Source organism: Callorhinus ursinus, unplaced genomic scaffold (genome assembly GCF_003265705.2).
Source record: "Callorhinus ursinus isolate GAN/ISIS: 27379988/994484 unplaced genomic scaffold, GSC_fseal_2.0 scaffold6, whole genome shotgun sequence".
NCBI lineage: Eukaryota > Metazoa > Chordata > Mammalia > Carnivora > Otariidae > Callorhinus > Callorhinus ursinus.
The window spans coordinates 54,901,814-54,973,902 of NW_027397068.1; the positions used below are offsets into that span (position 1 = coordinate 54,901,814).

Genomic DNA, 72,089 nt, shown 5'->3' on the forward strand with positions numbered 1-72,089 from the left:
TCAACTTCAAATCACTTCAATTTACAGTCGGATGGAGGTAATCTGCTCCACCTTAACTGCCTGTTAGAGGCAAAAATAAGCTCCCTTCAGGAAGATGACACTATCCAGAGCTTTATTTTTCAAAAATTTTTAATAGAAAATACCCTGTATCCAAACATGAATCGTCCAGTATCTCTCAGGGGAAAATTATTGAACGCCGAGGGGAGGAAACCCTGGAGAGATTCAGATGTTGCAATGATCAGGCAAGGACATTAAAATAATTGTGATTAGTATGTTCAAGAATTTAAATGATGAGATAGAGACTTGCACAGGAAACTATAACAAATCGAATGGAATATCTAAACTTGAACATTCATATCTAATATCTATAATTAAGAACTCAATAGAGTGATTTAACATGGGTTAGATAGAGTTGAAGAGAGAGATCATAAACTGGAAGATGAATCAGAGGACATAGAAAGGGACTGGATGGAGTTAAATGTACTAAGGTTTTGCTTTGGCCAGGAAATGGTAATGAAATACTAGTCATTAGACCTGACTAAGTTAAAGGTAAGTGTTGAAATTCCCATGGTAACCACTAAAAGCATAATGAAAGACTGAGTAATTAAAAATAGTTAAGCAAGGGGGGAAATGGGGTAATAAAAATAATAAACATTCATAGTCCAAAAGAAGATATGAAAAGAAAGGGGGGGGAAGAAACACAAAGCAGATGGAAGAAATTTAAAACAAATAGCAAGATAGTGAGTTTAAATTTATGTATAGCAGTTATGACATTATATGTAAAGGTATAAAAAATTCTCTTTAAAAGACAAAAATTGGGGGGTGGAGGGATGGGTTAGCCTGGTGATGGGTATTAAAGAGGGCACGTAGTGAATGGAGCACTGGGTGTTATACGCAAACAATGAATCATGGAACACTACATCAAAAACTAATGCATGGTAATTAACATAACAATAAAAGAAAAAAAAACAAAAGACGCAAATTGTCAGATTGAACAAAACAAACAAAAAACCAAACCAAAACAAAACTCAAATCAATGTTGTACACAAGTGCATGGTGCAAATTATAAGAATTCAGGAAAGTTGAAAATGAAAGGATGAAAAAAGATAGAGCATGTATATATTAACCAAATGAAAGTTCAGTTACTTACGTATCAGACAAAGTAGACTTTAAGGCAACAAACATTACTAAAGTTAAAAAAATATATTTCATAATAATGAAATGGTCGTTCCAACATAAGGATATCATAATCATACACCTAGTAAGATACAAGGCAATACTTGAAGAACAAACTGGAGAAATATAAAAATATGTAAGTATATTAAATAGAAACTTAAAAGACATGTATCATATGACCTCACTGATATGAGGAATTCTTAATCTCAGGAACAAACTGAGGGTTGCTGGAGTGGTCGGGGGTGGGAGGGATGGGGTGGCTGGGTATAGACACTGGGGAGGGTATGTGCTATGGTGAGCGCTGTGAATTGTGCAAGACTGTTGAATCACAGATCTGTACTTCTGAAACAAATAACGCAACATATTTTAAGAAAAAAGAAAAAGAAGAAGATAGCAGGAGAGGAAGAATGAAGGGGAGTAAGTCAGAGGGGGAGACGAACCAGGAGAGATGATGGACTCTGAAAAACAAACTGAGGTTTCTGGAGGGGAGGAGGGTGGGGGGATGGGTTAGCCTGGTGATGGGTATTAAAGAGGGCACATTCTGCATGGAGCACTGGGTGTTATGAACAAACAATGAATCATGGAACAGTACACCAAAACAAATTATGTAATATATGGTGATTAACATAACAATAAAAAATTTAAAAAAAGAAAAAAAATAAATAGAAACTTAAAAAAATATGCAGTTATTGTAGGATATTTTAGCACAATTCTCTCAGTAACCAATAGAACTAGTCACCTAAAAATCAGTAAGTTAATCAAACAGGATGAATATTGGAACAACATGATCAATAAAATTGACCTATTTGGTCTATATAGAACATTGCACTCAACAACGACATGGAACACTTGCCAGAATTGACCATATGCTGGGTTATAAAGTTTCAACAAATTTCAAATAAATTAAATCACTTAGAATATGGTTTATGATCATAGCAGAATTAAGCTACTAATTCAAAAGTAAAGATAAATAGAAAGTTTTCTGTTTAGAAATGAATCAATATACCTTTAAACATGTCAGAGAAAAAATAGTGGAAATTAGAAAATATGTTGAATGGTAATAAATACAATTGATCAAAGCTTGTGGGATGCAGTTGAAAAGCCATTTGTAGGTAGTTTTAAATACATATGTTAGAAAAGAAGAAAGAAAGAAAATTGGTGATCTAAACATCTCTCTCCAGGAGTTAGAAAAAGAACAGCCAATTAAACATCACGAAATTGACACAAATGAATGAAACAGAAAACGAAATGTACAACAGAGAAAGTAAAATAGATAAAACCAAAAGCCAGTAGTTGGTTCTATGAACACTATACTATAATTAATAACACTCAGGTAAGACTAATAAAAGACATGGAGAGAAGGCATAAATTACCACCATCAGAAGTAACAAATACTATAGATACTGCAGAATTTAAAAAAAAACTTAAAAGGATATCCTGAATAATTTGTGCCAATAAATTTGAAAATTTAGGTGCAATGGGTTAGTTTCTTGAAAAATACAGCACCCAAAAACTGACACAAAAAATGGGCAAACCTATTAAAGAAAATTAAATCTCTAACTTAAATCCCAGATAGCTTAAAACCAAAGAATTCTTTTAAACATTTAAGGAAAGAAGACATTTACCATACTCAAATTCTCCCAAAGAATAGAAAAGTAAGGAAACTTCCCAACTTATAATGACAAGGACATTATAAGAGAATTAAGATTAATTAAAATTAACCTCTTTCATGAACATAGATGCAAAAATCCTAAACAAAATATAAGCAAACCAAATCCAATACTGTGAAAGGGTATTACTTCATGACCACATTGAGTTTATTTCAAAGTTAATGGAACATTTTAAATAAATGCCATTTTAAATATCACAAAACACCAAATTAAACCTAATGGAAAATGAGCAAACACACCAGAAAATGATAAAATATTACTGAAAAATAATCAAAGAAAATAAGTGGGCATCTTTACCACGTTCATGGATTGGAAAACTCAATATTAGAAAAATATCAATTCCTCCCGAACCGATTTATCGATTAAATCCAATCCTCATGAAAATCCCAGCATGTGTGTGTGTGTGTGTGTGTGTGTGTGTGTGCGCAGATGTAGATTGATAAACTGGTTCTAAATTACACATGGAAATAAGTTTAAGAATAGCCAACACTATCTTGAAGAACAACAAAGTAGAAGACCTGGATTATTGCCTATAAAGACTTATTATAAAGCTACAGTACTTTACCTCTGAAACTAATAATACACTATATGTTAATTAACTGAATTTAAATTAAGAGCTACAGTAATTAAAACAATGTATTGGTACAAGGTTAAACAAATAAATAGGTGGAACAGAATGGAGAGTCTAGAAAAAGACCTACCCACAAATGGACGTTCAGCTTATGACTAAGAGAGCATTAAAAAAGCAGTGGAAGAAAATTTTTTGCTTAAATAAGTGGTGCTTGATGAATGGCTTATCCATTTAGAAAAAAATTAATCTGACCCTCTATGTCACTTTCTCCTCAAAAATTAATTTTGGGTAGATTGTAGATCTAAATGTTAAAGGTAAAAGAATAGAGCTTCTAGAAGATAACGTGAAAGAACAGCTTCATAATTTTGAGGTTGACAAGGATTTCTTAAGCAGCAAACACATGTATTTGTCAAAAAGGTAAAGATTGATAAATAAGACATCATTAAATCGACAAATTCTGTTTATCAAATTGTATCATTATGAGAATAAAAGCCACAGAGCCACAGAGTAGAAGAATTTGTCATTACATTAATTAATAAAGTCTTTCTAGAAGTATAAAGAACTCTACAAATGAAGAAGAAAAAAACCAGATGACTCAATATGAAAAAAAAAAAGGGGGGGGAATCATGAATGTGTGTATCACAAAAGAGGATCTCCCCACTTGGCCAATAACTTTAAGAAAAGATGGCTCAACCTCATTAGTTATCCAGGAAAGGCAAACTAAAGCTACAGTGAGATACTGCACACACCCAGCTAGCTAAAGTTAAAATGGCTGATGATCCCAGAAGGAGGACAAGGAGCAACTGGAACTCCCACGCACTGGTAGTTGAAACAATTGGTACAATCTCTTTGGACAACTATTTGGTATGTACCATATAACCATACAATTTCTGAAAGTATACACTTAGGAAATGTCACAGCAACATTATTTGTAGTAGTCAATAACTGGAAACAATTTGAATGTCAGTCAACATTAGAATGGATAGATAAATTGTGGTGTAGTCCTACAATTGATTACTATTGACAATGAAAATGAATGAACTACTCCTACCAGCGTAACATGCATGAAGCTCGCGGATACAGTTTGAGCAAAAAAGGAGGCAGACACAAAATAATACTTTTATAAAGTAAAAAACAAAACAAAACAACACACACACATGCACACACATACACAGAGGCAGAAACAAATCCATGTTGTTATTCAACAGGGGAGTGGTTTCCTCGGAGAAGAAGGTGGGGGTAGTGATCGAGAAGGGAAGGGGAAACTTCTAAAATGCTGGCTGGTGTTCTATTTCTTGACCTGGGTGGTGGGTTACATGGAAGAATTTACATTGTACTAGTTCATCATTTTTGCGATAAAAACCTTCTAAAGAGAAGCCAAAAACTTACAATGAGAAATGAGATTTTTAAAACATTTTGATATACATTCAGTTATTACAATTTTAAGCTCTTTCCTTCTTGGTGTGCCACACTTCACCTATTTGAACTTCTCGTCTTTGTGACTCAGAGCTCTTTGATTGCGAATGACAGCAACCTGACTTATGTCCTCTTAACAAAAAGGAAAACTATTTGATCTGAAAAGACCAACTGGATCCAGGGCCCAAACAGGGTTACCAGGCTGGTGTTTCTCCTCATCTTTCAACTCCATTCATTCCCTCTGGACTTTATCCTGCACACAAGCCATCTCCATGTGGGCAGCAGAATTCCTGCAGAAAGAACCAACTGTTCGATTAGACTGGACCCTCCGTGCTGAATTTAGACGCGCTGGGTTGGAGGGGTTTCAGTGCCCACAGGCACCAAGATAACATATGAGTCAAAAGAGTGTGGCTGCCATGCAGCAACTGCAGCTTCAAGACGAGTCACATGGCCTCCTGCCCCTCTTTCAAGCAGATTGTTGTTCCAGAAGCTCCTCTGTGGAAATCCTGGAGCTGCCACAGGCTGAACTAAATACTATATCAAGTGTTCTGTTGCTTTACGCCTAGCCCTGAGGCCAGGCCTGGCTGGGGGTTAGGACTCTGTGACTGATGGCCCCATCTGGATTATATGTATCCGGGGCACAGGGCTTCCTCCAAGGAAAAAATGAGCGTAGTCAAGAGCCATATGCCTGTTCTTTGCCAAATAAGGTTTATTTTTGCACATTAGAAAAATTGAGTACATACCGCCAAATTGCCCTTCCAAAGAACCCCTACAAAAGAACAAGAAAAAGACAGATGACCCAATATTGTACTAACAATTTTTAAAAAACATTTTATTTATATTTGAGAGAGAGAGATCATGACCAGGGAGAGGGGGGAGGGAGAAACAGACTCCCCACTGAGCGAGGAAGCCCAACTTGGGGCTCAGTCCCAGGACCCTGGGTCATGACCTGTGCTGAAGGCAGACGCCTAACCAACTGAACCACCCAGGAGCCCCTGTACCAACAGTTTTTGAGTGCATCGATTTGCTCTCATCCTTGCTAAAATGGAATATTATGAATATTTAAATTTTTTGTCAGTCTAATGGGCAAAAGTGATAGAATATCTCCTTTCTTTTTATGGGCCTCATGTGGTTTGATCATTTGCATTTCTTCTTCTATGAGCTGTCCATCGTATCTCCTGCCAGTGGTATGCAAATGGGGGATGCATGGTGGGAGTGTCATCTCTGGAAGGGAGGACAGCTTTGCACTGGTATTTTTCAGGATTGCTGGGCATGGTGGTGGTAAAAAGCAGACTGGCTAGTAGTTGGTTTCATTACTGTTTTTAAATTCTCCATAGACTCTGCCCTGCTCCTCATCACCTGCCCGGTAGGCTGCTCCCCTGGACTCTCCCACCTTCTTCTGGGTTGTTTGTCTTCTCTTATTACTTTCTGTGATTTCTATTTGTATCCTGGATATCAATGCTTTGTTCTATTGGTTGTGACTATTTTTTCCCATTCTGTTCTCGCCTCAAATTTTGCTTATGCTTAGTTGTTTTGTTTCCTTTAACTTTGGAAGATCATCAGTTAACTCATATGGCAGGCAATTAATTTGTTATAAAAGGCTTTCACTCTCCTTCCTTTGGGTATTGCTTTAAATTACTCCCAGACTGATTTGGAGGATTTCTGGATCAGTTTTCTAATAATGGGCAAGGGAGAAGCCAGATGGTCCAGTTATGACAACACAGCTACCCAATACTAGATATTTTGGGAGATGAATTATATCATAGCAAAAAATCTCTCTGCACAAAGGATGAGTCATGGGCATGACTGATTGGCTGGTAGTATCTGCCATCAACTCTGGTTTGCTACCTTCATTTATGATTAAAACATAAATGGATTGGATACTTTCTCTTTGATTTTTAATTCAGAGAAACATTCTTAATATTTAGGGGCTTGGTTTCAGCTAGATGATAGTTTAGTAAAGATATATATATATAAAATACATGTCTGCCATCTACATATATGGCAGAGACTAAGACTCTGCCTCCAAGGATGCCACCTTTGTTAGAAATAGTGGTCATGTGAGGAGCTCCTCTCTTACTTAGAAAGACAAGAATCAAGTTGGCCTGTTTTCTACTACTTCCTGTGTTCCCTGCTCAAGCTGTGGCTGTTCTATGAGAATTTCTCAAGACATACTTATAGCCTTGCCTGAGGATGAGAGTTGTGCATCAATGGGGGCCATCACCCGGGGCTGGGAGTGTGTGCAATTATTTCATGACTAGCTGCCCCTGCACCTGCAACTTCACCCACCTTCCTGTTTGCTTAGAAGGCAGACTGTCAGCCAAAAAAGAACGAGCCCTATGCCACTGTAAACCAAAGAGGATTAGTTGTGCGAACAAAAGTCTGCAACAAGACATGATCTTATGAAAACCAAGCTAGCCACACGACTCTGATCACATCTGTGGCGTTGAGCTTTTCAGTTCCCAGTCTTTTCACTGGCATGCCATAAACTCACACACAAGTACACACACTTACATAGGCTTATGTCAATTTTTTATGCATAAATACTGTCACGTGTAATTATAAACATTCATATAGAACTGAATGCATATGGCACACACACAGAACTATGCACATATACCGGTACCTATCACACACATATGCTCATACGTACCCTCACGTATGAGTATGCACTCACATACATGCACACAAATAACTACACACACATTCCATAAAACCCTCCTTCTTGACCAGGAACATAACTTTTCCACTTGGAGGTCTGGGTACCATTTGTGATACAAATGCTAATGGAGGTCACCATCCTGTTTTTGGGTTGCAGAACATTTAGTTGGACGTGGGGCCTCTCAGCATCTCTTGCAGCCCCTTCCCTTGGTACTGAGTCCCCAGGAATCTTCAGGCTCAACCAGGCATTCTCGTCCTGAGCAGGTAGAGTCAAGTTATGGATGGTCCTGAGATCCTTCATTTAGCCTTGTAACCACTTCATCCCAGGGGCTAGCACAGACCCTTATACATAGATGGTCTTCAGGATTTGTTGAAGGAATCCAAGAATTTGTGATTTCCTCCTTAAGACTTCTTTTAATTTTTAAAATTAAAAACATTTCTTTTATTTGGGTAATACCTTGTCTCTTTTCCCTTCCCTGACTTCTAATAGAAGTGCCCAAGATCTAAGCAGATCGCTTAGAATAAAACTCTCCCCGGGGGGTGGAAAGCCCTATATAACTTCTTAAGTCTCTTGAGGATTTAATCAGAGATGCCCAAACCTTCAGACATCATCTAGTCCAAGGCTCTCATTGTATAGGTGAATGAACTGAAGCCCAGAGATGTTAAGCTATTTTTCCAAAGTCATCCAGTTAGTTGGTAGCAGAACAGGGATTAGGGACTCCATGGCCTGATTCCTGGACTTGTGCTATCCCACACTTTTCACCTTGCTTAGACTTAAGTGATTTTATTCCAGATTATTCCAGGAAATAATTCGTTGATGAGAATGTTAAGAAAACAAGTGATTGAACATGAATTTCTTTACACAGAGCATTGCAGTAGTCTGTGAGGGATTATACTGGTTTGGGCAGAGCTTTGCTATATTCTAATGAATTTAGCCTATGATATCATATCTGACGTATGTTTAACCTCATGACTTTGGGCACGATGAAAAGTATCCTTGTTATGCTATTCCTATAAATTTGAGCCCTAACTTTCAAATTTTCTCAGTATATGGGACCTCTGAGTACTCCACGGCTGGTTGCATCTGCCTGGCAGATGTTAGATCAATCTCAGGTTCACATCAGTTTTTAGCCTAGCCCTATTTAATAGATATGCTATAGCCAATGTTGGTGACCATCATCTCATTAGAGCAACAAAAACACTAACTGTCTCGTTAATGTTGAAGAGTGTAGATTTATTTTAGAACGTTGACCTTTATTTAGCCAATGCTGTGATTTGTGGTGTTATCATATGTTTCTTGTCACTTCATAAACCAGAGTTTGACCCTTTCTCTTATTTTCTCAGCTACCACATTTGTATGTCTCTAGAGTTCGTTGCTTATTAATTTCTTTTTTGAGCTGCGTTAAGTTCACTCTAGCTATATCCAGATTTACTTGGAAATGTGTATACATGCGGTGGAACATCCAAGTTCAAGGCATAGCACGACTTTTCCAAACAACATGCAAGAATGTTGTATATTTGTATTTGCATAGTCATGTTTATTCTATAAATAACATAATATGCTTCCATGTTTATATGGTAAAGTGTATAAGATTTGAATACATAGTGTAAAGACTCAAATTTGGTGGCAGCTCATAGCTATTACTCTTAGTTGAACTACTGTTCCTTTCTCCAAAGACTAACATCGTGTTAAATTAAAAAGATAGATATAAAATATATGACAAGAGAGCGAATGTTGACCCTGGTTAAGTTAGGGTGATGGAATTAAGGGTAATTGTCTCTTTTCTCTGTTTTCTACACGTCCCATGATGTAATTTTATTATTTTTTTTTACTGAAAAGAATGCATTTATTATTTTAGAAGAAAGGCAAACAAGAAGAAAAACACTAAAGCAACTGCGCTGAGAAACATGTCCGTAAGAAGCCGCAGGGAGGATTATGGCTCTTGCCCTCTGGTGGCATCTTGCTTTCACAAAAGGGCCCACTGACTCATGTGCCTCTTCCTTTTATTGCTCTTAAAGTTTTATCCTTTTTATTTTTCATTTTTGTATGAGCTCTCAGACTGAAAGTCTCTTTTTCTCCCTACTTTCCCTCTCTTAACATAATATCTTCTGTGGTGGTTTTGTGTTATTTGACATAAAATGTCATACTGACTGTCAGCCCTGAAATAAGGAGTTTTATACCTCGGTATGTTTTAATTATGACATGAGGTAATTGAACATTATGATATATCACTTTGTAAAACATTGACCTTGTTTCTTATCTCCTGGTAGAGTGAATCAGCTTCTGTGGATGATTTTTTGTGTCATGAATCAATGAACTTGTAGGTTTATTTTGCTAATGAAGTCTTTCTATCAAATATCCTTCTTTATACAGGAAATGATTTCTTCTCGTAGTTTGTCCTTGTCAGGAAAGGTAATAGTAATAACCTTTGAAAATACAGGCGTAAACTCACTGACAGGAACAGCATCAAATCTAGGACAAATTTTGTACACATGTGTTTATATGCGCCATGTGTATATGTGTATGTGGAAACATTCACACACATATACAGCAGCAACTGGTATTTGTAGAACTTCTCTTGGGATACCACCAAGGAGACCACTTCAAGTATGGAAAATATGGCTTCACAAGACTAAGAAAAACCTTTAGTGCTATCATTTATGAATGCTTCTATTCAAATGGAATGCCCTCATGGTTGATCTAATGATAACTTTAATTTTTAGGTTGTAAAGTACAGAAACATAAATGGTTTAAACCTTGTGAAAATGGGGCACCTGGGTGGCTCAGTTGGTTAAGCGACTGCCTTCGGCTCAGGTCATGATCCTGGAGTCCTGGGATCGAGTCCCGCATTGGGCTCCTCGCTCGGCGGGGAGTCTGCTTCTCCCTCTGACCCTCTTCCCTCTTGTATCCTGTATCTCATTCTCTCTCTCTCAAATAAATAAATAAATAAAATCTTTAAAAAAAATAAATAAATCTTGTGAAAATGTACCCACCTACCCTGTTTGTACCCTAAATCTTACCTGCCAGTTTATGATGGCAACAAATTTTAGAGACCAGACTCATTATTTTTATTTCCTATTTTCTTTTAGGCAATTCTTTACATTTTATGTGAGCTCTACATGCAACGTGGGGCTTGAACTCATGACCCTGAGGTCAGGGGTCTCATGCTATTCCAACTGAGCCATCAGGTACCCCAATTCTTTACATTTTAAATTGCTTTTAGTTTTCCTAAATACTGGATTTAGCTGCTGATTAGAGGAGAAAGAGCTGAGGACATTTTCCTGAAATGATTTCTCTCTAACTATATCTTAGTCTTACTGAAAAGCAGCTTCAGTTTTGGAGCAAATACATACTTTATTATCTCAAAAAAAAAAGAAAAGGAAAGAGAGAATGAGAGAGCTATTTTAAAAATGTGTATCTAGGGACACCTGGGTGGCTCAGTCGGTTAAGCGTCTGCCTTCGGCTTGGGTCATGGTCCCAGGGTCCTGGGATTGAGTCCCGTATCGGGCTCCCTGCTCGGTGAGGAGCCTACTTCTTCTTCTGTCTGCTGCTCTCCCTGCTTGTGCTCTCTCTCTCTCCCTCTCTCTCTCTCTCTGACAAATAAATAAATAAATAAATACACACTTAAAAAAAAATGTGCATTTATACCAGGCAAAAAGGAGCAAAAACAGCCTTCAGAGCAGGGTTTAATCTTTTTTTTTTTTCCATTTTAGGGAAATATTTCTCTTCTCCGAGTATACTAGGAAATGTTTTGTTCAAGAAACCCCTCCTGGATCGGTATAGACTGGGAAGAGAGAATAAGCAAAAGGCAGAACAGTCAGGACTCTTGGGGTCTTACTAGGGAAACTCTTGGAGCAGTTAGAAGGACAAGGTAGAGAGGTACAATGAGCTGACACCTTCCTCACCTGCTCCCTTGCTCCTCAGTGTTTCTGAGAGCTCACATGACCGAGCAACCTGTGGAAACAGTTTCACTGGAGTCGGGACACCAAGGAGAAATATCAGCCATGTGATCTCTGCGGGCAGCTGAGGGCCAGGCAGAGGAGCTGGGCTTTTGCTCTCTCACCAGTTCTGGGCAGTCGTGTTCTCTCTCCCTTCTTTCGCTCCTCTTTCTCTCACCACACAACACACACACAGACACATGCCAAGGTGTTCAAAGTGTTCATTATATGTACATTCGACTCAGAGACCAAAAATGTAGCCAACAACAATTTAAAGCCATACTCTTTGTTAGGTATTATTGACACATGGAAGTAACAAAAGTAGGCATTCAGGAAGAGAAGTAACTTTAATAGATACATAAATTAGAGTTATTTAATTTAGAAAATGCAAACAATGCTGGTGTTTCTGGAAAGTAGACTTGGCATCTCTAGAAAGAGCTACGTGAACTTGATAAAGAATAGAAATTCCTTATTCTTTCAGGTCTGATGAGTTATTGTGATAATTAGTAAGGCTGAATTTTAACACAGAGGACTACAATAAAACATTCTTTGAATATTAAAATAATCCTTCCAGAGCCTATATTAAGCTTTGCAAAGTTTAGGCAAGGTATTGCATTGAAACTCGGCCCAAGATATACCCAGTAGTGCGTAACGTGTTGCTGTGAAAGCTTTTTGGGTGAAAAAAAAAAAAAGAATTTAGGTATTAGAATATTTGATTTACCAGATTTTGGCTCCTCTCCTGCCTGTTTGTCTTGCGAAACATTCAGACTGAGACTTTACTATGATTATCTAACCTTACTCCGTTCTTGGAAGTTTAGCTTCTGTAAATAGTGGGCAATGAGACCCTCCTGGATTGTTGTGGTGAGTACTTGGCTGTGAATTAAATTAATGTTTAAATCTCTAAGATTTCCAGTAATGTTGAATTTGGCTGGATCATCTACGGCTATAGTATTTTGAACCTTTAAAAATCCATGGGAAAAAAATAAATAAAAATACGTGGGTTCTCAAATAGTGATATGCTTTTTTTTCCTGATTAGCATTTTGTTATTACCCTCACTGTCTACTTCAAACAAATTTTATGCAGTTTACAATTCTTGGAGCATATGGTTGCTGCCTACAAGCACTTTGTGTTCCTTGGCAGAAAGCCACATGCGACACTCAAGAACGGTTTTCTGGATGAATTGTAGAGAATCTTGCTTTCACCCATTTTTCTACTTGAATTCAACTTTTAAGGTAGGGCTGGGTTACACCTTTTCCCCTTTTCTCCCTCCTCTCCCGCTTCTTTTCTCCTTTGCCCTCCTGTCCTCCCTTGCTTCCTGTTTCTTTGTTCCAGCCTCCTTCTACCCTCGGTTGAGTGATTTATACTCTCAGTGGTGTTAGAAGTTCTTGTCCAGCAATGGTAACGTAATACTCAGGTAGACAACCCCAGGTGTCTCTAGCTTCTGCCTTCTTCTGAGTCCTCACCTATTTTTCAAAATATTTAGAGTAGGGCCCCATTTGTTCTTTGTAGAGAATTCCACAAAGCAGATAACGTGTTGGTTTGTACACCTCATTACTCATATTGCAAAACTGTGTGGACTTCTGCTTTGGAAAAATAATAGCTTTTAGTTAGCAGTAATTGAGATGAAGGCCAGGTATAATTTCCTGCAAAGTCCGGGGCGGGGGTTTCAAAAAAAGGTGCAGGTGTTTTGAGAATATAGATTAAAGCCGTGACAGCAGGAAGTGGTGGGAGCCCCTCTGGAGAGAGAGCAGTAGATGACAGTGAGGGAACTGGGGACTTGGCAGGGCCAGGTGAGTATTCTTTCTCAAGACTCCCGTAGCACAGGGGGCAGCCTCGTCTCAGTCTGGGGGCCCTCAATCCCTCCATGCCCTGGCTCGCTTCCCACTTCCAGAACTTTCCGTGCAGGTAGCCACCAGTGCCTGCCTCACCACGCAGGGTAGCAAGGCAGTGCTCTGAGTTGTGTCCGAGCGGCAGCTGGAGGAGGTGAGCGGTCTACAGCTGCGATTGTTCCCCTTTTCTGTTTACGACCTCTTGCGTACCTGCGTGTCTACGTGTTCTGCACACTCGCAGTCGGACCCAACTGCTGTTCGGTCATTTGATCAACTGCTTGGATTTATTGATGTACCATTCAGTTACTTGTTTCTGCCCAACATTACATGGCCTGCATACTTATGTTCTGAACCTGCTTCTGATTCATAGAGCATTAATCTACTCTCATCCCAAGCAAGTAAGAGATGTTTTTTTTGATTACCATCTAAATATTTTGCATGAGACAACTCCAAAAAGGGATGAGGTGTATGTATTTTATACACACACACACACACACACACACACATATGTATATATATATAAAATATACACATGTATATATAGGTGCATAAACTCATATATGTATATATTCACACACATATGTATATATTCAGACATATATACATGTATGTATATATATATATACACACGCATACCCACATGTATGCATATATTATGTATATAATGCTTAAATGGAACCTGGACATTCATTACTTACTTTGGAACTTATTAAAACTATATAGGGAAATAAAATGAAACATCACATTTTCTGTATTTCTAAATTGTAGTGGAAGTCTTGAAACTCCAAATCTTACTGGTTGATTAAGAAATTAATAAATACCATCTCAGTGGAAAACTAATATGAATTTTCTATTTGTATGTTCTGTTGCCATTTGGGAAAATTATACTATCAACCTGCGTTAAATAGAAAAACTCCAAATCAGTTATAAATTGAGAACAAATGGCACAGGATGAATGTGTTCTGCATAAGATTTGAAAATGTCTTGATTCTAAGTAAGTCTCTTCCCTTAGACATCCCTAGCCCTTAATGCCTTTTCAGAAGACAATCTGTTATGATGGAGATGTAACGTCAGGAAGAAGACCTTCGGAAGGCACCATGAGGCTTAATCTACTCCTTCTAGGTTGGTGTCGGCCACTTGGGGCAGCTGGGGCCCCCCTGAGGCCCCTGCTGGCAGCCCCCCTGCTGTTGTGTCCGGTGGGGGTGGGGGCGGCAGCCTGCTGGGCCCACATCCAAGCACCCCAGCTGGAATCTGCTCAGCTGCCGTGGGTGGTGGAGCAGGACCATCTGCCTCCATCGCAGGTAGGGAGGCCTCGCGGGGGGACGGCCGGGCCTGACTGGAAGCTTCTGCCTCTGGCTTGTGGGGTGGCTGATCAGCCTGGGCTGCTGCGAGGGGACCCCGGTCTTGGGCCTCTGCTCCCGACCCCAGGGGGTGGTTCCCGGGCCTGGGGGGCAGTTCTGCCTCATGGCCTCTTTCGGCTTCAGCCTGAGGAACTGGGGGAGGCAGGGAACTCTCTGAATGGCACAAAGGGCTCAGAGGGGATTGTGCCGGCTCCTGGAGAGCCGAGTCACCATCCCCTTGAGGACTGCTGAATTCTGGTTGGATTTCTTTGGCCTGGTCAAGGGTCGACTCTGGCTGATGAATGACCATGAAGGCTGTGGCCAGATTTTTCACAGCATTGTGAACACTCTCAGCTGCCTCCGCATCAACCCCCACCCCCTCAGACACAGTGGACTCGGGCTCCTCGTCGGAGGTGGGCTGACTTCGGTCTTCCTTTTGAGGCATTTTTGCCTCTCTAATTTTCTTGTAGAGTTCATTTCTCTCTTCTTGTAAAGCTCGACAGAGGTTCTCCAGCCTCCCGATTTTCATGACGAAGCACTCATATTCTTTAGCTCTCAGTGCTTTCTGTGATTTGAAAACAATAGAAAGCAAAAAAGCATAAAACAACAAAGCAAAATTGCCAGGACGCTGTCTGGAGACAAGCAAAACCATTTGTCCGGGAATCTGTCTACCCCAGCCTCTGGGGCCTGACCGCAGAGAGGTGGCTGAACAGACACCTGGCCAGGGGCATCACTGCTGTTTCTCCATTAGTGTGTGAGACTCTGGTAGAATTTTAATCACTGTATCCTTTGCTTTGGGAGAGAAAGATGGCAAAACTTCTCTCTGCTTCAGGCCAAGGCCTCCAACATCTTAAAGTAGATGCATTTTCTGCTTCCAGGACTTAGATGTCTTCCAGTAGCAGAATGAATGAGATGGAGGGGGACCTGGCTGTCAGCAGTGGCTCATTTAGTCTATAGATAAACTGCTGGATGTGAATCCAGCAAATGTTTGATTTATGTTGGTGAATAATAAGCTCATCTCTTTGGAATTGGTTGCAATTTGGGATGAATTGTTAGAACAGTAATTATAACGACAGAAACTCCCCACATACTAATTCATGATGCTGCTTGCTCAACCTGTTCCATTCTCCTCCTTTTCTGTAGAAATGTTGGTGTGTTTGTGCATGAAATCGTTCCTAATCATCTTACTCCTTGCCTCCACCTTTGTGCTACTTTGTACCCTTTAAGACTTTTTTTTTTTTTTTTTTTTTTTGCTTGTTGACATGGAGAGACCTTTGCCTGTAAAATCTGCCTCTCAGATTCAGGGCCACGTATCTTTGGCTCAACACCTACAGAGCCTGACATATTACCGTAATTAAATGCCTGTTGGAAGAATTAAACAATACATCCCCATATCTGTCTATAAAGTAGTACATACCCTGGGTGCTCGGGCTGGTGTCTTCTCTCATATGTTCAAATCAACTCACTAATATATTCTGCACCTGCTATGTGCCAGGCACTGGGGAAATTCAAAGACAAGTAAGACACTTGTCCTGTCTTTAAGGAATGCAGTCGAGCAGGCATGGAGCTGATTTAAGGACAGCTTTGGACCCGGCAAGGAGGCATGTGACTTAGGGTCACAAAACTCTTTGTGAGTCTGGACCCAATTCTATTTTTTTTGCTCTATTTTTATTATAATTTCATATGTCACGTCTCAGAAAAAAAATCAGCTCTTTTTCAAAGATAATAATTTGTACTATTAGGTTATAATTATCTTCTGAGTACAAATATTTGGACTAGACAGGGGAAAATAAGCTGGGGGGGAAGTCTTCTTACCTCTTCAATCATGTCCAGCAGGGCTTTGTTACAGTTCTCAAACCGGGCTTTCCACGTGGCTGTGTCCTTCTCTAACTTCTTCATTTTCTTAGTTGTCTACAAAAAGGTGAGTATTTTAATGTTAATTCTGAAGACTTAATATATCAAAAAAGCTATTAGTTCCATATGTGATGCCAAGAAAAGTCCTTTTGTTACTAGCTGTTGAAGCAAACAAGTCTAATGTTGAGGAATGAAGATCGAGTGGGGAGAGTCATATTTATTTCTGAATCATTTAGGTCAGTGGAGAACGAACTTATTTGTACCCGAGCCAGTTCAGGAAGAAGGAAGCTCCTTAGGTCCAACCTGTTTTTTCATTGCATTTTCTTTAGTTTAAAGTAAAAGTTGCTTTATTTAGTCACAAGAATAAGCTTGCAGTTTAGATTTTTTACGTTATTGAATAGGAGACTCTCAGTGAGGAAGCTGGACGGGCTCTTTAGCCATTAAAATGTTGATACTATCTGGGCACACCTGAGAAGTAGCTACACAAAGGCAGCTTTCTATTTTCTCAGTCTTTACATTTTTAAAAAAGTTCTTATTTAAATGCTAATAAGTTATCATACAGTGTAATGTTAGTTTCAGCTGTATGATATAGTGATTCAACACTTGCATACAACGCCCGGTGCTCCTGACAGCGAATGCCCTCCTTCATCCCCATCACCTATTTCACCCATCGCCCCACACATCTCTCCTCTGGTAACCATCAGTTTGCTTTCTCTAGGTAAGAGTCTATGTCTTGGTTTGCCTTTCCCTCTCTCTTTTTCCCTTTGCTCATTTGTTTTGTTTCTTACATTCCACATGTGAGTGAAATCACATGGTAATTGTCTGTAACTGACTTATTTCACTTAGCATAATACTCTTTAGTTCCATCCGTGTTGTTGCAAATGGCAAGATTTCATTCTTTTTTATGGCTGAGTAATATTCCATTGTATATATAAATATACCACGTTTTCATGTATCTGTTGGCCATTTGCATGTCTTCTTTGCAAAAATGTCTCTTTATGTCATCTGCCTATTTTTTAATTGGATTATTCATTTTTGGGGTATTGAGTTTTAAAAGTTCTTTATATATTTTGGATATGAACCCTTTATCAGATATGTCATTTGCAAATATCTTTTCCCTATATTCCATAGGTTACCTTTTAGTTTTGTTGATTGTTTCCTTCACTGTGTGGAAGCTTTTTATTTTGATGTAGTCCCAATAGTTTATTTTTGCTTTTGTTTTCCTTGCCTTAGGAAACATGTATGAAGCTGCTACAGCCAGTGTCAAAAAAGTTACTGCCTGTGTTCTCTCCTAGGATTGTTATGGTTTCAGGTCTCACATTTAGGTCTTTAATCCATTTTGAATTTATTTTTGTGTATGGTGTGAGAAAGTGGTCTAGTTTCATTCTTTTGCATGTTGCTGTCCGGTTTTCCCAACACCATTTATTGAAGAGACATTCTTTTTCCCATTGGATATTCTTTCCTGCTTTGTTGAAGATTAATTGACCATATAATTGTGTGTTTACTTCTGGGTTTTCTCTTCTGTTCTATTGATCTATGTGTCTGTTTTTTGTGCCAGTACCATACTGTTTTCATTACTACAGCTTTGTAATATAACTTGAAGTCTGGAATTGTGATTCCTCCGGCTTTGTTTTTCTTTTTCAAGATTGCTTTGACTATCTGAGGTCTTTTGTGGTTCCATATAAATTTTAGGATTGTTTGTTCTAGCTCTGTGAAAAATGCTGTTGGTATTTTGTTAAGGATTGCTTTAAATGTGTAGATAGATGTTTGGGTAGTATAGACATTTTAACAATATTTGTTCTTCTGATCCATGAGCATGGAATGTCTTTCCATTTCTTGTGTCATCTTCAATTTCTTTTTTTAAAAAATAATTTATTTATTTATTTGAGAGAGAGAGAGAGGGAGAGAGCACTCAAGAGAGCACAAACAGGGGGAGCAGCAGAGGGAGAGGAAGAAGCAGACTCCCCGTTGAGCAGGGAGCCTGATGTGGGGCTCGATCCCAGGACTCTGGGATCATGACCTGAGCGAAGGCAACGGCTTAACCGACTGAGTCACCCAGGTGCCCCTGTCATCTTCAGTTTCTTTCATCAGTGTGTTATAGTTTCGGAGTACAGGTCTTTTACCTCTTTGGTTAGGTTTATTCCTAGGTATCGTATAGTTTTTGGTGCTCGTAAATGGGATTTTTTTTTTTTTAATTTCTCCTTCTGCTTCTTCATTATTGGCGTATAAAAATGCAACAGATTTCTGTTCCCGTTCAGCACTTTGAATGTATCATGCCACTGCCTTCTGTCTTGCCAAGTTTCTGTTGAGAACTCTCCAGCTAGCCTTATGGATTTTCCCTTGTAAGTTAAAGACTTTGTCTTGCTGTTTTTAAGATTTTTTCTTTATCACTATATTTTGCAAACATAATTACAGTATGTTTTGGTGTTGGCCTGCTCTTGTTGATTTTGATGGGAGTTCTCTGTGTCTCTTGGATCTGGGTATCTGTTTCCTTAGGGAAATTTTCAGATTAGGGAAGTTTTCAGCTATTATTTCCTCAGATAAATTTTCTGTCCCCCTTTCTCTCTCTTCTTCTTCTGGGACTCCTACAATACAAATGTTATTTCATTTGATGGAGTCACTGAATTCCCTAAGTTGATTCTCATGTTGCATAATTCTTCTTTCTCTCTTTTGTTCTGCTTCTTTACTTTCCATGACTTTGTCTTCCAGGTCACTAATTTGTTCCTCTGCTTCTCCCAGCCTGCTGTTCATTGCAACAAGCCTGTTTCCAATCTCATTTATTGCATTCTTCATCTCTGGTTGATTCTTTTCAAACTCTTTCATCTCTGTGGTAAGGGTCTCACTGATGTTTTCTATTCTTTTCTCAAGGCCAGTGAGTATTCTTATGACTGTTGCTCTAAGTTCTCCATCAGGCATGTTACTTATATCTGTTCCGCTTGGGTCTCTGGCTATGGTCTCATCTTATTCTTTCATTTTGGATCAATTTCTCTATCTTCACCTTTTGTCTAAGTCTCTGTCTTCTTCTCTGCATTAGAAAGGCCAGTTACGTCTCCTGCTCCTGAAGGTAATGGCCTTATAAAGAACAGGTCATGTAGTGCCCAGAGTCTGGTGCTTCAGGGAAGGTCTCCAGTGTGTGCTGTGGCGGCTGGTGTCCGTGCTGTGCTGCTTCCCGCAGGCGGCTCTACATTTATGCTGAGGAGCAGAGGAGGGAAATGGTGCTGGCCAGCTCCTGTGTTCCTGGAGAGGTGTTTCCATGAATGCTGCCCCTCAGGGACACACTCTGAGAAGCAGGAATAATCTCCCCACTGTGTGCCCCAGGTGTCCTTCACATCACCATTTCCACATGGTCTACCCTAGGATTTTTGCATGCTTCTCTCCAGCCAGGACTGCTGACCTTTAAAACTCCAGGCTTTAAGACCCACAGGTTGCAAGAACTGACAAAATTCAGCCCTTCTCATTTTCCAAGCCAATGGCTCTGGGGAGATGTTCTCCTTGTGCATTTCCCTGTGTGCTCCTCTCTCTCTCACCCTTCTCCACGACCACAGCTCCTTCCCCTCCACAGCAGCTGCGATCTGTTTCTCCCCTGAACCACGGCTCTGCACTGCCTACCTCTTTGATGTGGCCTCTTCTCTCCCTTTAGTTGTAGAGTTCATTCTGTCAGTCTTCAGGTCAATTTTTGGGGTATTTAGGATGATTTAATAGCTATCTAGTTGTGTTTTTAGGACGAAGTGAGTCTAGAATCCTCATATTCCACCACCATCTTCCTGCTCCCTCTGTCTTCACATTTGTAGAGTGTCGTGGGATTCATAGAATGTGGTTACATGCATTATTCATTCTATCCTTGAAACAGTCCCAAAAGGAAGGTTCTGTTTTCACCTTCACTTTATCACTGGGGAAACTGAGGTTCAGAGAGGTAGAAGAATATTCAGGTGAGTTAGCAGAAGAGTAGGACTAGAGTTATTTCATTCCATTTAATGCAACATAAACAGAGTGTCTGCTGGTCACCAGTAAGGAGCTGGGTGTAAGGGATACAGAAGTTAATAAAATGCAGCCCATCTTTTTTAAACCTGAAACTGTTGGATCTCTGCTCTGCTTGGATGAAGTGAAGGTCAGGCATGTAATCGGGTGCAGTTTCTCTGGATGAACCACACCTGGGCACTTGCTGGCTCTGTGCCATGCTGTCTGAGGCGGTGTATGCTTGGAGGCCAGAGGCTGGGCCCAGGCTGTCAGCCCCTGGGCTCTATAGAGAAGCTAGGGGAGCTTTGAGTGGTTTTCAATTTTGATCATTTCTTAACCAAGTTAGTAGTTTAGAAACTTTTTAAAGTCATCAACCTCTTTAAGAATTTGATGAAATCTATGGAAACACATTCAAAGAAATGCAATATGCACATCAGTTTTTTGTGTGTGTGTGCTAATTCTCAAGGTGACTTTAAAAGTCTATAAATAAATTCCAGATTAAAAATTTCTGTTCTAATATTTATTCCAATATCAAAACTAATTTTGAAATAAGTAAAAATACTTTTCTGCTCTAATATTTATTCTAATCTTAACACACTATAGTGAAAAAAGATTTTTTTTTAAAGATTTTTATTTACTTATTTGACAGAGAGAGAGAGAATAGGCAGAGAGGCAGGCAGAAGGAGAGGGAGAAGCAGACTCCCCTCTGAGCAGGGAGCCCAATGCGGGACTCGATCCCAGGACCCTGGGACCATGACCTGAGCCGAAGGCAGCTGCTTAACTGACTAAGCCACCCAGGCGCCCTGTGAAAAAAGATTTTTGAAAAATAGATAGATTCATCCTGGAGTGGGAAAGTAGTAATTTTAACAAGTGTTGGCCTATTTATGTTTTTTCATTGAATTGTGAAATTTATCATATAATTTTAAGAAAAAAATTTTTAAATTTTATTTATTTATTTGAGAGAGTGAGAGAGCATGAGCAGAGGGAGAGGGAGAAGCAGACTCCCTGCTGACCAGGGAGCCTGATATGGGCCTCAATCCCAGGACTCTGGGATCATGACCTGAGCTGAAGGCAGATGCTTAATTGACTGTGCCACCCAGGCGCCCCAAGAAAATGTTTTAAAAGGATGCTTTGTGCACTTAAAAAAGGTTAATGCCAGTGCCTGTTAAGAAACACAATTCTGATGCTAATTTTATTTTGGGAAAATATTGGATTGAATAAAATTTAAACATGTCCAATAATAATATTTAGCACTTTATATTTGTAAAAGGGTAGAAGAAAGTTTTAAAACCCTTTAAAAATACATTAATTTATATTTGAACTTCACAATCTTGTGAAGTCAGCAAGGGAAATGGTATCTTAATGTACAGATAAGAAAAATAAAATTGGAGGGAAGTTAAGTGGATTGCCCAGTGCTACTTGAGGAGTGACAACATACCCAGAATTTGAATTCAGGCTTCCTTCTCATTCAAGGCTCTGCCAGTTATAACATACTACATATATTCTCTTCTAAGAAGGATTGTATGAAATGGTTTTTCTACTCTAAAATTCTCCTCTTGCATTGTATGAAAGTTGTTTTTTCAATCTTTAAAAATTAGATTTTTCAAAAAATTTAGTATAAACAACATAATGTTAAATTACCAGCTCTTGTCTTTTTTTCTTTTTTTCTTTTTCTTTCTTCTTCTTTTTTTTTTTTTAGCTCTCAATGGACTAGAAAAGGAAAATATTCTTTCTCAGAGTGAAGGTGTATCCTAGCGTTTTTGGACTCTTCCTGAGATTAATTTACCAGATACTTACCAATAAAAAAAATACAGTCTAAAATCTCATTTGTGTTTCATTACTTCATGAAATGCACTGAAGTATCTTAATGAGAGGAAAATGAACCCAAAGGAGAATTGCCTGTCAAAATAGAAAATGCAGGATTTTGTGGGGAAATAATAATACTCACTTTATCCATTTCCTGTTTGAAAGTGGCAAACACCTCATTGCTTTTTGTTAGTGTGTTCTGGAACTCTTCAAACCTTCCAGAGTACAGAGTAAGCTGTAAATAGGGGAAAGAGTGGATCTATTTTAGGGCTGCTTTCAGAATGCTTCTAGAACAAAACAACATGTCATTGTTCATTATTTGAGAAGAAAAATGACTTGAGGGAATTTTCAATATAATGTTTGTAATATGTTCAGTTATTTTATTTACTATGAGAACAAACTAAGTCAGTGAGTACGAGTGAAGTACATTTTTAAGGAAAAATGAAATAATGACATGTCATCACCATTTCATTATATCAAAACTTTTACCAACAAACTTTTATTGAGCACTGAATATATGCATTGACTCTATGTACAAAAGCATTTAACACGTGACTACTGTTTTTGAGAGACTTCTGCTCCTGATAGGAAGATAATCTCAAAGACAACTTGATTGTGGAACAGTGAATACAAAGTGACCACTTCATTAAGGATAGTGCCAGTCAGAGAAGGAAGTGAGCATGGCAGGTGATCATGTGAGCCATGTTTTTGTGGAGAAGGCGAGCCTTGCACTTGGTCTTGAAGGGAGTGAGAAAGTAGACAAATGAAAAGAAGTGGTAGGAAAGGTGGACCAGACATGGGTGGCTGCCATTATACAGCTTGTGCCACACTGAGCAGCCGCCATTCACATTTTAGTCAAGTTGGTTTTGTATGTTTCTGAATACAGTGTTCTAGCCAATAGCAGTTAAATGTCCCTTTTCATCAAAACCAGTTTATTATACCAATTTCCTACAGATGGAAAGAATGAGTCTTGAGGAAGAAATGCCTTTTCTAATATGCATAGAATATCAAACATCATATGGGTTAGCATTGGCAAGTGTGTGGCTCACCATGGGAGTAGTACCTTGTACCTCTATCTACATCCTTATTCCAAGGGTTGCATTTGGGGTAGGAATAAAGCAGGGCAGGAAAAGAGAGTGTGTTGCTAGTGACAGTAATGCAATAATAAAATTTTGCTTTTGAAAATGATTTTAGAATAGCATGCTTTGAGGAATGGAGATTTAATATGGATGATACATGTTAGTAAAGCCTGCATTTTCTTTTTTCTTTTTTTAAAGATTTTATTTATTTATTTGACAGTGAGTGAAAGACAGCGAAGGAGGGAACACAAGCAGGGGGGGTGGGAGAGGGAGAAGCAGGCCTCCCATGGAGCAGGAAGCCTGATGAGGGGCTCGATCCCAGGACCCTGGGATCATGACCTGAGCCGAAGGCAGACACTTAACGACAGAGCCACCCAGGTGCCCCAAGCCTGCATTTTCAAATGAGTATTTGGTACTGTTGAATGCCTGGAGCAGCTCCAACTCCTCAAAATGGGCACCGAAAGACTAGCTGGTGGTACCTGTGACACTGTCATTTTGAAAGCAGAAAAAAAAAAAAACCCACTGACTGGAAGCCAGTAGATTGGAGAGTTCTCAGTCTTCGGTGTGAGAGGTAGAGAGAGTATGGGACTCAACCCCTAGAACCCAGAAAATCTGCTTATCTAGAATGGCTTATTCTCAAATGTTTTAGAATAGCAGAGATTTTACCACAGTAAACAAGAACAACGAAATGATAACATAAAATCTTTCCACAGGATAGATTTTCCAAAGAAAAGTCAAACAATGGCTGGCCATCATCTTGAAATCACGCCTTAGCTTTGTGAATATGTGACAGGGCAATGCTGCTGGCCTAAAATTTGTTTCTTGTGGTTCCTTGGCACACAGATTAAAGAAGATTGAGTAAAGGAGCGTCAGGGAAGTCATGGCCAGGAGGGTACCCCAGGATTTTACACACACACACACACACACACACACACACACACAGTGCATAAGACAATCCTTACTCATTAACTCATTATGTGCAACACACTCTTGACCTATTCTATTTAATTGTTTCATTTTTTTTTTTCCCCAAAGTACTGGCTGGGATCCACTGAATTGATTTCAGGGCCCATCAGTAGGTCAAGCCCCTTAATCCGAGGATAAGCTTCTATGGGACTGGCTATCTATGCTGCACCTGATCTAGCAGTCTAGGGTAGGAACAGCTACTCCAGGCTGATGCTCTTCACCTTTTATTACAAAATCCGTTCATTTGCATTCCTGGTCAGGTCTCCTGTTAAGCTTCTTTTTCTGACTTTCTCTCCTGTCTTTTCCACACTTCTCAGTAATTCCTGCAGAGTTACAGGAGGGTGGCAGATACTCCGGGCTCCTGAGCAAGTCCTCCCAAATCCGCTCTTGCGGCCCTGGAGCCGCAGGAGGCCCACAGGAGGGGCACGACTGGGCGCATGCGCCGTCCACCTCTCAGGCGCAACCTTGTCAGTATCAGCGGGGGCAACCGCGCCCAGCTTGCTCAGCTTCTGCCCTTTCTTTGGGCAAAACGCTCTTTTGGGTGTATGCGTTGGGCAGATTTTGTTTCCCTTCCTCATGTTTTCTTGTGGCACGGAGAAGGCAGACACACCCAAAGTGCCAGGAAGCGGTGTCTCATTTCATTACCACTTCTCCTGGCCTTTTTCTAGTGACCGTTTTTTTTCTTCCCTCAACTTTTTTTTTTTCTTTTTAATTAGGGTAATTACATGTAATGTAAGATTTACCATCTCAACTATTTTAAGTGCACGGTTCAGTATTGTTAACTCTGTTCACATGGTTGTGTAACCAATCTCCAGAAGTTTCATCTTGCAAAACTGAAACTCGACGCCCAGGAAACAGTTAACTCCCCATTTCCCTTCTAGAACTGTTTTTCATACTCTGCTTTTCTTCCTATTTGACCTCTTTGTTGTAGGTGGCAAAATCTGTGTGGATTATTCTTTTCTCAGGTAACCAACTCTAACACTCTTTACTCACACTAACTAAAAATGGGCACTTCCTGTTTACTTTATGCCAATTTGCTTGGTGGTACCTCCCCTCTCACTATTATGCGGACATGATGCATGTTTGGTTTCATGTGTCTATTTCTGCTCTTATTTTGGTATTTCAGAGCACCATGGAAGGGATATCCAGAGGTCATTCACAGTCCTCCTACCCGAGGCAGCAATAGAAACAAACTATTCTGGGGTCAGAAATAACAACAATTGCCCCAACATTTTCAGTTTTAAGTGGGTGAGCGACACACACGTTCTTTTAATGGAGCACTGAATTTTAAATACAAACTTTCATAGCATTTAGGAAACAGAAGCGTGTCCAGGAATTGTCTTAGCAAACTTGTGAGATTTGGTTTGGGAACAAGTCCAGTTATTGTAGTAGTCGCAGAGTAATCTCTCATCCTCTATACAGAAGGTGAGGACTTCTGGGTTTAAAGGCTATGATTACTGTCTTTAACAATTTACTCAATGATCTTTTCCCTTGGGCCGTATTTTTGTGGCCGCGTGGCTGGGTTGTTTGTATTGCTGACTTTCCACATCTACCATCTTCATCCGTATCGATCCAATGAACACTCTATTTGTAGTGACAATTGTATCCCATTGATCATGTCTGACATTTACTCTGTTGCCTTGGTTTGTATAATTGAGAGCCAGACATCTCTTCCCTAAGTGAAAACCATGCCCCACACTGGCAAGCTGTTGTCTTACGGCTGAAAGTGACTTCGTCTAGTAAAACACACTCTGTCCTTGTTATTTCCCTTGCTCAGACCGTAGAAATGGGGACTTAAGACCTCTGTCTCCTACCACTCCACTCCTTCAAACAAACTGTAAAATCAAAGGAAGTGTTCAAGGGCTAAGCACACTGACCTGTGGTAGATTTTGTTTCTCCAGGTTTAAAGGTTTTAAAAATATAATGTTGCTACTTTTGAAGAGGAACTTTAAACATGATTACACATAGGGTTTGGGGACCTCTATATTCTTCTTGAAGATTAAGTTATTATTGGAGTTTTGAAAAGTGCCTTGAAGACAAGAGACAGACAAGGGAGGGTCCTTGCAGAGAGCCCCACATGATGGAAAACAAAGCAGGAGAGGAGAAGGCTAGGTTAACCCAGCTTCGGGCCACATGGCTTCGATTCTGGAAGTTCTCTGCATTCAAGAACAGAGCTGGACAGGGTCTGGAGATCATCCGTTCCAGCGGTTCTTCAACTGTTTTGCAACTAAAGACTCCTTTTGTCTCATACATCCCTACGTAGATCCTCACCCATGAAATAATAGTTGTATTAGCTCACACCCTAATTGTTAGCATTTTTATTAATATTATTGTTATCACTAGATTGTGAATTTAATTGGGTAGGGATTTTTGATTCTCTTATTGATTAGTGTATCTCCTACACCTAGAACCTTGCCTAGCACTGAGTGGGTGCTCAATAAATATTGGTTGAATTAATTATGCTTCCTATGGGCCAGGCATGGAGCTAAGTGCTTTGCATGTGTAACCTGAAAACAAACTGCATATATTACATATTCATTAACTCATTTTCCTTTTATAAGTTTAACCAAACACGTGAATAATTGCCACGCATAGCTGCTGAGGGAGAACTGATATATAGTCAAAAACTACTATATTTTAGATCGTAGCTGCCGCCTTGTATGCTGTTATGTTTTGGAAATACTGAAAAGTGATGAGCCTCCCAGAGGTCAGAGAACTTCAGCTCGGGATCACTGATGCATTTTACGGACAAAGAAATTTAGGTGTAGGGAGGTTCAGATGGATTGCACAGGGTCAGACAAATTCTGAGCAGAAGAGCCAGGACTCTGACCTTGGTCCCTGGACTCAGTCCAGTATTGAGGGATGAACGAGGAACATGGGCAAATCTAAAATTCCTGGTAGATGCTTTTTCGAATTTGAGGGGGTATTGGTGGGATATTGGATCACACCTTTATGTTTTATTCCACAGGTCTTTAAAGGCCTAGATTCTGATGCCAGCTGAAGACATGGCTCTCTAGCCCAGAGTCTAAGGTATTAACCTACCCTTCTCAAGTTCATTATCACCACTTAGTATAAAGGAGTAGATATTGCTCGTCACAAACGATGTGAACAATGAATAGCTTCAAATATTGTCTATTGTACCCCTCAAGGCTCTGTGCTGCGAATGGGGCAGAGATGGGGCCAGGAGCCCTGCCCTGATTCTCTGGACTGTCTCCATGACTGTGAGGTCACACCTCCTCTCCTCCTGCCCACCTCTGGTTAGAGAGCGACCACTGCCTACCACCTACCCCACAACCATGATGTGGTGGCTCTGTGATGACCTAGAGGATGATCTTGAGTTGTAACTCTAGCGTTTAGTCTTTTAACTCTGGATCCTTTAGTTTTATTAATAGTAAGAAACATTATACTTCAAACTCCTATGTAATGAGTATTTAAAAATGATTTCGATGGGTTATTTTATATTACTGAGGAGAAACAATTATCACTGCATTCGGTTCACACATTGGAAAAGTCTGCTTCAGGAAGTTTAGATATGGAAATGTTATCTGTATTTTTGTCCGCAGTGATAATGATTTGTGATTTTAAGTTTCTTATTTTTCTTATCTGTCTCTTTAAAAATGAACAAGTATTCATTGAACTTGTTCATTCATGTAGTGAACAAGTTTTTTGGTTTTGTTTTTTATTCTGAGTAAGCATATAGCAGTCCGCACATAAACATTTACTAGTGAATTACCCAAATCTGAAATTACCGCTGCCCAGCTTGGAAGGCTTGTGATTTCCTCACCTTCTGTGAGTTTATTTGCTCTCTGTGACTTACAGTCCCTGTAGCACTGGGACTCCCAGCATGGGAGCTAGCGCCCCTCTACAGCTCAGCCCTGGGATGCCTCACCCGGAACACCACAGGGAACGTTTTCCGGAAGGGGCAGAGCCCCAAGGGCATGGGAAAGATGGATACAGTCATCTGTTGCCTGAGGCTTTATTCTTGAGTCTGAAATATGGATTCTTGCAGTCTCCACAGAACACACACATGACATCACAAAGCCAAATCAAAATTGTTCCCTCCTTGTCCACTGTTTCTGGTCATTAACCGCCGACAAGGCTGCCCTCTGACAGCATGAAAACTTTGGCGCTGGCTTTATTTTTCCAATTTCTTTATGTTATAAATAGTATCAGACAAGCAAGGATATTCTAGATGGTGCATCTGATCAGTTCACATTTTATTCTTACTTTAGTAGGGTAATGGGGAGGAGAGAGAGAGGATGTTTTATGAAAGATCGGCAGGAACCTGGACACCAGCTCATTCTGACTGGCTATTCAGGGCCCTCACTGGTATGTCAGCAAACCTTCTGACTGGATGTTGTTGTTGTGGAGCATTTATTTTTCTTAGATATAATATTGTGCTTTTCTTTTTACTTTAAAATAATAAATATGCAGTTAGTGTTCATTTCTAACTCCTATACCCCTGGCCCCGCCACAAGTAAGGCCTGGTGCAGAGGAGCTTTGGTTCGAAATATGGAAATAGTGAGGAGAGCCACACCCCATGCATTGTTGCCCCCCCCCCACTCCAACTTCACCTGAGCCTGCAGGACTGTCTCTTGTTCCTTCAGCACTTTGGCCTGAAGTTTCCACTCTGCTGCCTGGTTCAGCAACTGTGAGGAGAGAGAATGCATGGAAAGACTGTCAAATTGCCCTTTACATCACCATGTGACAATAATTTGTGTGTAAAACGTAATGACTTGCTAACTAACCCTCTTAAGTAATTTTTTGGGAACTTCACAAAGTATCTAGGAAGGCTAAGAAAACAGCTGAACAGTTGGATTCGTCACTGAAAATTTGTGGTTCTAATCGATAAAAAAGAGAAAAAATAATCTGCAACTCAAGCATGAATCACATAAAATTTAACCTCCCACCAAATTCTGGAACCTTCTCTAGCAGTCCTGCTTAACCATCATTCAGCGTCTGCTTGAACATCTCCAGAACACCCCCACCTGGATCATTGTTGTGAGCAGCTGTTCCTTTATAGTAAATTCAAAGTTATTCTCCTAGACCACAGTTCTCCACCATCGCATGCATCAGAATCTGCTAGGGAGCATGTTAAAATGCAGATCCCTCTCAAAGAATGTAAACTAGGAAGTATAGAGTGTGATTAAAGTCTATAGTGAGAGCAAAACTCCAAGGCAGTTTGGATGTTGGTGTTCCATGGATTACATTTTGAGAAACACTGGGTTAGAAATTTGACCTATTAGTCCCCCAGACTGCTGCAGTAGCATCCTTGTCCCTCTTCAGTTCATTTTCCACCCAGGAGCCAAATTCATCTGTTACAGATGCCAGGCAGATCATGTCACTTCCTTAGCTAAAACTACCTGGACTTTCTCAGTATCTTTAGGATAAAATCCAAACTACTTTCCAAGCCTACAAAGCTACGCAATTTGGCTCCTGGTCACCCCGTCTAGAGTAGCCCCCTCCTTCTGCCCTGTTTCAGTTCCTCCTTATTTTCCTAATAGTACTGATTATTATCTGAAATTTTCCTTCTTTGTTTGCTTGCTTATTGCCTGTCTTTTCTTAGTTAGATTCTAGTCTCTGTGCTGGGATGTGGCCTTCTTGGTCTTGCTCACTGCTATCCCCCAGCACCTAGGATGCTGCTTAGCATAAGATAGGTGTTTGAAAAAGGTCTGTTGAATGGATGTGTGACTATTTTATGTCAAAAACCATGTAGGTATAGTGCCTTCTATGGGCTGGCCAATGTGGTTCTCTAGGGAAGCTCAGGCTCCCTCTATCAGTTTCGTGTTCTATGATTCTGATCAAAAGCAACTTTCTCAGAGGTTCTCTGACCCCCAGGCAGACCAGACAAGCACACTGATAAGTACATATTCCTTCTCGCGTTTGTGTCGCTCCTCGGCTTCCTTCATCATTTCTTGGGCCTGTTCCAGTTTTGCATCTACCAGCTTCTGCTGCAGTTCTCTGTGTTTAAATATTTTGTCCAGATGCTAAGGGAAAATAAATGGCACATATCAAGCTTGACTTATTATTGGTGCTGAGAAATGTAAGATAAAAAAGTAATATCGACACACATGTTCTCCAGGTTTTGAGATTTAAAGAAAAGGGAGGCGGGGAGAATAAATGCACTGGCATCACTTGTGACTTTGTATAAAAGTCATAAATTGGTGAAGTCCCCTGCATTTGGCACTATACAAAGTAGTGGCTGCAAAAGGTAGAGGTGTCAGAGTTCAGGAATGTTAGCTCCAGAAACTCCCAACTTTGTTGTCTAAACTTAGTAACTACTAGATATGATGCCACTTATTATGCTAGATGGCAGACTGATGTATATGACAAGGGCTACAGCACCATCACTCAGGATTTTGGTGATTTCTATGAATCTAAAACTGCTTTTAATCATATTCATACAATTTATCATAGTGAATTCTCTTCCACATTCTTGTCTCAAGGGTTGTGACGCAGCTCTGGGGGACCACCCTGTGGCCCAGGGTCTGGGACTGAGGGGGGAGCCCCCCCCACTTCAACTCTGTTGCTCTGGTGGGCAAAACAAGGGCCAGGGTCACTGATGAATTGATATGCAAATGTGCTCCTGCCTCCTCTACATCTTTTGACCTCTCAACTAGCTTAGTGAAGAGAAGCTTTGAATACTACCTCAGCGTAGAGAATTTCTTGGTCATTAGGAGGCCCCATCGGCAAGAGGACCTATGGGATTCTAGCCTTGGGGCTTATCTAGAATCAATCTCAAGAATGTACAACTGGTCTACCAGGCCATTCTTATCTGGTCTCTCTCTGAAGAATATGGACTTTTTTTTTTTTTTTTTTTTTTTTTTAAAGCTTCTTCCCTTTTGCTTTTGCCTGAACCTCCACTCTGGACTAGAATTGATCTTGGTGACAAGATAAAATGGTACCATGGCATTTTGGCTTACTGTGAGGGGTGTCTTGATTTACCTAACTGCTGCTTCTGTGTGCTATTGGCTCAGTTTTTCTCTTGATAAAATCTTAGCACGTTGCCAACAGAGCCACTCTGATTATGTTCTGTGACATTTAAGGCAGACATTTAAAATTTGGGTGGGATGGGGTAAATTATGATATATAAAAACCCTGAGAGGGCTTTTGGAGTCTTAAAAATATATTAAATATTAAGATATAATTTTGGAATTTTAAAAGATCCTCATAGTCTCCCTAATGTAAAATATTAAAAGCAAAACTCTTTTGGCTTTTGTGACTATGGGTAAGTGATTTAATCTTAGCCTCTGCTTCCCACCCATATAATGTGGATATGGTATTATCTAATGCATAAGATTGTTGAAACAAGGAAATGACATATTGTATGTAAAGTACAGTACTCAGCGCCTTTCCTGGCATAAACTCAGCACTGAATAAATAATACCATTAATATTATAATTATTATATTATTAATACTATTATTGGTTTGCAGGGCATATAGAACACAGATGGTTCATTTAGTTGACATGATGATCCTTAAGAGGGGGTCTATGAGCTATTTCCTAGCTCTGTAGAAAGTGTTTTTAAAAAGCTGAGAAATACTATTTTCAAGGATAACTGTGCTCACGGCCTACTACTTCCTATTTATTGCCTTTGCTTTGCAATGATTCCAGTTTCAAAGAAATCCCATATGGCTTTTAGCCAGGTCTTTTGCAATACCACCTGTTTTTATTTTGGCTAGTAAAAGAAATCCAATCCTAAATATTAATCAGTTGAGAGGGCTGGCCATAACTTTCTTATTAACCAAGTCTCCCACCTTCACAGCCCAGATCTGGATCTATATATAGTGCCCCTAAGTTGTTTGATGTGGTTCTCACCTCCTCTCTGAGCTCATACTGATCAATGATGCTTTTCAGTTTCTCTGCAAGCTCTGTGTTTTCCTGACACAGCTTCATATTTCGCTCACTCTGCTGTTCAATTTGGGCCTGGATATCTGTCAGAGTGGTCTGGAAATGACTTGTGATATCCTTCCTTTTCTCTTCTTCCTCTCGTGCCCGCTGAAGGGTTTCCTCCTGTGTATAAAAAGCAAAGTCTCTTGTTAGGCTGGTTTATGTGCACCCAGGTTTATAGAACTCAGGGTTAGGTCAATGAAAGGAGATCAGTGTGCAGGGTTAAGTAGGATATTTTTTCTCTCAGTTCTCTGGAGCTAACCTTGCGCAGCCCCAAAATAAATGTATGAGCAAACGTTTCAGTTGTAAATACACAGTTACTCAGAGCAGGTGCAATGAGGGCCTTGCAATTGATAGTTAGTGATGAATAGGCTTGTTTTAAAGATGACGGGTCGTCATCTTTAAAATGCACTGAGTGCATACACTACCACTTTCTAACAAACACGCAGTAACAGGGTTTTGATCTCTTGGCTGTGGCCTGGAAAAAATGCCACTCAGCTTTACTGATGGATGAGACAGATCCTGTGTTTCCTTGGTTTGGTACAGAAAGAAGAATAATAGATCTTATATTCCTCTATAAAAAAAAACACACACACAAAAAACTATGGCATGTTAACCACGTAATTGTATTACCCAAGTTTAGTAAATATAAGTGATCACAATATAAACTTTTTCTTAGTAAGAAAAACTTTCATCAACAAGCTTGAAAAGGAAACAAAGATAGCTATAGATCAATTATAGCAATTCAAGAATGTAAAAAGAAATCTTAGAAAATTTGCTGTACATTTTATTTCTGAAAGCACAATCAGCCCACATGTCACATAGGGTAATTGAAATGTTCAATATAAAGTTTGAATCTGAAAGCAATTTTAAGTCCCAAATTTTCTTTAACTCTGAAATGAAACATCTAATTTCTCCCTCTTCCACTTTGTTAACACTCAAGAATTGGAAATTAACTTTTATATCATTTCTGTTCTCTTTTCTCCTAAATCAAAGCACTCCCTTCATTGCTAACAACCAACAATGTGCCCAAATTTCCCCCATAACTATATTGAGAATTATTTGCTTTGTGATGATTCCTCTCATTCTTTTAGAATCAAAGGGTTTAATCTTGCTGTATCATAGCAAAGATAGAGACACTGCTGAAAAATGATATAGGCATTTTAGGATGCCTTTCAGTTGTGATTAATTATTATTATGAAAGCTTGCTTCATGCTTGGCAAGTAAAATTATATTGCATTTAGTTGCCTCCTGTGATCAAATTATGTAACAGGATTTTTAAAAAGAAATAATGATTTAAATAGAAGTAATTGTGCAAATCCTTATTGTGATAGTAGAATATTGTGATCAAAATAAAAACTGGTGCTAAGAATTATGCTCTGAAAATACATTAATTTATCATTAGGTATCCTCTTTCCTCTACAATATTAACATATTCTCCTACTCCAATAAAGCTCCTGCTATCTGAATCATAATTAAGTCATAAAACCATTTCTTAGGGGTATTGTAGGAAATAGCCACACTTCCTAATCTGAAGACATTAACTGAGATGTTATTTCCCTGATCTTTGTATGCTAACACTCACTATATATCTTTCACTAAGCATGATTATAACCATCTGTAAGAGTCACTGAATATACATATGATAGTGATTGTCTCCTTGCTGCTTCAGCTTAGCTTAGAAGTCAACAGGTTCCTAGCTGTAGAACTATGGACCATGATCTGAATGCCATTTGCATTTATTACTATTCCATCCATGAATGAATGAGTAAATGAAAGAACCATCCCAGGATAGTCAGCAGGTTTGAGCTTGTCACTGGCAACGGGCTACAGAAAGAAGGTGTGGGTGTCAGGACGGTTTAAACACAGGTCAAACCATCATAGTGCTGAATCCTGGCCCACAAAGTAGCATTTTGCATTTCACAGTACACTGTTTCTCAGTGAGAGAAAAAGACATCTAGCAAAGTCTTATATAACATTTGATTCTATTGGTAAAGAATTTGGAATCATTTGGATGATGTCAGAGAAAAAAATTTCCTTATCAAGCACGTTATTCAAAATGGAAATTAATAATGCAAATAAGATTGAAGGGCAAAGTCTGAAATAACTAAGAAAATGGGCTGTGCAAGCAGCACTGTGCATTTTAGAACTGGTGCTGTGCCTGGCCCATGATTCATAAATATTCAGTAAATGATTATTCAGTGAATCAGTAAATTATTAATTTACATACAGACATTAGTAACGTGGACTAGGTGAGTCTTATAGTCCTTTCCATGTTAAAATTTTGTGATATTCTGATAACAAATCTTATTCATTTACTAAAGTCATATTCCCTGAAACACTTACCCATCTCTTACTGGCAAGTTCTTTTTCAGTATAGTTTGAAGTTTCACATTTATTGCTTCAAATATATGGGTATTTCGTTGAAATAAGCCCATGTCTTAGAACTTCGCTGGTCTTTTTCTAAATTATCTTAAATTGTGAGGTTTTGTGGGTTTTTTTTTTTTTTGACTCACTGAAGAATCAATTTTATTTTATTTTTTTTAAAGATTTTATTTATTTATTTGACAGAGAGAGACACAGCGAGAGAAGAAACACAAGCGGAGGGAGTGGGAGAGGGAGAAGCAGGCTTCCCGCTGAGCAGGGAGCCCGATGTGGGGCTCGATCCCAGGACCCTGGGATCATGACCTGGGCCGAAGGCAGATGCTTAACCAACTGAGCCACCCAGGTGCCCCCACTGAAGAATCAATTTTAATAAAGAATAGTAATAGTTAAGGGTTTTTTTTGGTGGAAGAGCCTGGCATGCATTCTTTTTCTGTATCTTCCCAGGCTCCTAGCACATGGATTTTAGATGCGGATATACTTAGGTTGTTTTACTAGTATGGCCAAGGAAGCTCATACTACTTTGACCCTTCTACGGATAATAAGTATAAGGTGTGGACAAAATGCAAGAAACAACTACTTAAAAACACTGGAGAACTGGAGATAGAATCAAGCAAATTCTAGAGGGAAGTTGACACCTGTAAAAAGGGAATGGTATACTGTAAGTTTCTCTCTCTCTCTCTCTTTTTCTAGCTTTTAGCTTGAATGCAGACTGAAATTATCAGCTGCATGGGATGGATAAAACTCTCATAAAAAACCTACCTACCACTTTTCTGGTGTGAAGAATGAAGAGTTCTGGGCAGCTATAGCTCCTGGAAGATGAGGCGAGATTCCCAAAAAAGAGAGAGAGAGAGAGAGAAAGACTCCTAAATTCTGTGGATAAATTCTGCCCAAATCTTTGGCTGACCCTGAACCAGACAAGTGCAGTGTAGACTCAAAGCAGCCAAACTGAGAAAAAAGAAATGAACTGAGTTTGAGCTGCTGCCCAAGAGAAGGGATTTGCAATTTGACTCTAATCAAGTTAAATGCCTTCTTAAAAAGAATGACAACAACAACATTCACAAGGAGTATAGTAGAATCCATATGCTCCACAACACAACAGCTGCAACATCCAGGATACAGTCTACAGTGACTTGATATATGAAGAATTAAGAAAATGTGACCCATTCTCATAAGGAAAGATAATCAGAGGAGGCCTGTTCCATATTGACCCAGATGTGGAATTAGCAAATGAGAATTTAAAATAGGTATTATAGATATGCTTAATGATTATAAAGGAAAGTATTATCTTAATGAATGAAAAGATAGGAAATCTCAAGAGAGAAAAAAAAATCTCTAAGAAAGAACCAAATGGAAATTCTGGAGTTAAAGTAACAAAATATGAAATTTACAGATCCCTGGGTGGACTTAGAGCAGAATGGAGATGACAGAGAAACGAATCAGTGAATGTGAAGCTAAACCAGTATAAATGATCTAATCTGAAGATAGAAGAAAAAAGATTGGTGAAGAACATATGAGAGACCGAAGGACCTATGGGACAATAGCAAAAGGTTGTCTGGGTGGCTCAGTCGGTTAAGTCCCCAGGGTCCTGGGATCAAGCCCTGAGCTTAGGGCTTCCTGCTAAGTGGGGAGTCTGCTTCTCCCTCTGCCCCTCCCCCCTGCTTGTTCTCTCTCTGAATAAATAAATGAATAAATAAAATCTTAAAAAAAAATGTCTAACGCACATGAAGTTAGAATCTTAGAAGGAAAGGAGACAATGAGACATAAAAAATACTTGAAGAAAAATGGTTGAAACTTTACCAAAATTGGTGAAAGACATAAATTACAGATACAAGAAACTCAGCCAATCCCAAATAGGATAAGTATGAAGAAAACTGCAGCTAAATATAAAGAAGTCAAAATTCTGAAAACCAAAGAGTATAGAAAAACCTTGAAAGTAGCGAGTTAAATGGCATATTGCATACTGGGGGACAACAATTCAAATTATTGTTGATTTTCATCAGAAATTGTGGTGGTTAGAGTACAGAATGCAGAACCTATAAAAGGCTGAGAGAGAGAAAGAAAAAAAAAAAAACCCTTGCCAACCCAGAATTTTATATCCAATGACTATAGCCTTCAAAAATAAAAGCAAAATAAAGACATTTTAATGATTAAAAAAAAAGAAATAAGAGAATTAATTGCCAGCAGACTAGTATAAGAAATACTAAAGGGAGTTCTTCAAGCTGAAGGGAATGACACCAGACAGAAAGCTGAAGCTTCAGGAGGAATAAAAAGTGTCAGAAATGGTAAATATCTGGGTAAATAAAGAAGACAGTTTTTACCTTTAATTTTTAAAGAAATGTATAGGATCATTTAAAGTAAAAATTATAACATTGCCTCATGGGCTTTATAAATATATGTAAATGTGGTACATATAACAATTATAGTTTGAACGGGGGGTCAGTAAATGGACCTATTTAGGTTGCAGTGTTTCTACACATTACATAAAGTGAGACAGTATTAACTCCAGGTAGACTGGAAAGTTAAGAATGTTTAGGTAATCACAGAGCAACCACTGAAAATACAAAGAAGTATAACCAAGAGATAAATTAGAATGGAATTTTTTAAATATTCAAATAATCCAAAGGAAAGTGGGAAAAGAACAGAAGACCAGAAAACAGAGATGGCAAATAGTGAATAAATAATAAAATAGTAGAAGCATATCCAACCACATTGATAATTACACTGTATGTTAATGGACTAGTACTCTAACAGACAGATATCATAAGAATGAAAATGAGTAAGATCTAACTATATACTGTCTATAAGAGGCTCACTTTAAATATAAAGGCCAGGTTTGGAAATAAGGATGGAAAGAGATATGCCATGCAAACAATAAGAATAAGAAAACTGGAGGGGTTTTATTGATATCAGATAATGTAGACATCAAGATAAAGATTATTACCAAAGGACATTTCATAGTGATAAAACAATTTATCAAGAAGACATAACAATCACGAATGTGTATACCTGTCAAATTAATACTTCAAAATACACGAAGCAAACATCTACATAATTAAGAGAAGTAGACTGTTCCCCAATTATACTAGATTTTAAATTATACTAGGAGATTTCCTCAACAAGTGATAGAACAACTAGACAGAAATTCAGTAAAAACCTAAATGATCTAGGGCTAATTGTTGCTTATGCAAAATTATACCTAACGTTTGTAGAACACACCTTCTTTCCAAGTGTGTATAGCATGTTTGTCAAGACAGACCATGTATGATGGGCTATAAAAATTAAGCAACACTTCTAAATAATCCATGGGTCAAAGAAAAACTGAGGAGGAACCCGGAAAAATATTTAGAATTTGAAGCCTGATTTTGATACTTAATATATGCATGACCTTGGACAACTGATTTGGATTGCTGAGTTTCAGTTTATTCAGCAATAAAATGGAGCTATTAACCCTTGCAAGGTTGTTGTGAAGATTAAATAACATGTTATTTAGCGCAAGTCCTGGCACAATAATTATACTTAACTTCATTGTCCATAACTGGAGGCCATTAGTGAGGCTGTGTGTCTATACTGATAGGGTCTCCTGCCACTTCCATCATTCTGTCTTTGGATGCTATCCAAAGAGCACAAGCTACATCATCCCATTCTTTATTTTATTTATTTCTTTATTTATTTTAGGGGGGGACGGGCGGGGGGGAGAGAGAATCTTTTTTTTTTCCTCAAAGACTTTATGTATTTATTTGACAGAGAGAGACACAGTGAGAGAGGGAACACAAGCAGGCGGAGTGGGAGAGGGAGAAGCAGGCTTCCTGCGGAGCAGGGAGCCTGATGCGGGGCTCACTTCCAGGACCCTGGGATCATGACCTGAGCCGAAGGCAGATGCTTAACGACTGAGCCACTCAGGCACCCCGAGAGAGAGAATCTTAAGTAGGCTCCATGCCCAGCCCGCAGCCCCACATGGGGCTGGATCTCATGACCCTGAGATCACCACCTGAGCCAAAATCAAGAGTTAACCGACTGAGCCACCCAGGCGCTCCATCCCATTCTTTAAACATCTTTGTTGATAGTCTTTCCACTATATCGGATTTAATTTTTATCTCCTTACAATATAACACTACTTATGGAAACACACAGTGCTGTTTACTTGAATATGTATCTTGAGTTGAGAATACTGCTCCCATCCCCAGGCCCCCATTTAACTGGCATTTCTGATTGTCACTAGTGCAATGATTGAAGACATGCCAGAAGCCCTTCTCCTACAACTTGTGATCTGAGAGTTATAGTTCATCCTGCTGGCCTTCCATTTCCCAGATATCTGAAACCAGTCTGGAATATGAAGAGCCATGATTCTCTTCCAGCTTTCTGCCCAAGTCTGTTGTGCAAACTCAGCAGTGATCTTAATCTCTCTGCTTCTTAAAGGATCTCCTTTTAAACATATGTAATAATAACTATCTCACAGAAATATTGGTGTCTAATTAATTATTGTTTGTCAAAAGCTTTAAGTTCTTCAGCTGGAAAGGGGATTGTGGACGCCTGCAGTATTCTCTTGGAGAGCCCTGCATCTTGCTTCATTGAATGGAGATAGTGTCTGTGTGTAACCAAATTAGGCATACTGCTATAGGCTTATGCTGTAATTAATGAAACCTATGCAAACTGAATGGAGAGATCAGTCTATTATTTTTAGATTGAATAATTAAGTCTGAAGAGCTTCAGTGTTTTTTTCAAGTAGCTTCTTTTTCAGCTGACTATTGACATTTTGGCTCTCACTCTTGCTGTCTAATGTCAGTTAGTTTTGTGTCCGTTTTTCTCGTGTCCTGCAGATTTCATTATAATACAAAAACTGTTGAATTTTTACAAATTCGTATTTTAAAGAGTAGAACTGAGTCTTATCTTGAAAAAGAAAACAAACTTGAGGTAATAAAAAAGCAAGGGGGATGGCACACATTTTATTGGGAGCCTGCTCTGTGTCAGGTACTACGGAGCACTCTACACATATGACCTCATTTAATTTTTCCCTGGCCACATGGTGAAGTTGGTGTAATCCCCATTTTAGGGATGAGGAAACAGGCTTGGGGAGTTAAAATAATTTATTGAAGGTCAGAAACTCATGCTCTTTCCATGAGTGGCAGAAGCCTGTGTCTATGCAGCATGCCAGAAAGTGTGTTATTCGGAGTGGTGGTGATACATACCTTCAGTGTCTTGTTGTGTCTCTGCAACTCTCGGCATAGACTCTCCAGTTTGCTTCGAGCGAGGATAGCTCTGCTGTGTTCACTTTGTAACTGGTCCTTTTCTTTTTGGATTTGTACCTGTTTCTTTTGTAAGAGCTTTAACTTCTTTTGCTCTGTGCGATGTTCGTCCAGCTAGACACGAGAGGTGCAAACATAAAAGAAAATGGCAGGAATTGCTTTTGAGTTGCTAGAAAAGCATCAAAAGAGGAAATACCTAAAGATCACTCTGTGGTTGTTGGAAACATTTTTTGCTATTGTCACCGCCCCACTGTAATCAAATAAACTTCACAAATGGGACTTTGCGATACTTGTAGATATGGCTTTTAGAGCCTATCATTTATAGGCTTTTCCTTATCATTATAACGATCCCTTCTTACTCTGATCTTCTTTTTGGTGGTCTAGAAATCATTTTCTTTCTCTTGAATCTCTCTAGTGATACCAGTCAATAGAGAAGGGCATGTCTTGGAATCTGTAGGCTGTCAGAATTCACGATAATGCCTTGCACTGGTGCAATGGTCAACGGTGTGTCTGCTTGATGTATATTTTGTGCTCACAATTCTTTCTCAAAACAATCTCATAGCAACTATTCTTTTAAAATTAGGAAAGCATAAAACAACCTCCTGGTAAATGGAAGATGAAGTTTGTGGTTTGTGAAACAGGGAGAGAAGAGAGAAAGGACCTCTTGACTATCTACCATTGGTGATTTTCCGCCAGAGCTTCAGAGGTAGCTGCTGCACAATTCAGCAGTGTGAATGGCAAGTGTCCGTAACATGCCCTGCCCTCCGACCACCCCCAGCCTCCATGCTTATGGCCAATGAATCATTAAGAGAGAGTACATTTGGATTTTGAATGATCTATTATCTTTTTCTGAAATTTAGATATTGTTATTATTGTTATTGCCATTATGATTTAGACTTTATCTTTTGAAGATTAAATCATATGTCAGGGTTTCTCAACCTTAGCACTTAGAATATTAGGCCACATAATTTCTTGCTGTGGGGGGCTATCTTGGGTATCATAGGCTGTTTAGCCTACCTACTAGATGTAGGTCCCTGAACTACTGGATGCTAGGAGCACCTCCCACAATCGTAACATCCATAATATCTCCAGACATACATCGACTATTGGCCCTGATGAGGGAGCATTGCCCCATGTGGATCTACCTGAGTGCCAGGAGGAAGATACTCTACATGTGTTTCATAAGTTGGAAGTTGCTTGCTTATCAACAACGTAATGTTCTAGTTTTACTGCAAAGTCATATACGTTTGACATTTAGCTAGGTCTATCTTGCTTTGCTCTAAATAAAAACCCTTAACTTTCTGACAATTTTTTAAGAACATGGCTAATTTTACTCAAATAGTTCAGGCTTGTGAATACATACATGGTTTCTTAATGAATGAAAACAACATATTGCAACTGAGTCAACTTCAGTCAGATACTTCCTGGCTTAGTGATTTAATGATGCACTTAGACACCATAACACTTCTATACTATTGTGACAGGCATATTGGATTTTTATCTGCTCTTTTTCTTGCTCTCCCTTTTTTATTATTAAGTTAAAAAAGTAAAATTAATGACAATTACTAAATCAGAATAGTATTAGTGATTTGTTGTAACTACATTAAAACTGAGGAAACTTAGAAAAACTACTTCTTCCAGGTCATGTGGTATCTTTATTAATAAATGTATCCTTATTTGTTAATGAAAACAATAGTAGGTAATATTACAGGATTCAGAATCTGCAAGGGTGAGTTAGCTAGAGTGGCAGTTTGATTCACATCTTTGAATTTGATGATTTATTCTATGTTAATACTTACACATCGGACACCTTCTATATTAATGTCCAAATCAGTGAGCAATGGAATAAGTTTTAGTCCCCAGGTAAAAGACTGAAATTATTCATAATTTTTCCTTTCTGAAAAATAAATGTAATGGGTTTTTGGCCAATTTTCTCGTATTCATTTTTCCTAGAATGATCTTTTGGGTTTTGAAGTTTATTATAGGACATGATATAAATGCCAAAGTATAGTAAGTAAGGCTTAATTAAGTTGAGTAGGCTCTCTGGAAAGATAACCTCTGTTGGGTGACTCCTGACTGGGAGGGTGAGTAGGTGGAGGGAGTTCCTAGGGTGAGTAGCTGTGGCCCAGGAAGAAAATCTCAGGCAGACGGGAGAAGTGATGCTTCTCTGGTTTGCTGCTGTGGGCTGCAGCACCCCACATGGCTTTCCGGACGAGGCTGGAATGCTGCCCAGTCCAGCCAAGTATGGAGCATGGCACTAGAAACGAAATATGAATGGCTTTGGTAGAAGGAGGTAAATTGAAGGGGCAAAGGGAAAATGATGTGGAAAATACCGAAGAGAACAAGGATGGACATGTCGGTGAGAATGGGGGCCTTACTTTTGGGAAAAATATTTTTGAAACCTAACTTATTTTATGGCGTTGAAATTGCTCATGGACGGTTAATAGCTAATGTTAAGCAAGCTGCGATAAAAACAAGTTGATATACTGATACTCGCTTTATAAATTTCTACCATTCTTTTGGAAAGTGCTATGACCATTTAAAAAACCCCTATACAAACAAAAGGCATTCATACCGTTTGATTCAGTAATCCCAATTCTGGATTGGGATCATAGATCATAAAATGAAGGAGAAGGAACAGATCTAAGGCATGACGATGTTCAGTGCAGCAGTATTTGGTAAAGCAAACAGTGGACGGAATCTAATGTCCCCAAATTAGAGGCCCAGGAGATAATGGCCACTTCCTGGAAAATGACATAACTATTACAAAATATAATTATAAAGACTAAACTACATGGGCAAATGTCTGTTGTATGAGCCAACAGAACTGGATACCAAATTATATATGTACCTTATGAAAGTAATTGTTATAAAAAGTATCTCTGCATATATAGCAGCACTGGGAATGAAGACGGATAAATCAAAGTTTGTGTTTTAGGTTATGGGATTAGAGATGTGTTTGCTTGTGTCTGCAGCATTTCTCATATCATCGTGATGTGGGGTTTATGTGATTAAAGAACAATTAAAGAGTGTTGGCAGAGTTAAACAACCAGCCAGTGACTCAGGGTTTCAGAGTTCCTCCGGGTCTATTGCAGGACAGTTCAGCCCAAGAAGATGCGGCAATGTGACAGGAAGAAATAGGGACCATGGGACGACGAGAGTTAGAAAAAGAAAGAAAACAAGTCACTTGTTAAACTCCATCAGTAGGGATAAGATGAGGGGTTTGTGCACCTGTGCTCATTCAGTTTTGGAGGCCCTCTTTTAAAAACAAAACACACAAAAAACCCCAAAATTAAGAAAAGAGAATTGCATTCAGGGCCTCAGAGGGGCCCATGCCAGTGAGAGGCTCTGACTGAAACTTCGTTAGTGGCAACGTAATTCTGCCTTCAACCTGCCGCCTGGAGGAAGCATTTTGCTGTGTGAACTTAGCGTCATTCTCCTGTCACTGCTTGTCCAAAAGAAATAAGTGAATGAAAACATATTTTTTTAAAGAAAGCAAGCAGAGGGACGCCTGGGTGGCTTAGTTTGCCTTCGGCTCAGGTCATGATCCCAGGGTCTCCTGGGATCGAGTCCTGTATCCAGCTCCCTGCTCAGCCTGCTTCTCCCTCTGTATGCTGCTTCCCCTGCTTGTGCTCTCTCTCTCTCTCTGACAAATAAATAAATAAATAAAGTCTGGGAAAAAAAAAAAAAGGAAGAAGATGGGACGGAGAAGCACGTTGGCTAGCCTCACGTCAGAGGGTGTCACATCCCAGCGGTGGGTCACACACCCCGGGGAGTAGTGGCCCAGACCTCAGATGGCAGTCCTGTAGCAGAGAGGCTGGCCTCACTGAACCCTCCTCTTTTTCCCAACTGACCCATTGTGGGAGTACTGGCGGGGAGGCAGTGCCCTTCACAGATTCTGTGATGTCTCTGAGTGGCTTCTCTGCCTCCCAGTGGCCTTATCCAGAGGGATCCTGTCTGGAGAGGACCTAGAACTGGGCACAAAGCAATCCACATCAAACACTGCCACAGTGGGGGGTGGGAGAAGAATGTAGACCAAAGAGAACAAAGGAATGGTTGAATGAATGACTGACTGAATGAATGAACAAATAGAGTTTTCAAGACCAAATGAGAAGGTGTCACAAGCTGAGGTAGGATAAACTCATCCAACTGCCTTCCTGAGGGGACCCCTCAAAACACCTGGGCATAAGAACTGAATGAAAGGGGCGCCTGGGTGGCTCAGTTGGTTAAGCGATTGCCTTCGGCTCAGGTCATGATCCTGGAGTCCCGGGATCGAGTCCCACGTCGGGCTCCCTGCTCAGCGGGGAGTCTGCTTCTCCCTCTGACCCTCTTCCCTCTCGTGTTCTCTGTCTCTCATTCTCTCTCTCTCAAATAAATAAATAAAATCCTTAAAAAAAAAAAGAACTGAATAAAAGTTTGCCTTTAAGTCGAGTATATTTCTGTTTTATTACAAACCCAAAAAGAACTTTAAAATATCCACAATTTTCAGTGATCTCTAATTCTCTCTTCCATTCCCCAAATTATACATATAACTGAAGGCAGAATAGACTCCAACTCTATCCTCTTTCTTTGTTGTGCTGTTTTTCCTCAGTTTTTCTGTTTCTTTTTCCTTTAAAAAAATTTCTGCTTTCATGTATTCTCGCTTTGGCTTGTGTGAAGTAACCAGCTATGGTCTCTAATGAGGTACCTGAAAAACGAATGGCCTTTTCTCAGCTCTAACCAGAGCCTGAATCTTTCTGACACAAAGAGCTAATCAGAGATCTTACCAATTCAGCATACTTCTTGAATAAAAAATCAAGTTTTTCTTCAGGTGTTTGCAACTTGTTCAGATTTTGCATTAGCAGGTTGGCTTCTTTGCCTTCAAAAAACAAAACAAAACAAGAAAACCATAAAGACATTTAGAAAAATGTTTTAAATCTTTTGAAAATAGTCAAAAGAATAAAAAATGCTGACTTTATATGTCACCCACTTCCCCGCATTGATTAATTTAAAAAAAAAGGAGAGCAGCCAATCAAAACTTCTGACGCCCACCAAACTGCCAACATTGACGCATGCGGTTCTAGAATTCCAGCCCAAAGCACAGGAATTTGACAGTTTAGTCTGCCATTTTTGGGTTTTGGTTTTGTTCTTTTAGTACCTTTTTTCTCTTTTGGGGGGGGAACCAACTGTCTTGTTTCTGTGCATGAATGCATTCCATGAGGTTTGGGGGGGAATGTTCTGCTCATATTTCCTACCTAGCAGAGAATAAAATCAACATAGAAGGAAAACCAAGCCAAGACACAGAGGGCCTTCCCACAGGCCTTTTTGTATCTCTGTGACAATGGGTTCAGCCTTCCTGGCCCTTCCTTCTTCCCACCCAGGCCTTAATCTTTGTTGGCAGGCTCCTTTTCTGACCCCACTTGGAGTTTATTTTACATTTTTAAGACTCATCTGTTCATGATTATTTGATAGTGAATCTCAGATTCTTCTCTTTCCTCATTTTCTTCCTTTTGTCTTCTTTAGCTCAGCCTCCCTGTTTGCCTTTCTGTGGGCCTGGAAATCTTGTTTTCAAGTAGCCATTGGGCTGAGTGTTGGTGGGGAGGAGAGGGACCCTGGGGCCTGCATGTACCACTGATGGTATCTTTTCAAAGAGTCTGATCAAGGTGGAACAGAGTGACAGCCCCTCTGTCTAATTAGAATAGGAAGGTCAAGCCACACAGTAGAGGCCCCGTTTCCTGATGTAAATCTACATAAGAATATTAACAACTTTGACAACCTTTCCCCAAGAACAGGCATTTCCCTTTTGCTAGAATATTTGCTTTTATCCTGGGGAGGCAGATAAATCATGGAATTAGGCTTACCATATGAAATATATGACATGGGACATGCTTATACTAAAAAAAATTTTGCATTGTTTACTGAAGTTCAAATTCCCCTTGGCATCCTATATTTTTATTTGCTAAATCTGGTAACTCTAATGACATCAAAGAATTTTAGGTCTAGAAGGATTTTAAAGAGCATCCAGACAACTGATTAATTTTATAGATTAAAAAACTAAGGCCCAGTGAAGGCCAAAGTTACATAATTAGTACTGGCAGAGCCAAGGCTTGTATCCAAGGTTTGTCTACTTGCTCTAAATCACTTCATTCCCATGTGGAATTTGGATGCCAGGAAACCCAGAGAAATAAAAGGAAACTTTTTCTTAAAAAACATGACCTCATTCCTAACAGCCGGTTTTGTCCATCTCTGCCCAGTGAGTCAATTCAGATTAGAGACATGGCCTACGACGGGGAGAAGGTGGGTGTGAGAGGTGCCCACCAGCTCTCCAATTATGGCCTGTGGCTTATTGTGCTGCCCCACCTCTCCTGTGCCTGTGCTCAGAGTTATTTCTCGATTAACGGGGAAGGATGTGACATCCCTTCACCCTTGCCTTCAGTCTGGGAAAGGGTCCCACATGATGACTGTTGTCCTGAGTGAGTGTCGTCTATTAGAAGAAAGAGATTGTTGTGGATCAGATTTGGCCCAGGACCCAGATTACGTTTGGTCCATGGCAAGTTCTCAGTAAATGTCGGTAATGGTGGAACAAAGCAAAGCCAACCTGTGCCCACTAGTAGCATGTGAATTAAATGAACACTGTCCTGAAGACAACTCTGTGATTGACTAGAGGACAGACAGGTCTTACTCTCACCTGTGCCTCTTGAGTATATGCTTAGGATACCTCTTAGTAGGAGTACGGTCACATAAAACCATTATGTGTCTCATTTGGGGGACATAGAAACATTTGAGTGAGTCCAATGGGTCTCTTTTTCTCTCCACATGGAGTATCTTCTTTCCTTTTTATTTTCTTTAACTGTGAGAAGAGGGTTTTGTTTTGTTCTGTTTTGTTTGGGGCACACTCACTGAGGTATCTTTCTGCTCTCATGTCCTGTTATTTTGTGCAGAAGGTCAACATTCAGAAGCATCAATTTATCCTTCAAAAATTATTTTGCCCTTCGACAACAACAACACAAAAACCCAGGAAACTGGAGATAAGCATGTACAGAATGAATAAATTTGTGACATCAGGGAGCTTAATTTTTAAACTTCCATTGGTTTGCTGGACTAGAATGCTGTGTGGGATTATGGAGAAGAGGAATAGACAGAGATTGCTCATCTTCTAATAAAGGCTGTAATTACAGTTCTACAGAAATGGGGTCATTTGGTGATAGTGCAAACACAAGAGACAAACTGACTTTTTTCAGGGACATTTTACTGGGAGGGAATGACCTGCCTTTTCCCCGATGTGTCATTCCAAAGCAGTGTGATTGTGAGATTAGTCATAAAGAAAGCAAGGGACAGACCTGAAGTCCCCATTAAAGCTGGAGAAGGCACGTGAAGGGCATATGGCCATCCCTCCACAAAATAGTCAGTTAGTAGTAAGTCTACAAGGAGGTAGGACCACCTGAGCAACAAGAACAGCCATGTCACACATGGCTATGGCCAATGACACAGTTGTAGACTGAGGGAGTATTGTAATACAAAGGAGTGATTTTTACATCAAAGAAAATTGATGATATCAAAGAAATTGAGATAATGAAATCAGCTCTATAAATGAGGACTGGGATTTTTCTTAAACTTTTAGCATAGTGATAACTGTTTATACTAAGTTTATGCGGATTTGATGAGTGTCTAAAACCTGGCTTTTTCTCTTCCAAAATTATCTTCTAGAAATTTGGGGCTAAAATTTGGTCGTGGACACACAAGTGTGCCTCTCTTTCCCCTTCCTGATTTCCATGTGTTATGGCAGAAGCTTAAAGCTGGAAAAGATCGTGAATGTTCTGTTTCAAATGTTAGACCCAGATTCATATTTCAATGTTAATTTTGTTTTCTAACACAATTTAAAAATAGTGACTATGATACAAATAATTCCTGAGTATCTATAGGTATTTTTTGAGAGAAATAAGATTTGTGTATGTTGATAAAAAAGGACAGTGTAGTTAAATTCACAGTGGACTAAGGATAAGGACTAGACCCTGGGTTCTAGAACAGACTGTGTCCCTGACTTATTGAGTGACCCGTTTTGTAGAGTCTTCAACTCTCTGGGCCTAAATTTCCCTGTCTATAAAATTATTAAGTTGACTGAATGGGTTCTGAGTTTAGCATTTAGGATTTGTTGATTCCATGACTGGAATAATTTTAACCATTTTTAGCTTGATTTAGACAACAACAAAATTAACAATGTTTGGGTGGTATATTTGTCTTCCCAATATGTTTGGGGGGGAAAAAAAACAGACTTTTAAAATTTATCAAGAGTCTCTTATGCCTCATTGTCACCTCTCATAGTCTGGTTTTTGTTTGTTTTGCTTAGTTTTAATGGCTTATCAGTTTTGAAAATACTGCTTACTCTGTATTGTTTTTATTTGGCCAACATTTTATATCTTTTGTGTTTTAGTCACCTTGTTATATGTACTTGGAACTTCGGCCTCTCACTCAGTTCGGGAGAGGACCTGGACTTCTTATTAGGTCAGTTGATGATATGTTTGAACTATTAGCAATTTCTTGGCTATAACTATAAAGAAAACTTTCTTAAAAGAAAAAAAAAAACCTTCAAGAGTCTAATGATGAGGAGATTATTCCAGGGGAAAAAAAATAAAGCAAAACCTTAGTGAAAAAGAAAAATACCAGGAAGAACGGTAGGAAATGAATACATCTATTCTTAATTCTGATCAGAAAAGAGTGCTAATCATTTTGTTCAAGTTATAGTTTTCTCTCCCATTTGACCTATTTTTAAACCTCTCCCTCTGTTTAGGATGTGGCCTAAAATCTAGCTTCCCTGTGACTCTGCTCATAAACCTTGCAGTCTCTGTTGATTCCTCTTTTCCCTGAATTCTTCTGGTCTCCTAACATCTCTTCCAAAAATTTAGCATTTGTATCCAGGCAACAGTTCATCCCCCTTTCACAGTGAAACTAGCAATGAAGCTAAAATGGAGAAACAAATCATCTGGGAAAGTGCCCATTCTAAGGAAGAGTAAGTAAATGGCTTTCTAAAGACATTTCAGAATCCACTGTTCTAGTCAAGGTCCTCCAAAGGTACAACTGAAAGTCACCTGTAACTAAAGACAAACCATTAACTGAGCTATGGTAAATGCTCCTTAACCAATACACCAGTTAGTTTGTATGTCTCTTCAATCCTGCAATATCAGTAACTTCAGTTCTGCCCCCTTGCTTTCTTTATGACTAATCTCACAATCACATCAACTAGTTGAGTAACCTCTTTTGTAGACTCTTAAACTCTCTAAGCTTCAATTTCCCTGTCTATAAAATTAGTGGGCTGACTAGACGTATTCTGAACTCAGACTGGACCTTTGGATCAGCTTTGTTTTCCTCCCAGGCTTATGCTTCAAACCTCTGATTTCCTACTCAATCAGTTATCAACCTGAATGTCAGAATGTATATTCTATTTTATCATTGTTCTGTGCTTATTACTATGTGGTGCTTGTGCAGCCCACGTACTGTTGGCAGAGGAGTGATTAATAAGACATTTGTGAGTCTGGAGGATGGGGTGGGGGAGGTAAGGGGGTTACTTTAGATGTTGACAGGATGTGTCAGGATCTGTCTAATGGGGAATCTGTTTTTGTTTCCTTCAATTCAGATGCCAAGGGGAAAGTGACTCTATCAACTAAAGAGATTTAAAAATGTTCCTCCAACTGCTCTGGTGTATAGTATGTCAATGGTGGGAGGATATGCAGTCCCTAAGGGAAAAACAAGTCCTGGGTACTTGGGTTGTAGAGACATTTCCCAAATAATCAAAGGTGCTCTATGAAAGAAGGGTGTCTTTGGTCCAGTAAGTCCAGGAAATGTTGTAAACTATGCCCATCTCTACTGAGATTTTCATTGCATATATTAAAGGTCAGAGAATTCTGGCAGTAAGGGAACTTTAACTTTGTCTGAAATCTCAAATACCCCAAAGTATATACTACGGAAAATTTTACGTTAGAGAGCCAGAACATTTCAGCATCTCAAAAATACCAATAAAGCAGATATTATCTGATAAACATGCAATAATGAAAGACTTGTCTTTGATCAAGTATCTAAGCAAAATCTAAGGATATATTTTCAGTTACTGGTCAAATGATTTACTAAAATTATATAAAAGGTCCAAATAGATTCTAAAGAAGACCACAGCCAGGACTTCACTTTTTCTTCAAAAGGACGGAGGAAGAACTTTCTGAAACAACAGAACCATTGCTTCCACAATCTATCTGTATCAGAATTACCCTTGGTACTTTGGCTCCACTCCAATCCTCCCAATTCTGAATTTCTGTACTCAGGAACAGCATTTTTCATAAATTCTGTATTTGACTCTAATGCACAGTTAAGTTTGAAAACCACTGGTCTAGACAATAAACAGCTGAGTAGCCTGCTAAAGCTACTTGCAGACAGCTGAAATCATGTTTTAAATGGTGGTTACATATTTAGATTAGCCTAAAAATGTTTAAGTCTCATAATGTAGCTGAAACATTATAGTGCTTAGAAGAATATGCTGATGGTGTTTGGAGGACTGGCATGGAAGTGTCAGCATCACATACATGTAGTTAGGGTGGACGCAAGTGGGTACCCGACTTCACAGTCATTGGTTCTGATCAAACATTCAGTTGAAATCTGGTAACTTGGACATAGTGGCAGAATTAGAGTTGTGGAATGTTTTCTTTCTCTACAATTATTTTGATTATTTGGTAATTAGATGGTTACTATAGATTTTGAAATAACTCATGGAAGACAGAGAAGAAACCAAAATTGGTCATCTTTAATTTTACCCCTAATTTTTTCATATCCCGATACAACACATGTACATTCCTCTGTATAGATAGTTGTAGAGTGATAAAGCAAAAGAACTTTCCAGGTTAGGAACACTTGAAATCATAACCCTCCATGATGTGATTATATACTGTCTTATGGGAAGTTTAACAATGACTAATACAAAGGGACATTTCTGAGATGTCTTGGATAGATAAGGAAAAACAGCTTTTGAACACAGAGCAACTTTATTCTCTTTCCCAAAGAACCAAAACACTTGAGTGATTCCAGTCTTGCACTTTGCAACTTGGTAGATATATTTAAAGTATTATTTGGGTTATTTTATTCTTTATGTTGGGTGAATCATGTGTCCTATTTAAATGTGTCTTTTAGCCCTTCTTAAAAGCATTGCCCACAATGAGTTTTAAGTACCATGGTGATATCCCATGCCAGCAGAGACATATTTTGGGATTTATAGATAGCTTGTTATTGGAATCTGAACACAGTTCTGACTCCAGTGCCCGTGATCTTTCACTTTGCCACACTATCTTCCAGAAATGAATAAGACATTATAGCTGTCCCTGATAAGATTCTCCACCTCCCTTGGGAGGCAAGTATATAAACAAATGATTGATGCAGAAAATTTATTGGAGAGGTAAGGAAGGTGATGCTAACTCTAGCTGGGCATGTCTGGGAATGTACCATGGAGGAGGTGGTATTTGTACTGAGTGTCACAGTGAAATTCACCAAGGAAAGACAGGCAGAGGGGCTCTCCTATGTACAGTAACATGCTTTCACTGGTAGCTAAAAAATTAACTCTCTCATCCTTCTTTCACAGCCATTTTTGGTGTAGAATCCCTCATGGTCTCCTAACAATTTTCCCATGCCTGTTCTTAGCACTTATCCTATATAACAGTTAGATTACCTGTCTGTTTTTCTCTCCATATTTAGAGCTACTTAACCAAAGGGTCTTGCTGATTAATTTATCTTTGTGTACCTAGCCCAGTACCTCATAAAGTTGAGGCATTAATAAATATTTGCTGAATCAATAAACTGAGAGTAAAATTATTTTGTGCAATTTTTGACATTCTATAATTGATACTTTTTAAAGTTTTGTGAAATAAATATTTTATATAGTAAGAGAACATACTACTCAGTGATCTAATTAACAATCATTTTATATACAAACCATCTCTAGGGGCACCTGGGTGGCTCAGTCATTAAGCGTCTGCCTTAGGCTCAGGTCATGATCCCAGGGTCCTGAGATCAAGCCCCACATCGCTTCTCCTTCTCCCACTCTCCTTGCTTATGTTTCCTCTCTCTGTCTCTCTCTTTGTCAAATAAATAAAATCTTAAAAAAAAAACCCATCTCTATATTTATATTTTGCTTAAATCCAGATTCCACTAGCTTTGCTTTAAGTAATTTTCCTTTCATTTCCTTGTTCATTCGTCCTTATAACAAATATTTATTGAGCACCTAGCATGTGTCATCCACTATCTTAGAGACTAGGCATCCAGTGATGTCTGAATACACACACAGTCCCTGTTCTTGATCTGAAAGAGCTAAAAGAAGACATGCATTAACCAAATAATCACAAAAAGTAAATGTACACTCTCAAAAGCTGCTAAATGCAAAGAAGGAAAGATAACACGGTATAATAGAAACAGAAAACAAGAAGACCTTATCTAGGGTTGGGCTACGAAAATGCCATTTGAATTGTAAGCTAAATTCAGCCCAAAGGGCTGAACTTTAAGGATCTCTAGGTAGAGAAAATAGGATGTATGTGGGCTTTGTGGGGGATGGAGCATGCTATGTTCAAAAAACTGATAGAGAAGATCAGAATGATGAGCAATTAGGCAGTAGTAGTAGTGGTGGTGATGGGGATAGAGAGTTCAGGAGGGAGATACTGTGGGGTAGAGTGATGGGAGATAAAGCTAGAGAGACTGGTTTGGGTTAGACCATTAGGGCCTGAAATACCATGTTAAGAATTTTAGTCTTCGTCCTAAGAGCAGTGGGAAACCACTGGGGAGACAGGGTAAGTGAGTAACATGTTGAAAAGTTCACTTTCTCTCTTTTGAGGGGAAGCAGCTAAACACAAGTATAGCAAGGAAAGTGTAGGGAGACCCTGAGGGAAGCTCTTACAGTAATCCAAAAATGAAATGTGGCTTTTAGTAAAGTTTGGAGGAAGTGCCCCGTTTTAGGAATCATCGAAGAAAAGTCATGCATTAGAATATAACTACTTGCCTAATCCTTTTAGGATTTTCTTTTCCAACTTTTGCTCTTTATTGCTGACAGGCTCTTTGGCTGTGGTTGGCTCTCCAGAAGCCATGGGTTCTCTCTCTGTCTCTTCAGTGGCCTCATCACAGTCCCCATCCTCATTGTCGGGTGGTTCTATGTTCTCAGGCTGCTCCTTTGTCTTGGTGGGACCCTCTTTTTCAGTAGCAGACCCATAGGTATTAATGATGTCTTCTAATTGTCGATTCAACTCCTCAGAGATATCATGAGCTCCCTGTTCAGACTGCACACCTGACTTCCCCTCTGGTGCTTGAAGTGGGGTTGCGGAATCCTTATCATCTGGCTTCTCCAAGCCATTTTGATTGGGTAATGATGAACTGTCCCCTGGAGGTGTTGACTGGGGTTCTCCTGAGAGCTGTACAGAGTGATTCATCTCCATACTGGGAGTAGTATCTAATGGTAAGCACAGTCAAGTTGTATATAGTTAACCCAGTTATATGTAAAATGTAAGGATATCCCCAAAAGGGCACCTACTAATTACAGTTTCTAACATAGAATGAATGTACTTTCACAAACCATTGATATTTCAATTAATTAGGTAGAAACAGTGGGAAGCCATTTTTCCAAAGCGAGTCATAATATTAGCACATTTTTGGTTTTGGTCTTTAAATTCCGGTAGAAATTCCTATGATTGACATTAATGGAGTAATTCAAGATATTGTTTTTCATGTTATATTTGTCATATTGCTTAAGACAACTTGTGTTAACATTCTCTTACATTGTTCTATGTAGATTTATGGTCATTGGAAGTACATAGATGTCTATATTTAAAATGTTTAAAGTGCTGTTATTTTTTTTCAAAGTGAAAACATTTAATACGAGAGTGACTGAACTTACTAAAATCACTCATAATGACAGCAGTCATAAACTCTTCTAATTCATAAGTGAAGATTTGATAAATATGAGTACATTGATATAAATGAATTATTATACTATATACAGGAAATACTTTCTTGCTTTTCAGGTGTTTTCCTTTTCTCAGATGAGCAACACATAATTATCCATCAGCAAGATACATTTTCTGAGTTTCAAACGAGCTTCATTTTTGGAATAAAACAGAGAATGGAGGAAGGTACAAATTAACCAAGAAACTAGTTTGGAACCATGGTGATAGTCATAATAATAATTTCTTGAATTTCAATTATACTTTTTTGTTCCAATATAAAAACTGACTTTCTTTTAGAAAAAAAAAAAGATTACAACCCTTTTTTTCTCAGTCAAGAAGCTCTAGGATAACTTTGTAATTTTTAAGAAATAGTAATGTTTAATGAATAGGAAGGGAATGAACTTGGGAAATAATCCACATATAATATGGCCTCTTTGGAAATAGGGGCTGAAGTACAAGCTCAGTCAAAGAATACCAGGATTTCTGGCTATCTCCATTTCTCGGGTTGCAATAGAGTTGACTTAGCCTTTTAAGTGATGGTGCATTTTATTTGTAAATGGTATCTAATGGCAATGCTGCTAATTAACAGCATAAAAATATGATGGTGTTCTCATAATGCACAAGTTTTGCTGTTGTGGTTACCCAAGAGGAAAAACAAAAACATACTGTTCCATGCACTGCACAGCTTGTTTCTCTTGTTCTCAGGGCAGGGGATGTCAAGTGTTTGGACCCCAATAAGAACGGAAAATTCAGCCTACAGCCAGTGCCTCCCACTGATGGCCCTCATCAAGTACTCATTCACTTCGAAGGAAGTACTTTTTTTCTCTTACCCACTTTAATGTACCGACTTTATTATCAAATGATGCAGTAAACAGCCTTATTGTTTTCATCACTGGCATTTCTTTATCCTGACCCCTACTTGTTGGGCACACTCATCTATATTTAACTTATGCCTCCCCTAAGCTCCGAGAAAGATACATGGCACCTGCTGTCCAGCCAGAAGTTATTTTAAGCTCTTCTAAAAGGAGCCATGACATTTAGCACTTCTTCTTCAAAAATCAAGGGAAGAGAATCCTTTTAAAATCAGAACTAAAAGCAGTAAACATGTACTGGCTTAAATACATATGTGGGTTTTAAAGTGTTAGGGAGCCTTCTGAGGAAGGAATAAAATCTAAAGTTAAACCCCAACTTCAGAGCAATGAATTTAAAACTGACTTTTCACAGGAATTTTAGTATGGTTAGTCTAAACACAAAAGTTGTGTTGTATTTGATTTATTCTTCATTCCTCAGAGGCCACAGCCATTGATGTTTTTAATATTAATTCCACGGATATCCTTTAAACTCAAAGCCCACATTTACTTTAAAACAGAATAACTGAGTCATTGTAAACCACAAGACAACTCAATTCCTAAAAGTAGCCTCAAGATAAATCAACAAGAGGGGAAAAAAGTCAAAGAACTCCACTACTTTTAAATTGTTCCTTTCTGTATGAATTGACAGCAAGAAATTATTTCTAAATTTTATCTTCTTAATACACTTTATTGCCTTTTTTTTGTTGTTGTTGTTCCTCTGAGAATTTTCACTTGTACGGGGAACCCAGCAGAATATCACACACATCCCTTCCTGAGTAACACATTTCAATTATAAATAAAACAATGGAAAGTTCTTCCACAGTTCAGCAGCAATCTCAAAGTTGCAAGTTTCGAACACCACAAACCGCACCCTACACCTTCTCACAGGGCTTGGGGGAGTGTTTGTCGCACTTACCAGAAGACAAGGAGCTAAGCAGAAAGAGAAGGAGAGGCAAGAGGCTGCAAAAAGCTAGTCAGAGGAGCGGCGACAACAGGAGACAGGCAGCTGTGTTCTTACAAGGGAGAGAGAAACCACACACACACACACACACACACACACACACACACACACACACACAGGCACCCATGCGGCAGGAGAGCAGGGAGGGGGTGGGGAGGGAAAGGAACAGTGTATGACACAGCAAGAGAGAAATACACCCAAGTTTCAGTAGCTGTCTCCGGGGGCAAGTGTCTGGGGAAAGAGAAACAGCTGATAGATATCAGACTCTCCATGTTTTATCCTTTAAAAAGTTTAAACTCTCACTATAAGCCCCTCTGTTAACACAATTTTTCACTGTTGTTCTTTTGAGGGGAGATCATATTTTCTTATTCCTTAGTTTGTTTCCAGTGTGGTCCATGATTCATCTTTCTTTTCCTTCTTATGCTAGTCTAATTAGTGTCAGATTTCTCGTAGGAATCATGGGGGGAAAATCCAATGGCATAACAAAAAGGAGGTGGGAGAACTACTTGAATTCTGATGTCATTGGTTTGTTTGTAAAATTTGAAATACAAATGGAGGGGCTGTCTTGGTGCTGGGTTTGGTGGCATCTTCACGGACATGGTAATTGGCGTAATTGGCCTCAGATCCCACATCTTAAGCATGTCACCACCTTCACATCTCGATAAACCCTTGGGGAGGCAGTCACTTTTTCTTCCTGAGTTGGAGCCTTTTCCACCAACTGCTTTTCCAAGTTTTTCCACCCTTCTTACGTCTTCAACTTGCTCCTTAATCCTCCTCAGAAAAAGAATCTTCTCTTCATTCACCATAAAATGCCCCTTTCTCTTACCTTACATCCATGCCCTTTTCGTTCTCTTTCTAGAAAACATGTTCCCACACTTTTCCAAGGCGGGTTTCTCCATCAGAGTTCCTGCTCTTGGGACTGGCTGGGCATAATGATACCCATTGTGGTATGCAGAATAGTGCCACCAGAAAGACGTCCACATCCTAATCCCAGGAACTGGTAATACGTTACTTTACAAGATGAAAGAGACGTTGAGATTTTGCATATGTGATTAAATTAAGGATCTTGAGATGGGGGGATTATCCAGAATTATCTGGGTGGGCCCTGTGTAATCACAAGTGTCCTTAAAAATAAAAGAGGGAAGCAGGGGGGTCAGGGTCAGAAAAGGACTCCAAAAGAGGTCAGAGTGATGTGGGGCCGCAAACCAAGGGATTTGGGAAACGAATGCAATTCTGCTGATGACTGATTTTAGCTCAGTAAAACTCATTGTGGAGTTCTTACTTCCAAAACTGTAAAATAATAAATTTGTGTTGTTTTAAAGCTATTAGATTCATCGTAAATTGCTACAGTAGTAAAGGAAAACTAAAATATTCTGCCCCCAAACATTTTCTCATGCCTTTCTCTGAGTTCAGGGGAGGCATAAGTTATATACAGGTAAGTGTTCCCAACAATAGGCTGTTACTGCATCATTTGATGATAGAGTTGGTAAATTAAAATGGGTGAGAGAAAAAGTACTTCTTTCTAAGTTAATATGTCCTTGGTGAGGGCCACAAATGGGTGGCATACTGGACTGCATTAAACTGGTGTAGTTAGATCTCTCAGTGAATACAAAAAGTAAGTCAGTTCTTCTCAAATTTGATTTAATGTTGAAATTAATTTAAAGGAAAAAAAAAGAACTTACCATGATTGAAATAAGTTATTATATTATCATTTGTACCAATATGTACTAATATAAAAATAGATATAAACTTCTGCTGCTTATAGTTATTATATGATACAAATTTTAAGTATATATTATTTTAAAAACCTTACAAAATGAATAAGTAAAATTTAAATGAACATTACTTTTATGTGACAGATAATATTTTGCTGAACCCAAATTGCTACTCGCAACATGAATATGGTACTGCCTGCTGGCCCTATTGAGTTTATGACACTTTTCTAGAGTGTACCTTATGAAATGACTCGATTTCTTTAACACTTGGTCCGTCCGAATGATTACATAAGTTTCATTCACATTACCGGCCATGATTTCAACTGGACTTCCTTTGATACTAATGTATAATTTATAGCTCTTTCTTACTTTCTTGCAATTATGAAAATAATACTACTTGCATACCCTCACCCTGGCCATAACCCTAACCCTAATCCTAACCCTAGATCTGAGAAAAAAAATAAAGAATGGACTATTACTCAGCCATAAAAAAGAAATGAAATCTTACTATTTGCAATGACATAAATGGAGCTAGAGATTATTATGCTAAGTGAAATAAGTCAGAGAAAGACAAAAACCATATGATTTCACTCATGTGGAATTTATAAAACAAAACACATGAAGAAAGGGGGAGAAAAAAAAGAAAGAAAAAGAGAGGCAAACTAAGAAACAGACTCTTAATTGTAGAAACCAAACTGATGGTTACCAGAGGGGAGGTGGGTGGGGGGATGGGTTAAGTAGGTGATGGGGATTAAGGAGTGCACTTGTGATGAGCAAGTGTGTTGTATGGAAGTGATGAATGACAATATTATACACCTGAAACTAATATTACACTATAAGTTAACTGACTGGAATTGAAATAAAACTCAAAAAAAAAAGTGGTGCCACTTTGAGCTAAGTTGATAGATATACACATGATAGTGATGGCACCAAATGACAGTTATCCAGGTGATCCAGGATAGGCTTATACATTTTCAATTATTATTGAAATGAATACAAACAAGCTTGTAGCTCTCTAGACTCCATCTGTAGCCTGGTAGAGGCCCAAAGAACTGGGGATGTAAAGAGAACAAATTAATAATAATAGCATTTTAATTTATTTATTTCTTTATTTATTTAAGATTTATTTATTTATTTTTGTGAGAGAAGGCGGGGGAGCAGAGGTGGGGGCAGAGGAAGAGGGGAGAGAGAGAGAGAGAGAATCTCAAGCAGGCTCCCTGCTGAGCACAGAGCTTGACACAGGGCTTGATCTCACGATCCTGAGATCATAACCTGAGCCAAAAATCAAGAGTCTGACACTTAACTGACTGAGCCACCCAGGTACCCCAGAACTCAGTGATTTTATAAAATAAACCTTTGAGCTATTATACGGAAGTTTTTAGGAAAATAACATTTTGATTTTTATGCAAATGTTATAAGAAAATAGAAAGTCTAATTTCTAATATCAGTGCTAAAAAATTTATCACAAGAAACAATAATCCCTTGTCCCCCTCATCACCCTGTTCCTCCAACCTTGTCATGTTCCCAAGGGGCAATAATATTAAACCAATCCAGATATTTCTTCTGTGATTTACTGTTTCATTTATAAATAACGCCTAGCTTGCTGCCTGTCAGCTCATCAGTTTTTGACATTACCTATTGTCTTCCCATAATAATAAAGATTTTAGCTATATCCCCCTTTCCCTCATTTTCTTCATAAAATATAACACATTTTTAATTAATATTCTATATTTTCATTATTGAAAAAATGTTCACTGTTAAGTTGGGTAAAGCACTGTGATTGTATATAATTCTATTCTTTTGTAACTTTTTGTTTTTTCCTGGAGTTAATGACTACCTTCTCTTTTCATTTGTTTAGTATTGAGAGTACTCTGTTTTCCCAAACTGCACAAAAGTTCTGTAAAATGCCTTGCTATGCAATTTTCCCCAAGGTAAAATCTCTCATATAATTTATACATTCTAGTATCTTCTTGGAGATAACACCTCCATATACAAACATCCCCAGAGACTTGACTTCTGCTACAGTCTGGTTTGGTGACTTTCTTGGCCTGCTGCACAGCTGTGGTCCTAGCACTTCCCCTGATGTCATCCTGGGAAATCCCTGTATCTCTCTCTTGTTTCCTGATTCCCATTCTTCCTCTTTCTTGGTGTACTTCCTCATTTAGTGAAACATATTGTACGCTGGCTTTCTGAGAAGGCATTTATGGGGGACTTTGTATGTCTCAAATGCCTTTTTTGCTACCCTAATACTTACTTGATTGCTTGGCTAGATGTAAACTTTTTTACAAAATGTAGAAAAACTTTTTTTGATAAAACTGTTTTTACATATCTATTGAATTTTTAAAGGCATTATTCCTTTGTCTTTTAGGTTTCCATTTTTTTTTCTTTAAAGTGGAAAGTCATTTTTATTCTTGATCCCTTGTATGATCTTCTTTTCTTTTTTTTTTCCCTTTGTGGAATCTTTAGAATCTTCTCTTTATCCCTTATATTCTGAAGCTTCACAATGATAAAATTTGATGTCCATCTTTTTTCATTTATTGTGTTGGATGCTTAATGGGTTTTTAAATCTAGAGACGTATGGCTTTAACTTCCTTCCCCCTTATCATTGTTGCTCACCTTCTTCTTCCTCGGGGCCTCATATCCCTGAATGCAGAGTCTTTCTGGTGAAGCTTCCCCAGAGAACAATCCTTAGTTATCCTGAAAGGGTGGAGAGAAGTTACTTTACTTTGTGAGGTGGGATTGGGGACCATTGGGTTTGACTGTTCATTCCCTTAATTAAAAACCCAAAACTAAAATAAACCCAGCCCTACTACTACTTTTGATAGTACCTCTGTTTGCTGAGTATTAACCTCAAATTCTTTAGTCTTTTCAAAGTCTGCCAGGAAAATTATGTTGCTTCTAACTTTCCTGCTGCCTTTCCCTCAGCTCACTAACCCATTTCTGTCAAACATCCTTTTTCTGTTAGGTTATTTACCATTATGTCTTTTACTCTAGTCCTCATTCATTATGGTTTGGGGTTTACAGATCCATTTTTTCTGGTTTCATTGAGGTTATAAGTTTCTATTTCTTGTTCTTGTTTGCTATAGAATTTTAGAAGAAAACGAGGTCAGAAAGATTTTTACAATGCCATCTTGGAGTGAGGAAGATCTGTTTAACCATCACACTGGTCCAACAATGAAATGAACTATCAGCCCAAATCAGAAGCTTCAGTACCAGAAATATCTTGTAGAGCCTTGGTTGTTCTTTCTTTTAGAGATACTGAAGAAGAAATTTCTGCTTGGGGTGGGGGAGAATTAGATTAAATGACTCACTTAAGACCTTTATCAAATATGAGTTTGTTAATTCTATACTTTTTTACTGTGGATTTAAGGGAAGCAGAAATCATATAATAATTAAGATTGTAAGTCTGAAAATCAGGCAGCTTGCGTATGAATTCCAGATCTGTCTTTTGCTTAGACTATCTTATTTTATTTATTTATTTTAAGTAGGCTCCATGCCCAATGGGGGGCTTGAACTCACAGCCCTGAGATCAAGAGTTGCATGCTCTTCTGACCGAGCCAGCCAGGTACCCCCTTAGACTATATTTTAACTTATTCAGCTTCAATTTCCTTCTCTGTAAAATGAGACTACCTATTTTATATCGCTGTTATGAGACTAATATAGTAAATGTGGTCTGTATAATGAACACACAATCTATGTTAACTAATTCCAATAATGATGTGTTGAAGTGAAGCCTGTGAAATGGAAATTAATATTTTCTACACTAAAAGCATTTTGAACTTGTTGCTGTCTAGAAGCAAGGTTAAATGTGAGAATCTATTGTGTTTATCTTGGTCATGGTATGTACTTGACCTGGGTTAGATTGGTTTGGGGTGAGGAGCAAATCTTTGTACATTATGTTCCTACTCATCAGACAACACCTCTGTGTTTCTGGAAAAGGGGAAAATGTAGGATTGTGGCCAAGCAGAAATTATTTTCAATTAGTCTAAATATAAAAACCTATGCAGCAAGTTACAATGTTCAATTCTTATGGTGAGGCTTCTTTAATTTGTACTTGTTGCGTACAGTTGGTCTCCAGAAGTGAAAATTATGATTCACATCCTATGAAAAGACTTCGGTTTTATTACATGTAAGCAAGGATTAACCAAACAAGGATTGTCTCTAGGAAGGACAATGTGAACTAGCTTTCGTGAATAAAGGAAATCATTTGAAATTTGCATAAATATTGGGTGCTACACTTGTGCTTGGAAAGAGCTCCACTTCTGAAGTGGCCTTATTTGATTACACTTAAATTTTTTTTCGTGATAATAATTTAATCATGAATTTCTTCTTATAAACAATGCAGATACACTTTAGAGTAAGCTTCTTTACACTGATTCTCTGTTTAATCTGAATTAACAAGATTTTGCTGCATGCATTGTACAAAGGAGATTTGGCTTGTGTCAATATTTTGTCCAAGGAAGGTCAGAATAAAGTCTGTCACATTGTATAATATTGATCTCTCATCTTTGAAAAGCCCCTCCTTACTGCATCGCTGAATGTAGTAGAGATCCGGGAGCATCGGTCTGTGTGTTGCCTTGTTCATTTAGAATGTGTCCACTGAGGGTAGAGCTGAATTTTAATGGCTGCCAAGGGCTGCAGCAATGACATTCTCCTGAAAAAGGCTTTACCATTTCAGCCTCTGAGTGCCTACAAGGGGGCTTGAAGGCCACATAGTTGAAGCATGGAGACAGGTTTTCCCCTTAGTCCTGTCTAAAACCTGTGTCATCAGCGATTTGCCCAGCAGAGTTCCAGGATGTTCCCTGGGTAAGGGTCTGCTTATTGCTGCAGACCAGCGGGAAAATCCTGCTGACATTTGAATATTCATAACAAAACTCTGGGGACAGAAGCTCCTGAACTCCAGGGGCATCGTAACTTTTGGTGCCCCACTTCCTCTGGCTCATGTTCCATACAGAAAACTTGCGATATACATCCCATTTGAAAGAACTATAGTCACAAAATTAATGGCTACAAGAAGGAAATCATGCAGATTGAAAATGCCAATTGCTGATGGTCCCATCTTTGAGGTTGCTAAGCCACCCATGGTTTTGGACTGTGACTCCCTGTCAGGTATATCGCCCCTCCCAACACTTCCCCTCTTCTCATTCCTTCTTGTTCTGGGATTTGATGACCACTGTGGCATCTGTAGAATCTTGGCAAGGGAAGGGACCTCATCTTACCATCTTCCTTGGACTCTGGGGTTTTGTCCAGAGCTACGCTGACCTGCCATTAGTAGATGACATTTTGGTGAAAAAAAAATCAGCCCTTCCTAATAAGTCAGCACTACTTGTCAAGTGTTAAAGAAAGGAATAAAGTCTTCCAAAATGATAGATCCATGGTGTTTTACCCTAAGCAATTGTGTCTTTTTCCAAAAGTTTGACAAAGGCTTCTCTTTCAAAAACCCTTTTTTGAGGTTTGGTAACTAATGACTACAAGGTTCATTTTTCTTTTCTCTCTTTAGTATCAAAGGTTCTTTTGATTCTCCTCTGTGAGGGTCATGAGTTCTTCTTTCCCCTACCTGAGGGTCAGGAGGCCCCTTTTCCCCTGCTGATCACAGAGCAATTCTCAGAAAGGGTCTAAGGCTGACCTCATGTTTAAGAAAAGCCTGTCATTTTGATGTGTTAAAAAACAGGGGTGTGGTGGTCACCTAGTTACAAGCTGGTGGGTTCTCTTCTCTTTCCTTCTTGCAATGTAGTTCTTATCAGAGAGTCCGGACCTATTTGTAAATTCTAAGTATGTGGCCTTTTCCTTCAAAATAATTTGATGTGGTTTTGATAGGATCTAGACAAACACAGACCCTGCGAATGGCAGAGGTGGTCAGCAGGGTAGGACTGAGTGGGCAAATACTTCGACCACTGACACTACTTTATCCTCCTTATAATGTCTCCTCCTTATACCCCTTATGTGGTGTGGGATGCCTAGGCTTTGTTGTTTTGGAGACAGACTGTTAACTGAGTTTGTTTATCTGCCTATCTAATCTTTAAGAGCCTTTCTAGCTCTTAATAGTCTTTTATGTGTAAATGACCATTTATGCTCCTTAGTTTAATTTCAAGGACTGGGGAGGAAGCACCTCACCTCTTCTATTCATCTTTAAACCATTTAGTGGATCCCATTCTGTATCCATTTGGAATTGAATTAATCCATAATGGTGCCAAGCTGTAGTTGGATCCTGTCAGAGCTGGCTTGTTTAACTCCAGGGGTCATCAATGAAACAAAATAAAGGATCCCCCCAGCTTAGTGTGTCATGGTGGTCCTAGGTTCAACCTGGACTGTGGCCAGATGGAATCATGATATCTGGGAAGGACAAATTCCTACTTGCCTTTCTCATAAGTACCCAAAAGAGTTTTGCAAAAGTATTAAAAACGTGAAGGTGGGCACCTGAGTGGCTCAGTCAGTTGAGCGCTGGACTCTCGATCTCAGATCCTGATCTCAGGGTTGTGAATTCAAGCTCTGCATTGGGTGTGGAGCCTACTTAAAAAAATAAAGATAAAAAGAAATAAATTAATAAATAAATAAAAACATGAAGGGCAAATGCAAGGGAATCATCTTGGGTGTCTGCATAGTGCCCCCGAGGGTAAAAGATAATATCTTTTAGCACTTTATAGGGAAAAATGTCAACTATCATTAAAAAGTAGTGATACCTGGCTGTTGGGGACGGCGGTGCCCAGGTCAACCTCTGCAATCTCCACTGTTGTTCTTTGCCCCACATCTACCTTCCTAGGACATCCCACAAGCGACCATATATCCCTCCTCTAGGGATGCCGGGAAGCCTTCTACATATTGTCTGGAAATAAGAAGAAGCTCCTGAGACACGATCACTACTTCCCCGTAGATTAGAAGAGGACAGCCTAACACGAACGGGTTTGGGTCCTCACCAAAAGAAGTACTGTCCTGCGGAGTCCCACACTGAATGGGACAAAGGGCCCTCAGCAGAAGAAATCTGTTCACAGAAATCTGTTCAACCAACGCTTGAACATGGTCAAATACTGCCTGAACACAAAGCAAAACAGGCTACTGACATAGCTTTTCAAAATCCAAAATTTAAAATCCAGAGATCTTAGAATCTAAAGAATGAAAATCTTTGGCGTGGAGGCAACAACAAGCCAACAATTTTTTTGAAAAAGATTTTATTTATTTGAGAGAGAGAGAGCATGCACTGCGAGAGAGAGTGAGCATGAGTCAGGGGGAAGGGCAGAGGGAAAGGCAGAGGGAGAAGCAGACTCCCCGCTGAGCAGGGAGCCCTAGGACACAGACAGGGCTCCATCCCAGGACCCTGAGATCACGACCTGGGCCGAAGGCAGACGCTTAACCGCTTAACCGCTCAACCGACCGAGCCACCCAGGTGTCCCAACAAGCCAACAATTTAAAAAAACATACACTGAATTGAAATGATGAAGCTTTATTGGTCAAAAGCTTTATTGGTATGAAGAATTTGTATTTGAATATTTTGTTTGAATGGAGTTATATGTATTTAGCTAAAAAAAAATAGGATGACAACATAAATGCATGTAGATGAAGTTAAATATTATATGAATTAAGCTGCTTTAAATGAATATTTTTTTATATCATAGATTTAAGCTCAAAAAGAGACACTTGACTTTGTGCTAATAAGAAAAAATAAGGCCAAGGAAGAGATAGGAAGCTTGGGCCTGAGTCAAGTTTTGAGAGGAGGAAAAAAGTGGCCATTTAAAATCTGTCCTAATAGCAAAAACTCCAGTTCTAGAAAGATAAGGGTTGAATAACAGCAACAACAGCAAAAATAATCCGGTGGGTTTTCTAAATTACTTATTCCCAAATTTGGTAATTCTGTATTAAAAACCTGTTAAATTTTGAAGTGTGATCATACCTATATTGTATTAATGAAACTGGAAAATTTAATGTGATTTTGTTTTTCTCTGTAAGGTTGAGTGACACAAGATTAGACTTCTGCACAAAAGCAAGTGAAATTATACAATTATGTTAGGTAAATGTACATAATATTTCTATCTAACTGTCTTATTTTGATACATTCTGCTTTTTTTTCTGATATCCTAAAGTCATTTTTGGAAGCTTGAATTCATAACATATTAAGTAATGGATACTTTTATTTACTCGAAGGCCCCTGAGAAACTTGAGTTCTATACTGATGTCATCTGTAATTAAAGACATATGTGTTTTTGATAAATGAAAATTTATCAGATGATATATTCAAAATACATGAATTTTTGGTCATAGGTCAAAGGAGAGATTTTGTGTCTAAACCTCAAAAGCCCGAGTTTACATGTCATGTTATTTGCACACAAAGTCTTTCCTTGATCTCCCTACAGAAAATTAAACACTTTCAACTGACCTGGCCCTGGAGGGAAGTGGAACGGGGAGAATCAGTTGGGTCCACAAAATGCAAATAAAACATTCCACGATATGTTAGGTTGCTAAGGAAATGAGGAAATGGTGCATGGTATATATAAGGATGTGCTTGTGGCTCAGGAAAAAGAGTAGGATACATTTAAAGAGTATCCGGGGAAAGGCAAAATTTAGGAGAGCTCAAATTTAATTAAATGTGTGAAATAGAAATTACTGGAAATTAAAGAGGAGTAAGAAGAATCAATTTGCCCAGCATGCACTTAGATAAATGAATTTATACTTTTAATTGCTCAGTAAATCTTAGTGGACCACAAGTTAAAACTCTTCCCCTCCTCTCAGAGTGGGCTGGGCTGGTTCTTGGGCTCTCTCCCAAAGCTGGATATTAGCACCAAGAAAGGAGTAGTGCCCCAAAAGCTCCACTTCCTGCAATGCAGCATTGGCAGCTGTGGGGATGCCAAAGATCTCAGACTCAAAACCAGTTGAAACAAGGGAAACTTAAACCATTTGTCAAACAAGCACCTACATAGCTATGAAGAATGAAGGCTGCAGAACGAACCTAGAACCAAGTAGCTGGAATGCATCCCCCTCTCAAAACAAAAGTGACTACATATAGGATGGCGTGCTTCATTCAATACTTTATTGTTCATATTGATGTTGGGGTGGGTCTCTTGGAAGTCTTAGTCAAATAAAGAAAATATGAAATTACTCTTGTGTAAGAGAAAAGGTGCTGTGATTATAGAAGTCATCAAATTAAGGAGGAACATTGTAATTTTAGAACGGGATTAGAAATATCAATGTAAGCTTTAAAAGAAAACTTTTGGGGCACCTGGGTGGCTCAGGCAGTTACGTGTCCAACTCTTGATTTTGGCTTAGGTCATGATCTCTGGGTCCTGGGATTGAGCCCCGCATTGGGTTCCATGCTCTCTTTCTCTCTCTCTCCAAAATAAATAAATCTTAAAAAAAGATTGAAAAAAGAAAACTTTTGTAGCTTTGATACTAAAATAACCTAGGAACAATATTACCCCATGTTGCACCCTATTACTCAGTTCTTGGTGTCTCCATTTTTTCACTAAAAGAAACTAAAGATCCTTGGAGAAACATCTCAGTCTATGCATGGTCTAGACATGTAGCTTGGATAGTTTTGGATCATCTTGTGCCAGGAACAAGAAAGCTTTCAAAATAAAGTCATATCAGAAAGACAGGAACCTGCCTGCCTAAATGAAACCACCACTAGCCAAAGTTGTGACGTTAAAAATGGTAACAAATCATCCAGTCAACTTAAATACATTTAATTTATTAAAAAGCCACAATTCCCTAATGATGAACAAAAAGAAAAAAAAAATCACATGAAATATTTGAAAGAAGATGAAGGGACTAGAATTTATTACTGCTGAGCCTTCTTTTTTACTTGGCATTATTGGCTTGTTTATTGTACCTAATAAAGATTACAGGAATTAGCTGATCCTATAAATGTATCAGTTTGAAGGCATTTTCTGACATCAGGTAAGAATGTCAGTAGAAAGACTCCATAACTTATGACTATAAGTCAGTCATTAGTCAAATTCCAGAATTCATTTGCATCACTTTTTAAATGACGCAAATGGGAAAGAATGTGTCTTGTGCAAATGTCTTTAAAGGTAAATGGAAGAGGCAGATACCACCACGGGGAGCAAAAGAAGGTCAAGGCAACAGAAGGAGCAGGACAAGAAGATTTGAAGGGGCAGCAGCAAGGCTGTCAGCTGAACCTGCTCGTGCACATGGAAACAAAACCACAAAAGACAACAGGATGGGACAAATCTTCAGACAGAAATAAATGCAAACAAAAGAGAAAAGGCTGAGGGGCTCATCAAGAAACTATAGAAGACTGCCCTGAAGAAACCAGAGAAACTCAAAGTGAAGTCTAGTTAGTGTCATACACCAGCCCTCAACTGTGGTCCTTGGATGTCTCTTCTTGTTAATCCAGAGGTATTTGTACCAATCCTTTATAAATGCAAATTATTGGTAGCTCTAGGAAGATATTTTTTAAGAAGATTTTATTTATTTATCAGAGAGAGAGAGAGAATGAGCAGGGGCAAGGGGCAGAGGGAGAGGGAGAAGCAGACTCCCCGCTGAGCAGGGAGCCCGACATGGGACTGGATCTCAGGACCCTGGGATCACGACCTGAGCCAAAGGCAGACGCTTAACCAACTGGGCCACCCAGGCGCCCTCTAGGAAGACATTTTAAAGGGGGAAAAAATCCCACCCCTTATTCTACTTGCCCCCTCCTTTTACATATTTAGGTAGGTGCTTTTTTTTTTTTTCTTTCACTGCAGATCTTCTTTAAAGAGTGAATGATTGTCTTCCGTGTCAACACGGAAGTCCTATGGAAATAGGCTGCAGAAGTGCAATTTGAATAGCCTGTGATATGTGGTGTAACTATAGAACAATCTGAAGTCATAATCTTGTATTTGGCATGACAAGTATTTCAAATGACTTCCTTTTTTTTTAAATCCATTTTTAAAGTAGAACTGTTTCACCAAATGCCTGCTCCCTGTTCTTAGCTCTTCCATTAGAACTGTGACATCTTTGCAGTGGTACTCTAGTTTTCCTTATTACTTTTTTCATGTGCTGTCAGAGAGTGGAAATTTTTGTGTATTAAATTACAAGTTGGAGGGAAATTAGTTCTAACAGCTCATCATTATTTTAAATTAGGTCTAACAGCTCATCAATATTTTAAAATATTGATATTTGAGATCCTCTATTTAAGAACAATTTGCCTACAAATTTTAAGATAGAAAACTACGTGAAAAATAGCTATGATTACAACTCATGAATTTTTAAACTTTCAGTGTTTATATTAAGAATTACAAGTAGTTTCATAGCATCTATGGACTAAGCATGGAACAAAAATTTCGATTAAGAAAAAAATTAGATGGAAAAGCATCTACATATTTTATGATATTTTCAATTTGTAAGTCTTTAGAATCAAAGAGATAGTTACATAGCTTAAGAATCCCAAGCGCATCAAATGGATCATCTTGGACAGGATCTGTAGATTTCTAATGATAGCTGGAAGAATTAGAAATTGTTTATAATGTAAATCTAGGAAAGTGAGCTGGGTGATCACTTCTCTCAGAATTGTGAAATTATTAGCATGATTACTATAAGTAGGGTTTGCATTAATCCTCAGGTCTTGAGAAGGATCCAGATCCTCCATTTGTCTCTAACAGTAAATAATCTCAATTAATTAGAAAGGGAATCATCATCCTCAATATGTATGGATCTTTTAATCCCCAGAAGACTTACAATTAAGCAGAGAAAAACTTAAAAGAGTCAAAACAATTTATTAATGTTAGTGTCAAATAGGAACTGTAAGATCTACCTAGGAGAATAGCCATGATTGCAGCCTTTCATCCAATTTTGTTACAATGATCTATTTGCCTATAACCCCACTGGACTGTGTTTCTTGGGAACAAAGATGATGTGTTTTATCTCAGCATTAGATGGCAGGAAGAATTCAATATGTTTATTCTTATCTAACAAACAGTATGGGAATTTCTTCTTGAAATTTTGCTTGGAGCCATAAATTTCTAAGCGTGACTGATTAAAAATGATACTTTTACATACAAAGGAGGGGAAAAATAAACTGTGGGAAATTTTTTCTCTTTAGTGATGCATTTAAAAATTATTTCCTTTCCTTCCTTGGAGACCCTGACAATGAGAAGCCATCTTAGAGGCTCCCATGCACAGGGCGATTCGAGAAGTCCTCTTTGGTGAGGCGATATTTGAGCTGAAATTCAAATGATCAGACAGAATTAGCCATTCCAAGACCAGGGCAGACAGTCCAGGCTGAGGAAGAGCAGGTATGCCCTTAGCATTCTTATCCTTGACTCGGACCTTCCCTTTTGCCTTCCTCACCCAAACCCTGTGCTCCCCCAACCTTTTTTATTAGACCAGGGAAACTGACAATCAATCTGGAGTAAAAAGACCCTTCATTAGCGATGGGGTATGGGACAGTCTTTAACATTATTAAACAGAATACTTAGTATCTCAGCATGAAGCATTTGTAGCAGGGTTCCTCCAACCATGCCCAGAGATATCCCAAGGGAGATGGTTAGATTCTTGACTTTGAAATGCTTGTTAAAGTGATACCTCCCCAAAAAGAAGGTATCCTAAAAACAAATTCCCACTCCCACCATTCAATCTATCAGATATAAACTTCTGGCAGCTAAAGTATCTGGCAGCACCATTCTATCTATCCTTCCAATTATGAAGCCTTCAGAGCAAGCTCAGACCACCCAGCTACCCAATGAAGAAGTATTTTAATTATTAAAAGAATACTTCTGTGTCTTTTTCTTTTTTTGGATAAATTTTAGTATCATTGCGCTTGCCACTAAACTGCCATTCTGCTTCACTGCCGGGTGTTGTCAGGTCTTATTGCATTTTTTAGTAAGTACTAATATATAATAACCAATGAAATCATTATTTAAATAAGTTAATCTAGAGCTAAGGTAAGAACACAAGTTTTCCAGCCTCCAGATGAGCTAGCCAGCCCTATGCCCCTCTGCCCACCCACCCTGTCTTTTGTCATGGAGAACACTGGTTGACAATGTGGCCCTAATACTTTTTGGAACCTTGATCAGTAGGAGCTGGAGAAACTTTTTTAAAAAGTAGGAAACGTTCGGGGCACCTGGTTGGCATAGTCAGTTGAGCGCCCAACTCTTGGTTTTGGCTCAGGTGTCATCTCAGGTTGTAAGGTGGTGGCCTGCGGGGAGCCCCTGCCTGGAGCCCCTGGGTAGAGCCCCGCCTCTAGCTTTGTGCTCGGTGGGGAGTGTGCTTGAGATTCTCTCTCCCTCTGCCCCTCCACCACCCCCCTCAAATAAATAAATCTTAAAAAAATAAAGACATAATCCAGGATGACTAACACTGGTTTGGTGTTTGGTGTCATTGTTCTGATGGGGTCTTTACGCAAGGCCACTCGTGGTCAAGCGCAGGACCTTCCTGTGAAGATGTTTCTTCTTCAGTCATCCTTGAGCAAGAGGAACCGATCTTAGGACCTTAGACCTGAAGAAGGGTAAAAAATCATTCTTTCTCAACTTGTCTTGAGTGATCTGGACTCTTAGGTACAGTTCTATTCAGAGCATTCGTGGTGTTAGAATGAGCTGACCCTTACTATGTTAACTTTGGCTGGGAGCACCCAAATGGACCCTGAAGCTAAGTTGAGACTAAACTGTGAGTGTAGCCACCTCTAGTAGCATTTGTAAGATACCCTTCTGCTGGGTGCTGCACATCAAAGAAACTACAGTATCCTTTCATCATCTGCTGCAGTCTGAACTTAGCTACATCCCTTAGTTAAGGGAAAGGTCTGTCCCCTAGGCTGGTTGGGTGTTAGCAATGGCCATTTTTCACAGTGTAGCTGCTCCGGCAAAATGGTGATCTTAGAACTCCTATCAGGAGAGGGGAAAGGGAAAGGGTGCCTTGTAGGAATTTGGGCCAGAAAAACCACATGCAGGATCTGTTGTGGAGCATATATGACAAAGCTCAGTGGTGCTTTCAGAAACAACTGGGGGCAATTTGATATAGGAAAGTTCATGCTGTTAAGGTAAATTTTGAATACTAACACAGCTGCAAACTAATTTTTTAAGACTTCTGTGTTGCAGGCAGCTCTAGTATTCATTTATAAGATTTTTCTTCCCCTACAAAATGAGATTTCAAACCTTACAATAACTTTATCTGGAACAATACTACATATTTTAAAAAAAATTTATTATTTTTTAAAAGAACTTGTTACTGGCATGAAAGAGAGTAAATTATGAGTAAAACTCATGATCTTCACATTCTTTGGATGAAGTTGGCATCCATGTAATTGTCATCTCTCTCACTGAGGGTATTACTTATATGAATGACATAGTGAAGACACAACTTTTTGAATACAAATTTTATACAAGTAGAATATTTATGGCATCCCAGAGAAGTTTGAATTTCAGATTCCCTTTAAGTAAAATGTATTACAAAAACTGTGAAACACAAGGATGGATATTCAGGCAAGGCAGTTTGAAATTCTTCTGAGAATAAAACAAATGATAAAAGAAAAAGAATTTATTCTGGCATGAACAAAAGGCATGCAGGCCAGTTTTTTAAAAATCACAGTTCCTTTCTTGTAACTTTAGAAATAAGCCATTTAATCAGGAGAACTAGAGTGAATACTATTTTAGACAGAGAATTTACAGAGAGAATTTGGATTATGAGATTAAAGTTGCAGACCAAAAAGAAACAGAATGTGTAAATGGTATAGGTTTAAATCAATGGAAAGAAATTAAAAAACTAACTTTTATGAAGTAATGATAGTAGTAAAATCTCTTTCAGCTGAAATAATAAATTAAACATGACAGGGAGGACATATATTTGGTAATAACATATAGAGAAGAATGCAAAAATCTTGTAAGGAAATTTTCACTTTTACCTATGGCAGAGTAGTT

The 72,089-nt window shown here is 38.9% G+C and overlaps 1 protein-coding gene across 2 annotated transcripts; it reads right to left on the minus strand.

Annotated features, from left to right (window-relative positions):
* Positions 1-11,628: 11,628 nt before the first annotated feature.
* Positions 11,629-53,874, minus strand: TXLNB (taxilin beta). 2 transcript variants are annotated; one of them, XM_073894012.1, is made up of 10 exons: positions 53,786-53,874; positions 52,786-53,229; positions 44,552-44,643; positions 39,729-39,899; positions 32,086-32,280; positions 30,133-30,252; positions 28,840-28,914; positions 22,363-22,455; positions 16,419-16,514; positions 11,629-15,168 (listed from the first exon to the last, which is right to left on the minus strand). In XM_073894012.1, exons 1-10 carry the CDS (start codon positions 53,829-53,831, stop codon positions 14,368-14,370), a joined length of 2,133 nt encoding a protein of 710 aa, XP_073750113.1. In that variant the 5' UTR covers positions 53,832-53,874; the 3' UTR covers positions 11,629-14,367. The 2 variants fall into 2 exon arrangements, with proteins under 2 accessions (XP_073750113.1, XP_073750114.1); XM_073894013.1 differs by lacking the exon at positions 39,729-39,899.
* Between the last annotated feature and the right edge of the window lie 18,215 nt (positions 53,875-72,089).

Coding starts and splice junctions, on each gene's coding strand:
- TXLNB (XM_073894012.1), bottom strand. CDS start 53,831: ATGTGTTGCTCATCTGAGAAAAGGAAAACACCTGAAAAGCAAGAAA. Junction 32,281..39,728: donor GACACAACAAGACACTGAAG/GTATGTATCACC, acceptor TTTTATACACAG/GAGGAAACCCTTCAGCGGGC. Junction 16,515..22,362: donor TCAAACAGGAAATGGATAAA/GTGAGTATTATT, acceptor ACCTTTTTGTAG/ACAACTAAGAAAATGAAGAA.